This window comes from Alligator mississippiensis, chromosome 9 (assembly GCF_030867095.1).
Source record: "Alligator mississippiensis isolate rAllMis1 chromosome 9, rAllMis1, whole genome shotgun sequence".
Lineage (NCBI taxonomy): Eukaryota > Metazoa > Chordata > Crocodylia > Alligatoridae > Alligator > Alligator mississippiensis.
The window spans coordinates 26,091,946-26,164,034 of NC_081832.1; the positions used below are offsets into that span (position 1 = coordinate 26,091,946).

Here is a 72,089-nt window from a genome sequence, read left to right on the forward strand (position 1 = left end):
TGGGGTGGCTTAAAGGGGAGAAAGAGGTCATGAAGGGTTGCCTAAGGGAACATGCTATTACAAAAGGTGCAAGGGAAGCATCCTGTAGTTTGGGGCTGCATTTTATGAGCCCAGTGCAGTAAGAGGGACCTAACACTGAAAGAAAGAGAGTGGCAGAGGCCATATATGCATACTGGCATTTTGAGCTGTGATTTTGGAGCCTAGTTTATGCAGCCCGGGCTGTGGCCTGGAGTACTGAAACAGGGACTAATACCAAGAGAAAAGCTTGGAGGGATAGGTGCCCCAAAGGGTAGCCCAACTGGGATGGGTGAAAGCAATGGCCTGGAGGGGTAGGTGCCCTGAAGGGCCAGATTGGAGAAGCTGAAGCAGGAAAGCAGGCACAGTATGGATCCTAGGGATGCTGAGAATATCCTCAGAGAAAGAACCCATTACAGTTCCTCTTTAGCAAGAAAAAGCCGTCATAGAGAAGCATGAAATCAGGGCACAGAGTAGGCCCAAGACACTGTTCTGTAGCATATGAATAATGACACACCCACCCCTTCTCCTCCGCCACAAACTTAGAGAAAATAAAATCAGAGAAAAACTCATGGACCTCTGCTGGGCATGGCAGGCCTTCATTATTTGGGGAATGTTGCATGGGGTGTATAAATATCAATTACTGTCATGTTCCCAGGACCAAATTTATAAAGGTGTTTGGAGTCAGCACTGATTCAGACACTTACATACCATTAAAAAACTAGCGCTTGCTGTCTGTGATAAAGTTCGCATCCCCCTGCCATTTACAGATAGTTACACTGAGCTTGGAGAGCTACTTATGTATGTTATTCTACACCTGAATGCAGGTTCCTGTCAATCTTAAAACACTAGTAATGATGCAAAAATAAAAAACTTGGGAGGGATTTTATCTAGGAGTTACAATGTTTTGTAAAGTATCCTTGACTCTCTCCCACTTTCCCATGGACCACACATAAATAGCACTAGGCAGATCAGTTGCATGGCAAATTATTTTCAATTATAATCCCTTATTCTAAGCAAGATATTTCCTTGTCTCTTACTTTTTGTAGCAGCTTAATAACAAGGTTCATAACCTCATGTGGAATTGAATGTGCAAAATATGAGGAGGGCTGGTTTGAAACTTAATCACAATTTCTCCAGAAAGGGGGAAAAAATCCTCCTTGAGGTAGAAATATCTTAAAACAAATTGGAGATGATTTATGAATGTTAACATTGCTTTTTCTTTGGTTATCATTATCACAAACACTTTCCATTTGATTACAGTATCATTTTTATGGTGATTATTTAATGATGCTCTAACAAGATTTAGTAATGGGCACTTTTCTAAAAATGTGGCTAAGAAAAAATGTAGATTTCACCAGGTCCATTCATGCTTAATACAGAAAGTATTTCTGATAATTCTTTACCTATGGCAGCAAGACATTCTTTAATGCTATGCTGTATTGTTGCACAACGGGGCTCTTAGGCAATGCTAGCGATACTTTAGATCACACAAAAACATTTTAAATGGCAAATACTAGCTTTTTAATAAACCTTGTATAGGCACTAAAAACTTTAGGTTTTCGGGGGGGGGGGGGGGGTAAATCCCCTACCCTTTTAGTGGCTGTCATCAATTAAATACAGGATACATTTAATATGCCTGAGGTGTATCCTGTGTCCCTTTAACACCCCTTTAAGGAGGCTTCCAATGGGGTTGGTCCAGATCAGAGTCAAAGATGACTTGTGGTCCAAATCTGGCCTATGGAGGCTCATCATCTGGCCCTCAGTGCTGACCCTGGGCCTCAGAATTGATTCACATTCTGTACATAGTATGTGCCAAACTGGCCCTGTGTGCAGACCCACTTCAGCACTTGTGCTGTATGCAGTACCTGGTCTGGGACCCACACTGCGCATGGTCCAAGTGCCTGACTGGCTACAGGGGGTGCCATGTGCTTCACAATTTGCAGGATGGTTCAGGGCAGGTACTACATGTAGCATAGGTCTCAGGCAAGCCAGAGCAGATGCTGCATGGATCCAACATGTCGGGGGGAGAGGGGGTAATGGAGGCTGTGGGCCCAATCCAACCCCTAAAGGAGCCCCATACCACTTATCTAGGATAATCCTGGTTTAGGTGGAGAGTTATAAAGGTTTGATTGAAGGTGTTGGAAAAATTCTTCTTTGCAAGGTTTCAGAAGGAAGCACCTGCAATTGGTGTGTGTGCTGTTCCTGGATGGAAGGGATAGTAAAGAAGCCAAAGGCTGGCCTGGCATTCAATACAGGCAAGAAAGCCAGTCAGTGAAAATGGAAATGGAGGCATCAGGGGGTGAGGGATAGGCTGGGGCAGAGGGAGCGGGGTGTAGCAATGCAGGTAAAAGTACAGAGGTACCTGGGGAGTCAGATGTCTGGCAGGTTGTAGTGTGTCAGAATTCCATTGTCAGTGTCTATATTGAGTCAATGAGTTCCTGTACCTATTACCTAGAAGGCTGATGAAGCTCAACTCATAGGCTCTGAAAAGTGGTTTGTAAATTCAAACAATCACCAAACCTCATCACCAAAACTGAAGCCATCTTCCTTCAGCTCAAAACACAAAACCTGCCAACAATCTCCAGTATCCCCACAAACTACACACCAGAATCTATCAAAGACAACAATACCCAGCTACCTGTGGGGGCACATTCCTCACCAAAAAAACACTTTGCTTCCAGTCTCTCAGGCCTGATCCTGATAGGGAACAATTTACAAACCAATTTTCACAGCCGGGCCGATGAACTTTACTTCATCAGTCTCCTAGGTACAGAAACTCATGGACTCAATATAGACAGTGGGATTATGACATACTGCAGCCTGCCAGATATTTGACTCTCCAAGTACCTCTGCACTTTTACCTGCACTGCTACATTCCCCTTCCCCCACCCACCCCAGCCTGTCCCTCATCCCCTGATGCTTCCATTTCCATTTCCACTGACTAGCTTTCTTGCCTGCATTGCGTGCCAGGCCAGCCTCTGGCTTCTTTACTATTACTTCCATCCAGGAACAGCACACGCCAACTGCAGGTGCCTCCTTAGCCTGATAAAGGGTTTTTCAACCTGAAAGCTGGCATCCCAGGTAGCTAAGATGAGCTCACCTGGAGCCTCACAACTTCACTGCAACAAGCAAGCCTCAGGCCTCTCAAAGACGTAACAAGTCTGGGCTTTCCCCAGCCACAACTATGTGTGTGCGCGTTAGCTGGAGGTTATGGCACCTCCTACCCTTCTTTCACTGGGGGATCCTGAGTCCTGGCATTTACAGGGCTGCTGCACTGCCAGCAGTCCCACCAGGCCTCTCTAACTCTGGGAGGGTGAAGTTTTAGTGGTCATGCCCAGGACCTGGGGCCTCCACCTTCCCCATAGCCCCAGTCCATACCTCCAAGTTTGTCCTGGCACGAGCGCTCAGCAGGGACAAATTCTTCCCCTGCTGGCTGGTGAAGCAGTGAGTCCCCACTCCAGCTCTAAGAGTGGGGCATTAACTGGTTTTTTAAAAAAGGAAAAAAGGAAATAGGTGCATACAGAGTGAGGAGAGTGGCATTCACTTTGTCTGCACCTGTAGCTGGGGTAACCCCAGCAGAAAGAGGTTCACATTGGGGAACACCAGCTGCTCCACCAAACGAGGATCCAAGCAGGTGCGGTAGGGTGTCACTACATCCCCTGCAATGTTGAACATCCTCTCACTTGGAACACTGGTCAGTGGACAGAACAGGTGCTCGTGGGCAACCATGGCCAGATCCGGCCACATGTGGCTGTGGCTTGCCCAGTAGGCCAAGGGGTCACACAGCAGTGCCTGCACATCTTTGGCAAGATAGGCAACCACCAAAGCCTGAGTGCTACCTGCCTGATGGTGGGGTCTGGTGGCTCTGAACCCCACCATAGAAGCCATGCCATTGGCCCACATTGGCAGCACCTGTGGTGGAGGAGGAGACTGCCTGGTGGATGGTGTGCTAGCATGAGACAGTGGATTCCCCTCTTCCATGTCCCCCTGCCTCTGCTGTTCTGCCTCCCTGACTCTCTTCACCAGCAACTCCATCCACTGATTCAGGGTTTTTGTGCTGCATATGCTACCCTTCACCCTCAGATCACACATGGCAGTCAGCGTGTGAACCGTGCTGGACCACAAGGGATCAAGCCATTTCCTGAGGCCCTCCTTCAGCTGCCTCACCAGTGCCTGGATATCTGGTGGCAATGGCTTGCCCTAGCCTGGAACATTGATCCCCTGGAAGCTCTCCATTTGGCTCTGAAGTTCCTTCACTATGGCGATCACCTAGCTAAAGTGGGCATCAGCAGTGCTGAGGGTCTTAGTGGCCTCAGGGAAGGGCTTGAGAACCACCAAGATCTGGGATATGGTATCCCACTCAGCTCTGTTCAGGGGGCCATGGACCCCAATCAACTCGAGGAAGGCCATCTCATGGATGGCCTTCCATTGATCCACCTGCCTCTCAAGCATCAAGTATGTGGAGTTCCACCAAGTCTCCACATCCTCCATGATTTTGTGCTGAGGAATGTTCATCTCTGCTTGCTTCATAGTTTCATAAATGTTAAGGTCGGAAGGGACCTCAATAGATCATCGAGTCCGACCCCCTGCATAGGCAGGAAAGAGTGCTGGGTCTAGGTGACCCCAGCTAGATGAATATCCAACCTCCTCTTGAAGACCCCCAGGGTAGGGGAGAGCACCACCTCCCTTGGGAGCCCATTCCAGACCTTGGCCACTCGAACTGTGAAGAAGTTCTTCCTAATGTCCAGTCTAAATCTGCTCTCTGCTAGCTTGTAGCCATTATTTCTTGTAACCCCCAGGGGCGCCTTGGTGAATAAAACCTCATCAATTCCCTTCTGTGCCCCCATGATGAATTTATAGGCAGCCACAAGGTTGACTCTCAACCTTCTCTTGCAGAGGTAAAAAGGTCCAGGTTCTCTAGTCTCTCCTCGTAGGGCTTGGCCTGCAAGCCCTTAACCATATGAATGGCCCTTCTCTGGACCCTCTCCAGGTTATCCGCATCCCTCTTGAAGTGCGGTGCCCAGAATTGCACACAGTACTCCAACTGCAGTCTGACCAGCGCCCGATAGAGGGGAAGTATCACCTCTTTGGATCTATTCGTCATGCATCTGCTGATGCATGATAAAGTGCCGTTAGCTTTTCTGATGACTTCGTCACACTGCCGACTCATGTTCATCTTAGAGTCTACGAGGACTACAAGATCCCTTTCCACTTCCGTGCCACCCAGCAGGTCATTTCCTAGGCAGTAATGATGCTGGACATTTTTCCTCCCTAGGTGCAGCACTTTGCATTTCTCCTTGTTGAATTGAATTCTGTTGTTTTCTGCCCACTTGTCCAACCTATCCAGGTCTGCTTGCAGCTGGTCCCTGCCCTCCGGCTTGTCCACTGCTCCCCACAGTTTTGTGTCATCCACAAACTTGGAAAGAGTACACTTCATTCCCTCATCCAAGTTGCTGATGAAGACATTGAAGAGTATTGGTCCAAGGACCGAGCCCTGTGGGACCCCACTGCCCACACCCTTCCAGGTCAAAACCGACCCATCCACCACGACTCTCTGGGCGCGACCCTCCAGCCAATTCGCCACCCACCGGACTGTGTAGTCATCCAAGTCACAGCCTCTTATCTTGTTCACCAATATGGGGCGGGATACCGTATCAAAGGCCTTCCTGAAGTCTAAGTATACGACATCCACCCCTCCTCCTGTGTCCAGGCGTTTCGTAACCTGGTCATAAAAAGAGACTAGATTAGTCAGGCATGATCTGCCTGCTATGAACCCGTGCTGGTTTCCCCTCAGCATAATTTGTCCTGCTGGGCTCTCGCAAATGTGAGCCTTGATAATTTTTTCAAAGACTTTGCCAAGGATGGAGGTGAGACTGACTGGCCTATAGTTGCCCGGGTCCTCCTTCCTCCCCTTTTTGAAAATGGGGACCACATTGGCCCTTTTCCAGTCCTCCAGGACTTGGCCTGCGCGCCACAAGCGTTCAAATATTCCCGGCAGTGGTTGTGCAATGACGTCGGCCAGTGCCTTCAGTACCCTCGGATGGAGCTCATCCGGGCCTGCCGACTTAAAGGCATCCAGTTCCTCCAAGAGCCTCTGCACCATCTCAGGGTCTGCACATGGTAGTCTGGTGTCTTGCTGCTGCCTCTCTACAATCCCAGTGAGAGACTTGTCTTGCCCCTCTCTTAGGAACACTGAGGCAAAGAACTCATTGAGGAGTTCAGCCTTGTCCCCCCTGTCCGTCACCAATTGCTTCTGCCCATTTAGCAGGGGTCCTATTCCTCCCTGGGCCTTCCTTTTACTCCCTATATATCTAAAAATCAATTTAGTGTTATCCTTTACTTGGTATGCCATCCTCAGCTCCATGGTGGCTTTGGCCCATCTAACTGTGTCCCTACCGATTCTTAGGGCATAATGTGTTCCAAGCTTCAAGAAGATAGGTGCAGGGGGGTTGGAAAACCTGCACCCACAATCTTGAGAGCTAAACTCATGTCATGTGTATGTGTTAAGCCACAGTGTGGTCAAAACTGCAGGGATGGTAGCCCCTGCTGAGACAACAAAGTCTGCCATATTTCAAGGAGATAGGTGGAGGCAGTTTGGAGAAACTGCACCCCAAAATTCTGAAAGCAAAACTTGTGCCACATGTATATGTTAAGACACAGTAGGGTCAAAACTGCAGGGTTTCTAGTCACTGCTGAGGCCACAAAGCCTGACAAGTTTAAAGAAGATAAGTACAGGGGTTTGGGGCAAACTGCACCCCAAAATCTTGAAAACAAAGCTCATGTCACGTGTATGTGTTAAGCCACAGTGGGGCCAAAACCACAAGGGTGGTAGCCCCTGGTGAGACCACAAAAACTGCTAAGTTCCAAGGTGATAGGTGCAGGGGTTTGGGGGGAACTACACCTCAAGCTGCTGACAGGCAAAACTCAAGATATAGATGACCCTGTGTGTGTCAAGACGCAGCAGGCTGAAAACTGCAGGGGTGGTAGCCCCTGCTGAGGCCCCAAAGCCTGCCACATTTCAAGGAGTTAAATGCAGGGGTTTGGGGGAAACTGCACCTCAAGCTGCAGACAAGCAAACTCATGACATTGGTGTTTGTGCAACTGTGTCTGTCTGGGGGCACTGGAGGGGGTGGTGGGGGAGGACTACTGCAGGCCTGGTTGCTAAGATACTGTGTTACCAGTTACCAATTAATCATGATTCACTCAGAGACCAGCTCAATACACAGTACCTAGCTACTACATAACAACTTAACGACCATGGATTAACACCTACAAAACTACAGACAGACTAAGGTGAGGAAATAATACAGACAATCAACTGCCCCAAGACAGACCCAATCAGTTGCACAAGCACCCATGTCACGAGCTTTGCCTGTCAGCAGCTAGAAGTGCAGGGCCCCAGAAACCAGAAGTCCTGCACTGATCTCCTTGACAGCTGGAAGGCTTCATAGCTGCAGCAGGGGCCACCATCCCTGCAGCTTTCATCCTGCTGCACCTTAACACACACAGGGTCAGCCATGTCATGAGTTTTGCTTGTCCCAGCTTGAGGTGCAGTTTCCCCCAAACCCCTGTACAGTGAAATGTTTTGACTTGCCTCGTTTCATTTTGAGGCTGTTTTGATCATATCTGTTTTATTTTGATTTTGCTGTTTCAACATCAAAACAGATTGAAATAGTGTTGAAACAAAACTGGTGGTGAAATTTTGCACTGCTCTATTTGTTATGTGCAAACACAAAGGCACTCAAAAATGTGTAATGAGCCTCTTTGTCTCTTTGTCCACCAGATAGTGCTGAGGCTTTTTTGTAGTTCACCCCTTTGTCCACCAGATATCACTTTGAATTGCAGCTGCCTGCTTTTGATAAATGGGTATAATAAGTTTCCCTGGCCACGGTGATAACAGCATCCTCGCCCATTATCTGCCCTACCCCTAACTGAATGCAGGCCACTGGTGCTGCCTTTTTATTAAGCTTTGTGCTCCCTGCCACACTATTCATGATTGCATCAGAGGTCACCCCACAGTCAGAGACACAACAGACCCATGGCAGGTGGCAGCCCTTAATTGAGAATGGCACAGTTCAGTCCAGGAATGAACCACTTGTGTGCTGGGTGGCGAAGGTGGGGGGGTGGGGAGGGCATGAACTTCTTTCATTTTCCTTTCACTCTAAAAAGCTAAATGGTGTATGCCTTTTCAGTGCATGCAGCCCATACCTTCCCCCCCCCCCGCCTTTTAATGTGTTGGCTGCCTCACCATTCTTAAGTGTCAGTGCTGTAGGAAGGGGTGGGGGGGGGGGAATGGGGCAACCACCCCTGCAGAAATGAAGGGACACCAATAGGCACTGCCCAGCAGCTGGGGCATGGGATGGAGCTGCAAGCAGCTCATTTGCGGGGGAGGGGGGGTGCAGGCATGGGAAGGGGGTGGCTCTTGCCATTGTGTGCATTCTGGAGCAAGCATGTAGGGGCATGTGTCCTTAGATCTGTGGCCCCCAGATGTGCCCCCCAGGCAATGGTGGGCTACCACTGTGGCCTTTGCCTTGGGTGCAAAATTTCCTTGCCATGACATTGGTGCTGACTGGTGCACCATTCATGACTGCCAGTGCCATAGCAAGGAGGGGTGGTGAGCAGGGTGACCACCCTCCCCCCACCATGGAACCGAAGGAGTGCCAACAGGTGCTGCCCAGCTGGGGCAGGGTGTGGGACAGAGCAGTGAGCAGCTCATTTGGGTGGGCATGGGCAAGGGGGGAGTGTGGCTTCCTCCATTGTGGGCACTCCCAGGCAAGCATGGCGGGGGTGGGGGGGGGAAGCTTTTGCCTCCTGGATCTGTGTGCAGGGTGAAGGTGGGATGCCATCATGGGCTTTGGCCTGAGTGCTAAAATTTCTTGCAATGGCACTGGCTGAGTGCACAAGCTTACCTGGCTCTCCTCTTTAATCTCATGCCAGCATGTAAGATAGCAGCTGGATCCCATAGCCACCAGGTTCCCTTGGGCTGCCATGCCAGTCACAGTCTCAGTCTCGCCCCATCCTACTGTCCCTAGCAATGGCACCCCTGGCCCTAGCAGTGCCCATCACTCCCAACCCACAGTCAGGGCCCCACCCCCATAGGAGGATTAATGCATGGGCCAGCTGGCCTCAGGACTGGAAGGCAGTGTGTCTTGCTCCAGCTGCTGCTCCTGTGGTGCCAGCCAAGAACAGAGCCCACAGCTGCAGTGCAGGTCATGGGGTGGCGGGGTCATGGGCCATAGGAGGTAGTCCCAGGGCCCCAAGGAATCTTAATGTGGCCCTGCCCACCCTCCCCCATTTGCCATGCTCTTGCCACTTGGGGATTCCCTTGGTTTCCCAGTACTAGTTAAATGACCTTCCCTGCTGTTTCACACAAATTGCAAGAGAGGATAACAGACAAAAAAGAAAAGGAGACAGCTTTGTCTTTTACACAAGTAGCCTTTAATGATTTATTCACCCTAACTTACACAAATAACAACTGTTACAGGATTTTCAAGGTAAAGAATTTTCAAGAAAGTTCATCTTATGGTACCAAGTGAAAAAGTTACATTTGGAGAAACAGAGCAGAAAGAGTGGGGCCCAAGGCCATAGGGTCAGAGAGAAAAGGGAAACATCAGTAACAGCACAGGCAGGCAGAGAGGCAGGCAGGCATACCATACCATTCTTGCCAAGTTTTATTCAATATGAAAGTCAGCTACTTGGGAAAATTCAAAGTCAAAACTCTTGTGAAGATAGAACATTAACTTTAAAGGTAGAACTCCACTCACCCCCCCCCCCCTCCCCCGCAACACACACATATTAGGTTTTACTTCAGGAGTGAGTCAACCGCTCCTGCTTGCTTTTCACAGGCATTCAGGAGCTGCTTACTTCTATGGCCATGGGGCAGACAGCAGTGAAAAAGAAAAGCAGGGACAGCACCCCCTGACCCATGGGACACAGAGCAGATGTGGCAGGCAGGCAACAGAGACCAACACCTGCCAACCCCCTCCCCCCCCCCCCCCCACGCCCCCATGGAATGAAGGGACACCATTACATAGGGGGGAAAAGCTGAAGGGGACAAGGAAGCTTCCAGTAAACATTGCTGAGGGGTGGAAATTGGGACTCCTGGGAGCCCTGGGAGGTTTCTCATGGCCCCGAGCCTCTAACATATGAAAATATGTTCATTTTCAGTGCAGCAGCAGGTGATGTCTTACATGAAGAGACGTTGTTTGGGTCGTCTGCTTTTCCATGCCTCCAAACCTGAGGGGTGGGAGCCAACAAATGCATCCAGAATGGGGATCTTCATTCACTTGGCCACTTCTGCTTGGAACACAGCATAAATCAGGAAGCTGGCATAGAGTAGCAGGATGTGACAAAGGAGCTGCAGGTAGTTGCTTTCCTCTGGGAAAACAGCTAGATTGGATTCACAGGTGACATTCAGCTTGGATGGAAGCGCAGAATGGTCACTAGATTGTTTTATTCTTGTTATGCACCTTGCAGTGTTTTTTAAAATAATTTTCAAGGTACCCCCCCCTCTCCACCACATTACCTTTTACTACAGACACAATCAGGAGTGAGCCAAACACTCCTGGTTGCTTTTTACAGGCAATCAGGAGCCACTCACTTCTGTGGCCATGAGGCAGGAGTCAAACAATATATTTGTACTTATTTATCGTTTAACTATTTTTTTACTTATCATAGTTTTACTTAGTTATCATGTTATCATATGTTATTTACTTGCATGCAGGGGTGGTCCCTCCATGGCTAGTGGGGCAGCAGGCATGCAGACAGACTGAGACCAACACCTGCCACCTGCCCCCCCCCGCAACACCTGACACCGTCACATGTGGGTTAAAATCAGGAGCTAACCACTTCAAAATGTATTGGTTTTCACTTGCAAACAGGGAGGCCACATCAAGGCTAGTGAGGCAGAAAGCAGAATATGTAAGGTATAAGTATAAGTATGAAGCTAGGCAGCTAGACAACACTCCCTCCCCCCTATTGTTACCAAATTTGCCCATTACCTTGGGGTGTGCTCATTTATTAGGGATAGTTTCTAGGGTCTTGGTGATTCTGTCAATGTGCTGCTTGTGTTACTATATGGAGCTGTATTTCTCCCTTCTGCAAGCCCTCACCCCCAGTGGAGCTATCTTGCAGGACTCAATCTCAATGGGACTGGGTTTCTCCAGTCACCAAATCAGTCATACACACAAACACACACAAATTAATGTGACACGCCTGACCTGGCCGGGCTGATCAGCATGGACAGGCTGACACCCTCATATACCAAGAATCAGTTCATAAGAGCAACAAGAAAATGCAGTCAAACACAAGCACACAGGTGAACAGAATCCCTCTGAATCCGGCTGGGTGTCCAGCTGACACACTCATGGGCCAGCATTCAGTTCATAAGGGCACATCTGAGTCAAACTGGGTCAATCAGCCTGTACAAGCTGATCCCCTTATGTGTTTCAAACTCAGCACGTCCCAATCTTTGGCCTCTTGATGAGCAGACCCCACAATAATTTAGGCTTCACAGGGATCTTTAGCATAGGTAAAAGAAGCATTGCTGCAGAGCACAGGAGGAAAAACAGGCAGAGAAGGAAAAATATACCCAATTACTACCAGTTTGACTATAAAAGTTATTTATTGCTAAGCATATGAAATATACAATAGTACTAGTAGTAATAGACATGCAAAAGAAAAACAAACACAAACAATTACAGTACTACCCTGGTTCCTCTAAGTATTTGGGGAAACTTAGCTCAAGCTTAACTGATACAGTTCAGGTTCAGAAGTTTATGCCTAGAAAGAAGAAGAGAGAATGCTGGGATCTCACCTAGTCCACGGTACTCAGGCTGCAAAGTTGACAGGCACAGTCCGTAGCACAATCCTTGAAGAGAGAGACGATCTGTTCTTCCAGCGTCCAAAGAATGACAGGGGATGGTGTCAGCACAGGAGTTTTCTTCTTCTTTCCTTTTCCTCTCTTTCTCCTTTCCTCTTGCCTCTTCTTTTTTGCAGCACACACACTTACAGATTTTTATATCCTCAGTTCAGCTGCTTCGAAGCACCCTCAGTATTGTAAATCACTGTCTTTTCTATTGACAAGGGGTTATCTGGTTTGGACCATCTCAGGAAACTGATTGGTAATCAGGAAACACTTAAGATTAGGGAGTAACCCAAATACTTGGGAGCCAGCTTGAAATTCCTATGGATGGCAGATATACTGATGGGATATCTCATGGTTTCTTCAGGAACAATAGATAGCTTGCAGCATCAGGATTTTGGATTTTTACTTGTTGTGCACAAGCATCAGCTTAGCATGACATTTCCAGATATTACTATAGTCTTTTAACAGACTTAAGACAATTATTGGGGTGCTCATAACCTTTTGTGGAGAGGACTCCCACCAGTCGTCTCGGGAAAGATATGACAACACCTGGGATTAGGGCTCCAGCAGGCTGGATGCTGTGATGAATCCTTAACCATTGTTCAAATGTTGCCCATACCCCCTCTGACTCGGTCTCTTGCCTCAGCATTCCCTAACCTGGCAACCGAGTTTTAGTCAATCAAGTTTAAATAGGCCTCCCATAGTGGGACCGGGGAATGTACGGCCCGAGATGCCTATTAAACTTAGAGCTGTGTGTGTGTGTCGGGGGGGGGGGGGGGAAGTCCTTAGCAAATCCAGATTAGAACTGGTCTGATAAATGCTGAGCCGGGTGTGTGTGAACATGGGTTGATTAACATTGGAAGCACAGATTCCCCATCATGCAGCGTTCTCCTGCTTCTCTGGTCCCAGAATTCACTGCAGTCTCTGCTTCAGGCTTTCTGTTTTCCATCTCTCATGTAAATGAATGGTCATCTGGTTCCATCTCGGATGTAAATGAGACCTAGGGCAGTTGATTCACTCTTGTCACCCTTATCTGGTGAGGGTCTTAGGTGCGTCTCTCACTGCATCTTAATCAGTTTCATTTAGGTAGAGGAGTGGGGGGGGGGGGTGAGTCCTTTGTGAGTCAGACAGACTGCATCCTGTGCCAGGGTTGCCCAAGAACACAGAGCTGAGATGTAACACTATGCAACCAACTGACAGCATGGGAGCTAACCAGAACTAACCAGTTTGACCTATATTGGGCTTTACTTGGCCAGTGGGGCAGAAAGCAGCAAGGCACACACACAGATGTAGAACCACCAACCCCTCCCCCCCAAGCCATACAACCAACCAAGGAATAGATCAGCAGATAACCAGGATATATATCAGCCATCACCATGCATCCCCTGCGAGTGGTTCTTATGGAAGTCAATTATAACATCATTGCAGTTACCACTAACATGTTTCAATCACACCATGCTGAAGTGATGGCATGTCTGGAAGTCATTCTCAGGCTTCATTCTTGGTCTTCTTTTCTTCTTTGGTCATAGTGGAGGTGGTGGGTTCATCCACCTCCCCCCCAGGACCCAGCCTAATCTCAGGTGTCATTTCACATGTCAGGACACCACTTATCAATGGCTAGACATGCCAGTTGTGAAGGATGTCACAATACCCTCTTGCAACTCCACATTAGAAAGTAGCTTTCATGTTGAACTTCAGTTTGCACTTGGGTGCTGTCTCTTGTGCCCCCACTGGGCAACTCTCCTTGGAGACATCCAAGACATTCAGAGGACCATGTTGTCCTAGTCTTACACACCCTAGCTAGCTGTCTTCTTCTGCCTCTGGTCTGATGTCTTCTCTTCTCAGCCTTAGACATCTCAGATGAATACGGTGTACCCATACTTTGACCACTGCTCTCACAATTTATAAATTTACAGGGCTTGCAGCAGATCAGAAAAAGTTCATCCCCACCCCTTCATTTCAGTGCAAAAAACCCCATTAATGCAGATATGCTGGTGCCATCCTGGCAATTGTTTTGCAAAAGAGCACCAAAACCCTGTGTAAGTAAGAAATGACCCCAGGTACTGACCGGCAAACCAAGGAGGGTGGCCAGTCATGATTTCACAGTCTCAGCTCACAGTCAGACCCACATCTTAGGTTACAAGGGTGGGCTAACAAAAACAGGATGCATTTCAATACTGACAAGTGCAGGGTGCTGCACTTGGGCAGTAGTAACCAGCAGCACACTTATAAGATGAGAAACTCCCTTCTTGAGAGCACGGAGGCAGAAAGGGATCTTGGAGTCATCGTTGGCTCCAAGATGAACATGGGCCAACAATGCGAGGTCACGGTCGGCAGGGCTAACCAGAACTTATCGTGCATCCACAGGTGCATCTCAAGTAGGTCCAAGGAGGTGATCCTCCCCCTCTACGCGACACTGGTCAAGTCATAGCTGGAGTACTGTGTCCAATTCTGGGCACCCCACTTCAAGAGGGCCTTCACAAGAGAAGGCTGAGGGGGGACCTGGTGACCATCTATAAACTCACTAGGGGGGAACAGAAGGGTTTGGGGGAGACCTTGTTTCGCTAGAGCCCCCCAGGATAACAAGGAATAACGGCCACAAGTTGTTGGAGAGTAGGTTTAGATTAGAGATCCGTAGGACCTACTTCACAGTTAGGGCGGCTAGGATCTGGAACCAACTTCCAAGGGAAGTGGTTCTTGCTCCTACCCTGGGGGGTCTTTAAGAAGTGGCTTGATGCCTACCTGGCTGGGGTCATTTGAGCCCAGTTTTCTTCCTGCCCAGGCAGGGGGTCGGACTTGAAAATCTACAAGATCCCTTCCGACCCTACTTCTATGATTCTATGATGTTCACACCACCCACTCCTCTGTCACTGCCTGCCCCAGCCTTGCCCTGGACAGGGTGACAACAACACCTTCACCCCATGATCTGCCCTTGCCCCTGACTGCATGCACCCAGTGCAATAGCTGAGTTTCCCCCCAACCCTTGTGCTGGCTCAGATTTACCAAGAAAGATTGCCCCACAGTCAGATTCATGGCAACAAGTCATCTGAAATCTGCATAATTTCGTTCCTCCCCCCACCCCTGACACTTTTGGTACAAAATGTATCATTCAATGCAGACATGCTGGCACCATCATGGCAAATTTCTTTTCAGAGAAGCGCCAAAAGAGGGTGTAGGTAAAAAGAGATCTATGTACTGATGAGTATGCAAAGGAGGCTTGCTCACAGGTTCCCCAGTGCTACCCACAAGTCACCCATGTGTCAAGACACTATGCAGAGATTGCAGGTAGCCCCTGTAGCCGCCACACACCCCTGTGCTGCTGCCAGTCACGATTGCACCATCACAGTCAGACTCACATGCTCACCCCCACCCTTGCCTGCCCCAGCCTTGCCCTCTCCAGGGTGACAACAGCACCTTCACCCCCAACTCTCGCCCACTTCCCCCAGCTGAATGCAGAACCCTAGCCATTTCTTTTTTCCTCCTTTTTGTGCTGGCTGGAAATGCACAAGGATCTTTGTTCTTCCACGAGAAGCTAAAAGGGGCTTTTTAACAATTTATTTCCACTTCCCCCACTTCATCCCCATTCACCATTGCACTGGGTATGAGCTTAGCCAGGTAATGTTTGGGTTTCCTCCCTGCCCCCCATCCCACCCAGAGGCAGGAATTTTCACTTCTTCCCAATAAAGGAGGCAGACAGACAGACAAGGAAAAATTAGGCTTTATTGCACCTGAGAGATTTATAAGGTGTGCACACACAAATAATAGAAGCAGAATATTGTACAGTGGGATATTTGGACTTCTTTTCCTTTTGTGCTCCCCCACAGCTGCACCACCCCTTGCTCCCTGAATTGCAGTGGTGCCTGCCTGGCCCTTTTGGCACTTATGCACCCCTTGGCTAACTAACTACACTGCACTTCAGGGAACAGGCTCAGATGTAATGTTCTTGGCAACCTCCTGCATAGAGGCAAGCCAAGAAGAGCTACTGTGCCCTATTTTGGGTGACACCCATTTATGGATGCTGCATTTTTTCATGTGCTGCAGGACATCCTTAATCAAGTCTTGTATCATCTGCACATTGACATGGCACTGTGTGGCCAGGTCAAGAAAATGCCCTGTGAGGTCTAGAAGCTGTTTGCAGAATTTGTTCATGTTGTCCATGCTTCGCTTCTACTAGTCCTCATCAGACCTGAGTGCCTCCCAGTCTTTGTCCTGCCAGCCATCTGCAGCTGCCACTCGGGTTTGTGCCACCTCAGCCAAAGCCTCCATTATGCTCTTTTTGGAGTATTGCTGCTTGCAGTGATAATTTAATGAATGCTCTGCTCCAGTGTGAGCTGGTGTCTGAGGTTCAGAGGCATGTCCCTAGCTGGCATCAGCCATGGTAGCTGGTAACAAAAGGAAAACAAAAAGTGTTCATGGTGTGGTCAAATTTCCTTCCTCCACCCCCAAACATTCAAGAGGACACTGACCCACCTCCAAATAGGACAGTGATCCACCTTCAGTGCTACATGCACTAACTTCCTAGCACATGCAACCCATGGGCAGTGCTATCTGTACCAACAAGTCTGAATGCAACTTCCTCTTTATTGTTTTCTCCTTGTGCCATGTGCTGGTTCCCTGCCATACCATTAGTGATTACACAAGAGGTCACCTGCAGGGCAACTGTTTTGTTTTGTTTTGTTTTGTTTTTTCTGGGGAGAGGTTGGTTTCAAGCCAGGGTTCTTGCAGGGCAACTGTTTTTTTCTGGGTGCTGTGAGGCAAGGATCTTTTCTGGGGAAATGTTTGTTTCAAAACAGGGTTACTGCAGGTCAGGCTTGTTTTCTTGTGAAATGTTTCTTTCAAAGATCAGTAACCCAAGAATGAGGAGGCACACCCAACAACTATCTACCGTTATCTGGGTAGATGCTTCTCAGGTGTGCCTATTTATTGATCCAGTAAAAGCAAGTACTGTGAGCCCAGGATGCATAAATGAGTTACAGGGGTCATCCTAAACCCCACATTTGAGTTTGATGTGGGTGGGTTGTGCATCGCCTTCCCCACACCCACAAACCATGGTAAAGGAGAAAGGCTCTGCTGTACCAGTGCCCAGAGTCCAGACACCTGACCAGGGTAATCAATGACATGCAGATGGGAGATCACTTGCAATGCTAATTGATTGAATGCAGCGCTCATTACCACTAAGAGTCCCTCTCAATACCCTCTTGCTCCATGGGGTTGCTGTGTGCTGAGAAGTGACCTTGCTGAATGAGTGCAAACAACCTGAGATGGGATCTGGTGGCCATTTACAAACTCACCAGGAGGGACCAGCAGGAATTGGAGGAAGCTCTGTTCCCTCAGGCACCACCTGGGGTTACTAGGAAAAATGGCCACAAATTGTTAGAGAGAAGGTTCTGCCTGAACATCAGGAAACATTACTTTACAGTCAGGGCTGCCAGGCTCTGGAATGGGCTCCCAAGTGAGGTGGTACTCTCTCCTACCTTGAGGGTCTTTAAGGGGAGGCTGGACAGATATTCAGCTGAGGTGATATGACCCTTGCACCCGTTCCTGCCTGGGGCAGGGGGTCAGACCTGTTGATCTGCTTAGGTCCCTTCCGACCCTAAGTACTATGATACTATGATACTATGAACCTGGATTTGTGGAATCCAGATGGGATGAGTGAGGATGACCAAATGGAGAGTCAAAAAGAAATGTGTGAGGACAGGGACATGGAGAATGGTGATGTGTGAAGAAATACTGGCATGGGACAATGCCAGTGTGGAGAAATCAATCACACCAGGATAACGGCATTTTAAAAGCAGATGCTCCCTGCTTATAAAGGAGCCACGGGAGAGAGCCACATGGCAGGAAGGAGTGGGGAAAAAGGGGTGAAGTCTCCTCAACGAGGGAGAATGAGAAGACCGTGGGGACAGGGCAAGCTGGGATGTTGGTCAAGTGAGAGAGAGAGGGCTGGACGAAGAAAAGCGGTGAGTGTATCCCGAGCAAGGGAAGGATCACCCAGGAGAGGCAGTGGAGAAGCTATGAGAAGTGGAAACATGAGCGGATCCCCTGAAAAAAAAATAACAAGACAGTGAGAGAAGAGAGAGAGGAGTGTGATGAAAATGTAAGGAAACCTTACCTTTGATTTTGGGATTTTTAGTGGTTGACTATCCCCAGTGAGGGCTTGTGGACAAAACAAAACAAAACAAAACAAAACAAAACAAAACTTTTTTTTCTTTTACTTACCTGCAAGTTAAAGGTGGAGATTTCATTGCAATCCATGGTTCGGCTTTGAAAGGTAGATGGGCATTCAGGGCATTAATAAACACTTCAAAGGCATCTCTAAAAAAAAAATTAAAAATTAAAGGGTGTCTTTTTTTGTAATGGTCAAGAGTGTAACAACACTCAAAGGACAATAAAAGGAGTTGCATACTTATGACAGAATGTGGTTTGAGTGTCACACAAAATCCCTTGCATTGTTAAAGGAGGCAACTAAAAGGCGAGACCACAGCTAAAAGGGGTTAGGGTTTGCTGGTAGCCTACTGTGGTAAATACTACCTCCCGACTAATAAAATTTACAATCATCAAGACGTGGCAGAAGAGAGTCGGAAAAGATGCAGGAGGTGAATGCCAAGACTACCAGAGCTAACCCTCACCCCCCACATTGGTGCACTGGCCAGGAACTGAACAACGACCCAAGCACAACAAGCAACATGGAGATGCAACTAGGCGCTATGAGCAGCCATGAAATACTGCAACAAACCTTACATCTGGTAGGCCAGCTACTCCAACAACAGCAACAACAAGTGGCTCATCAGATTGCCCTGGAGAAAAAGTGGCTCCAACAACAGGCATGGGCCGAGACAAATCAGGTCAAATTAAAAGTACTGAAAATGACGCTACAAGATGACCGAGAAGCATTCTTAGAGTTTTGACAGAGCCGCATTGTCCGCAGGCTTAGACTGGAGCCGATAGGTGGGGCAACTGTGGGTGCGCTTGATAGGAAAAGCCCAGGCAGTGTACTGGGCTACGCCGTGAGGAGAGGCCCTAGATTATGACAAAGTGAAAAAAGAAATCATGTACCGATTATACATTAATCCTGAAAGGTACTGGCAAGCATTCCAAATGTGAAAGAAGAGTGAAGATAAGTCTCCAAGGATCCTGTTTCAACATTTGGCAGACCTGTTGGAAAGATGGCTGAAGCCACAAGAGTTGTCCAAAGTGGAATTATGTGATCAGATTTCATTGGAACAGTTCCTATTAGACCTGGACAAGGGTACCTGGAGATGGGTGCGGTGTTATTGCCCAAAATCCTCAGTGGAAGCTCTGTGGTTAGCAGTGGATTATGACAGTGCACAGGGAGAAAGATATCGAGAGTGTGGTCCAAAGTGGGTCTCAAATCCCACAACCCGAGAGACAGAACCGAAGGAAACAAGGGAAGGATGTTGATCTATGATTGTGTGTTTCCGATGTGGTCAAATGGGACATATGGCTCGGGAGTGCACCAACTTTCCTCGTCAAACATCGTGGATAGAGGGCCAACCTTTGACAACTGGATACCTAGGAACGAACCTGGGGATAGTGAGACAGTAGAGGTGATGGACTGCAGCATCAGGAAGGTTACCTGCGAAGGCCGAAAAAGGAAACCCATGGTGTGGGTTCGGGTGGGGGGAAAAGACATGCAAGCCATCATAGATACGGGGTGCACACAAACTCTGATGTGAGCAGATGTGGCTCCATGGGGTTGGGCCCCAAAGGCTGAAGAAGTTCAGATCGTCTGTATGCAAGTACAAACTTTGACATACCTACAAAAGAAATATACAGTAGAATTTCTCGGTAAGGTAAGGGAGATGCCCGTGAGCCTAGCCAAGGATCTTCCTTACCCAATGATACTAGGCTGAGATTGGACCAAAATTTACCAAGTATTAGACCTTGTAAGAACCAGGGTTGGTCTGTTGGGAGAAGAAGAACAACTCCCACCAGATGCAGGAGGATTCAATATCAAGAGTCTGTCAAGCAGTGCACATTTTAGAGAAGCCCAAGAGAGAGAAGACCTGTTCCAATCCATCATCCAGTCAGAATTGGCCAAGCGGGATGAGCAGGTAATATGTCCCAAACGATGTATGGCCAACCCTAGATATGATCTAAGAAGGGGCCGGTTGTAAAAAGGGGGCCACTAGATGGACCTGAGATCCCGCAACTGTTGATACCCCAAACCTACTGAGGCCCACTCTTGCAGTTGGCCCACATCAATCCCTTGGGGGGACATATGGGAAGATCTAAAATGGAAGCTAGACTGACCAAATGGTGCTTCTGGCCCCACTTATACAAACAAGTGGAAGATTTCTGTTGGGCCTGCCCAAACTGCCAGCGGGTCAGTTTACAAAAACCTCCTCAAGTGCCCTTACAAACTATGCCCATAGTGGACGAGCCCTTCTCCTGGATAGCCTTAGATAGCATTGGGCCTTTACCAAAGAGTTCAGTGAGACACCAATTTATACTAGTCCTGATCGACTATGTGACCAGGTTCCCAGAAGCGATCCCTCTAAGCACTGTCATGGGACCTCGAGTGACAGAGGAACTCCTTGAGTGGATATCAAGGGTCAGGATACCCAGAGAGATTATTACAGATCAAGGGACGAATTTTATGTCCCACATGATGCGTAGCTTATGTCAAGTATTAAAGATAAGGCACTTATGGACTGCTGTCTATCACCCTGAAACTAACAGGTTGGTAGAGAGGTTTAATGGAATGCTAAAAGGCATGCTGAGGTGTGCCCAAGAGGAACCCAGGAAATGGGACTTGTTAATACCTCCATTGTTGTTCATGGTGAGGGAGGCCCCCCAGTCTTCCCTCAGATTCTCCCCATTTGAATTGGTTTATGGCTATCAACCACAAAGTTTGTTGGACATGGTACAAGAGAGTTGGAAAAAAGGAGGACCCCAAGGGGTCCAACCAACTGAATATATCAGGGAATTCAGAAGATGGTTGCAGTGAGCAGGGTACATAGGTCGTGACCAACTTGGGGAAGCCAAAGAAAAGTAAAAGACTAGGTATGACAAAGGGACACAGGAACAAGAATTCCGCAAAGGACAAAAGGTGTTAGTTATGCTCCCTAGTGCCACAAGTAAGTTCTTGACATGTTGGCAGGGGCCTTTTGAAATACATAGGTGAGTGGGTCCAGTCAATTACGAGGTACTCTGCCTGGGACTCAAGAAAGAAAAACAGATCTTCCAGGTTAACCTATTGAAGCTGTGAAATGAACCAGAGCGCCTATTGGCAACCTCCCTGGGAGAACAACCCGATGGTAGAGTAGAGTTAATGAAGGTACAGAACCCTAACAAGGAAGTGAGCGTGGGGGCCCAACTTAAAGAGACTCAAAATGAACAATTAAAACTCCTCATAAAAGAGTTCAGTGATGTGTTTAATGAGAGCCCAGGTTGTGCCAGGGGTATAAGCCACCGCATTGTCACCCCAGAGGGACAAGTGGTAAGAGAGATGTGGAGAAGAATACTCTATCATGAGTATGAACTGATCAAGACTGAGATAGATAAGATGCTGGCCCAAGGAGTAATAACAGAGTCCTGCATCCCTTGGCAGAGCCCATTGGTAGTGGTGCCCAAGCAAGATGGTACGCTGCGATTATGCGTAGATTTCAGGAAATTTAACACAATTTTGAAATTTGATGCATTTCCCGTGCCCCAAATAAGTGAGTTGTTAGAGAGGGTCAGAAGGGTGAAATTCATCCACTTTGGATTTGACCAAAGGGTACTGACAAATCCCTGTGAGGAAAGGAGACCAAGGTAAAATGGCTTTCAGCACCCCTTGGGGTTTATACAAATTTAAATGTATGCCATTTAGGCTTTATGGAGCTGCAGCAACCTCCCAAAGGCTAATCAACTGGGTCTTAGCCCCACACCAATGCTATGCTGCAGCCTCTATAGACGATACCATTAACTATACCAATGATTGGAGATTAAATTCTCTGAGAGCAGTACAAGAACTATGGTCAACTGGCCTTACGACCAACCCAGGAAAATGTGCCCTAGGGAAAGCCAAAATGAAATATTTTGGGTTCCTGGTAGGCCAAGGCTGTATCTGCCCTTTGATACACAAGATAGAGGCTATCCGTGACTATCCGCCACCCCAAACATGAAAACAACTGAGGGCCTTCCTGGGATTGGCTAGTTATTATCGTCTGTTTATCCCTTATTTTGCAGAGGTAACAGCACTGTTGACCGACTTATTGAAGGGATGAGGCAATGGACCCTTAAAGTGGGATGAAGAACATCGGAAAGCTTTTCACAAAACACAACAGTCCTTATGTAATAAGGTGGTACTTCACACTCCTGACTTTAGGCATCCTTTTATCCTACAGACCGACGCATGCAACCAAGCTGTGGGGGCCGTGTTGACATGAAACAGATGGAAATAGAACACTCTATCGCCTATGTTAGCAGGAAACTCCAACCCCAAGAACAAAGGTACAGCACAATCGAGAGGGAATATATTGCAATCAAGTGTGGGGTGGAATATTTTCTTTACTATCTCATAGGAAGAAAGTTTATACTAGTCATAGATCATGCACCTCTGAAATCGCTAAAAAGCACCTATACCGATAATGCTCAGATCACTTGATGGGCACTAGCCTTACAAGCCTTTTACTTTGATATCAAATTTAGGCCCAGATGAGCCAATGTTGTGGCGGACTTCCCCTCCCGATGTCACCAAGAACCATGTTCTCCAATGACACCAGACACACTAGATGGTGGCTGACAACCCAATAACACAAACCCCATGATATACAAAACTTTAAAGGCACCTAGCGGTGTCTTAAGGGGGAGGATGTGTGAAGAAATACCAGCATGGGACAACACCAGCGTGGAGAAATCAATCATGCCAGGAGAGCAGCGTTTTAAAAGCAGCTGCTCCCTGCTTATGAAGGAGCCATGGGAGAGAGCCGCGTGGCAGGAAGGAGTGGGAAAAAGGGGTGGAGTCTCCTTGATGAGGGAGAACGAGTATAAGAGCACGGGAACAGGGCAAGCTGACACATCGGTCCAGCAAGAGAGAGAGGGCTGGACGAAGAAAAGCGGTGAGTGTATCCCGAGCAAGGGAAGAATCACCCAGGAGGGGAAGCGAAGAAGCCACGAGAAGCGGAGGCAGGAGCAGATCCCCTGAAAAAAACAAACAAACAAGACAATGAGAGAAAAGAGAGAGGAGTACGATGAAAATGTAAGGAAAACTTACCTTTGATTTTTGGATTTTTAGTTGTCGATTCTCCCCAGTGAGGGTTGGTGGACAAGACAAAACAAAACAAAAATTTTTCTTTTACTTACCTGAAAGTTAAAGGCAGAGATTTCAAGGCAATCTGTGGTTCAGCTTTGAAAGGTAGACAGACCAATCAGGGCATCAATGAAGATAAGAACACTTTGAAGGCATCTCTAAAAAAAAAAAAAAAATTGCGTTTTTATTTGTAATGGTCAAGAGTGTAACAACACTCATTGTCAAAGGACAATAAAAGGAGTTGCATACTTATGACAGAGTGTGGTTTGAGTGTCACACAAAATCCCTTGCATTATTAAAGGAGGCAATGAAAAGGTGAGACCACAGCTAAAAGGGTTTAGGGTTTGCCGGTAGCCTACTGCGATAGATACTACCTCCCAACTAATAACATCTACAATCATCAAGACGTGGCAGGAGAGAGTCAGAAAAGATGCAGGAGGTGAAATCCAAGACTACCAGAGCTAACCCCCGCCCCCATGCAAAATAAGTAAAGATGCCAAAATGGAGCATCTGGACAACATGGGTGAGGAGGAGGAGGACAACAATGAGGAAATGTTGCTAAGTATCCTGATGCTGGCCTTGGACTTCCTGCATAAAACAGAGGTGCAGCTAATGATGTTCCTGCTTCTAAACACTTGCAATGAAATGCCTGAACATGAATAAAAGCACTTAGATGTGCGGTGAAGTGGGATACCTGAGAGGCAGGTGCAGTAGTGGACACTGACAGAACTCTGTGGATCACCCTGAGGAGCAGCAACCACAGGGTCTGGGCCCACATGAGCATCTCAGATGGATGGCAGGCCACTTTGAATGATTAACAGTGGCTTGAGACATTCTGAATGACCAGGGAGAGTTTTAATCACGTCATCTTGATTCTGGGGCCAAAAATTGTGAGGCAGGACACTGTAATGCATTGGGCCTTCATGCCAGACAAGAGGGTGGCCATGGTCATCATGAAACCTAGGAGTTCACATGGTTTGGGGATGTGAGAGGAGATGACGCACATGGCTTGGCATGGGGGTCCCCACCATGGGCCGCCTGCTGGAGAGAAGAACCTGGTGGAGTGCAGGTGGTAGGGTATCAGGGTGACCACAGCTTGGTGTTGGTGGGGATAGTTAGCATGAGGCTCTGGGATGGGGGTGTGTGTGGAAGGCTCAAGGACTAAGAAGACAGGGGATTACTGGTGTATTACTTAGTGGTGTCTTACATACTGGTTTATATGTACCCCCTGTTGTAATTCAGTACGGAAGACAGCACCAGGGTTGATTGGTATTCAGCTTCCCCTTCTGGAATTTACAGGGCGTTGCACACCAGATTTAATGCATTTGAAAGCCTAGCACATGCAAATAGGACATGACGCTCCAAAATAAACAAGTTTATATTTTATAAACCTATTTCATTTAATGAATATAGAACCCTGTGACATGTACAGGTGCCCTCTAAGACTGGGAGCAGAGCAGAGGAACAGGTGCTTGCTGCTTCCTGCCCATTCCCCAGACCAGGGTTCCCAGTCTGGGGAATGAGTGGGGGGCTTTTCCGCACTGCTCCCTTGAAGGGGGAGGGCACATCAAGGCAAAGCCCCTAGCTCCTTCCCCAACACTGGCAGTGCCCAGTTTGGGGAAGAGACAAGGAGCAGCAGCCACTCCTTACCTCTCCCCCAGACTAGCACTACATTGGTTGGAAAGGGGTGAAGACTTTCTCCCAGTTCTCCCTCCTTTCTGCTCCATGTCCTCCATCATGTTGCGTACTTCATCCTGGTTCTCCATTTTGCCTGTCTCCCAGAAGCAGCTTCTCACCTGTCTGCACCAGGCAGGGTAGCAGGGACTGTGTGTGCGTGGTTGGTCTGGAGTTTGGTGTAGCTGCTTTTTTAACATTTCACCCCAGCACCCTGGGGCATTGTGCCTTTTGCAAAAGCTTTTCAGCCACTGGTGTTGCAATGTAATCATGCTTGCAAACAAACAAAAAAAAATGTTTTGCCTATTCCTCTCCTGGCTATTCAAAGCTTCTGTAATAAAATTATTTTTCACAAGCAGGCAGTTAGGTACCGATGATTTTTGCAACATGCCTGGCTATTGAGCAGGCATCCCAAGGTACAATGGCCTTATTTACCCCATCACCAGGTCTTTTTCATTGTTAACTGGGGGTGCTTCATCACCTTTGGGTGCTTTGATATTCACAGGTAATGACTAATCCGCAGAATTTGCCCAGACCCTCCTGCAAGCACAGCCCGAGTATAAAGCTTCCCCCCCGCCCCAGTTTGTGAGCCCCTTTCACAAATCACTTGTGCTGTTGACCACCAACTGCTTCACCTTGTCTTAGAAAGCCAAGGCCATCAGTATGGGGCCAATGGCCCAGGAGGCTGATATCTCCAATGCCTATGGACCCAACTGGAGATGGGAAGAACTATAGCACTTAATCAACATTTTGTCAAAGCAAAGGATCATAGACAGGCTGGAGAGTAAGAGTTTATGTTGAGATCGCAAAAGGCACGCAGGCCCGAGGGCACAGTTGTAAATGGACCCAGATCTGGTGGAAGATCAAGTCCCTGAGATCAGCATTTTACAGAGCCAAAGATGAAATTCTCATTCTGGGGCAGGTTGCACAATTACCCACTTCTATGACAAGCTGTCCATCATTCTCTCCAGAGATGTGGGTGACAACCCAGCTTTGAAACCTTTCAGCACCGGGGTTGGGATGGAGGTGGAGGCAGAGGCGGAGGAGGAGAAGGAGGTGGTGTAGCAGCCCCTCCTGAGGGTGAAATCATCATTATGTCTTAGCTGTTCAGAGACTGCTTCCTGTTCCCTGATGACCAGTGGCAGGAAGAACCATCAGTCACCTTGCAGTTAATGCCACTTAGCCCCTCCATTCCATGGATTAGCATGGTTGATGAACTGGAGGAGGTGGGGGGACCTGGTAAGTCTCTTGTAATGTGCCTCTTGCCACTGCCAGGCAACTCCTGGGTTCGTGCTGGTTGAGTTTGGGAGACTGGGGGGAGGGGGAGAAATTCATGTATTGTTGTAGGTGGGTCACCATGTTCTTTTGGTGATGGTGCAGGCCGGGTGGGCTCGATAGCTATTTATTAGCTTTAATTAATGTGTTGCAGCTAGCATGGGCAGTGGCAGCCATGAGTCTGTTCCTCCCATGGCAATGAGTACTCATAAGTTTTAGGCAGTACAAGTGGTGCATCAGGCCAGTTTTTGGGGGGTCTGTTTCCGTGCCTGTTGGGATTTTGTGCATTGCATGGTGAGGGTAGGGGGGTGTACTTTCCTCCTCTTGAGGGGAAGCCAACCATTGCTTTTTTCTTTGTTTATCAGCTGCTGTGACCTGTGGCCACCGGGAATGGTGCCCTGCTTACACTTCAGCAGAACACTGCAGATTTTTTCAACAAACAGAGACAGTCCCATGAAACCTCACTCGAGGTTTTGGCGGAGTCCTCAGTAGCCAGACTGCAACACAAGGATGCCTGGAGGGATGAACTCCATTTTTCAATGTGTAAGTACCATGTCATCCTTGAGGAAGTGTGAGACACCATGAGGAATTTGAAAGAGGTGGTCAACAAGTCCAGTGCTGACTTATAGAGTTCACATGACACTTTCAAGGAGGCCTTGCAGAACTACTTACAAAATGAATGAGTACAACACCCGAAAGGGAAAAGTCAGTCTGTGCAAGATGAGTCTGTTTTCCATAACTCTGTGGGGTCACAGCAGGACTGTATGATTGCCAGCAGGGCCAGGAGGGTGCCACCGCATTTCAGGGAGACAGGGGCGGTTCAGGGTAATGGTGGGGTGAAGATAAAGAAGCCCAAGTAACTGCTGTAATACTCTGTTGCAAACAATAAAAGCTGATAGTTTCCTGGCTTCCTGTGTCTGACTCCATATCCACCATTCTTCATGCTTTTTCTTGGATCACCCTACACAAAGCTTCCTGGTGTGTGTGTAACACCTGAGCGAGGCTGTTGTTTTTCGGGTGGGAGTGCTAGGGTTTGCAGTTTGCTTGCACACAAACACAATCTCTGTCACCCCCCAGTAGCCTGTCTTGCTCTTTTGCAAGCCACATCCAACCAGTCACTAGCACACGTACACTGGGGGGGGGGGGGGGGCGCTCCAGAGGTAAACAGGGGGTGACCTGGCCTGCACACACAAAGGCAGCCTCCTCTGTCACCCCCTCCCCTGAGCAGTTTGGCTTGCTTTTTTGCAAGCCACCACCAACCAGCCACTGGCACAGGTACACTGGGGGGCCTCCAGAGGTAAATGGGAGGGGCTGCCTGGTCTGCACAAACAAAGACTGCCTCCTCTGTCACCTCCACTGGCTGCCTCCACTGGCACAGGTACACTGGAAGGGGGGGGGGAGGGTTCCAGAGGTGGCTTGCTTTCCCACTACCAGCCACTTGCACAGGTACATGGTGGGATGGGGGCCTCCACAGGTCACTCCCCAGCAACCAGCCACTTTGCAAAGTCAGACAGGGGAGCTCATGTCTTATTCATGCTCTTTCTTGGCTCACCCAACACAAAGCTTCCTTGTGCCAGGCACTGGTGTGTGTGGAACCCCAAAGCGAGGCCTTGGGTAGGGTTGGAGGGGACCCTGGGGTTTGCAGCTTTGCCTGTACACAAACCCAGGGACTTTGCAAACTTGTTCACCTTCTTCTCACATCCTTTTCCAGGCTGGCACCAGACTGTCTGGTTTCCCACACCAAAACGAGGCTGCTGGAGGGGTTGGGGTTTGCCCTGCTCAAGCACTATAAATTGGGGGAGTAGGGGTTAGGGTACACATTTTCTGTATTGATGTGGGAGGTTTGAGGTGGGTGAGAGAGGGATGACAGCATAGAGGGGGAAGAGAAGGACTCATCCTAGGAATGAGACTTGCCCCTGGTGGGGTACAGCAATGCAAATCCAGGTTTCACAAAGATTGCAGGCTGATGAAGTGGGGTGCAGTGAAGATACACCCTGTGGCAGAATGCCACCTCTGTCTCTCCCCAAAAACTCTGTTATGTGACAATTTGGTTAACATGGTCACTGCAAAGGGCAGATATCCTGTGGGCTCTTTAGGTAGCCCTGAGTTGTAAGCTGAGCTGGATACATTCTTGAGGGAGGGGGGAAACCTGCTCCCTCTGCCTACGTGACTGGCATCACATACCTGAGTGAGGGGCTTGGGCACCCTGGTGGGCTAGAGACTGACAGTCTGCCAAGCAACCAGTGATGCATTTCAAATTGGTTGGCTAACAGCCAATAGGTGCCGGCCTCCATTGGACCAGGTAAATGAGGTCATAAGGGCTATATAAATTAAGGACTTCCTAGGAGGAGGGGCAGTAGCCATGATGACAACTCAGACAGAGAGAAGAGCTGGACCATCTGAAACTTGCTCTCTCTCTCTCAAAACTCATGATCGATGAACTGCCTGTTCCAGGGAATCTCCACCTGCCTCTGGATGGTGTTTGTGAGTAAGCTACCTGAGATCTAACTAGATATCTAGTTGGCAGTAACTCAGATGCATGATCAAAGGCTACCCAACCATGCCAGTTTGCTGTATGGGATTTATCAGGTATTGCTCTACTCTGTACCCTATTCCAAACCTACTCCTCATAACCAATAAAGTTCTCCTTTGTACGTAGCATGAGAGACTATTGGGAGTGGGTCTAGATTATGCCTTGGGGTGCCTTTGGCTTGGCTGACTAAGGGAGACTACTATTTGTGTTTCAGACTGAGGGAAGCACCCCAAGATCTTGAAATATGTCAAGTACACTCAAGGAATACTAGGCCTGTGTTTCCCAGGGGGCGCAGTGCCAAGATCAGGCCATAACCTGGGTGGCGGCAACACTACCCCCAGGCTAGCAGGTGTGCTCCAGGAAGGGGGTCAGCTAGATATGAGGCACCCCAAGGGAGGCACTTGGAGCCTGGAAGGTGGTTGGGTGCAGTGAAGTGGATGGCTCAGCACAGGAGCACCCCCTACTGGCTTGCCACACACCCCACTTCATGAAGTGGCGATGTGCTACACCAAACTGATGAAGTGGTGATGTGCCACACCTGACACTTCTCTTTGCCCTGATGGTCATCTCTAGGGGGGCATAAATAGAAGCTCTCCAACTCCCCTCCCGCACCGCAGCTGCGGCACAAGGGATCAGCTGTGCGTGGGGTGGGGCAGGGCATTGGTCGATTTGCCCAAGGCTGTGCACCAGTGGCATAACATGGTCTCCAGGCCCCGGGTACAATGCTGGGGTGCTGCCACCCTCACTCCTGCATTATTTAGTTCAATTTTATTGTAAACAGGGCTGGCTGGTGGAATTTTAGGGGATGTGAAGGAAGGTACTTGAGGTGCACAAGAGGCACCACAACAATACAAATTCCTGTGCTCCTTTAATCTTCCCTCCCTCCAGTTTATAGGTCACCTTCCACTGCTAGCCTCATTGTTGTGATCCCTGTTGGTGTGACAAGAAGCAGAAAGAGAAAGGAAGAAATAAAGAAAATGCAGAGCAGAACAGTTCCTTCAGTATACATTCTCTCAACAACTACATTCTAATCATAGTTGACTTTCATCCTGCCTGATATAACTTATTATATAACAACAGGTAATATTAATAGTAGGCAGCTATTACTTACAGTAGTATTATGTAAATAAGAGTATGTAGTAATAGTAATATTAATTACAATTTATTAATGGTCAATGATTGTGACAGTTCAATTAATTTCAAAGCAGGTAGATCTGCCTTATCACCCTGCACACATCACACACATCCGTGGCCTCCATCATATATATGTAGCCAGCTTTGATTGAGGTGGGGAGAGGGTACATTGTTTAGTTCAAATATATTATAAACAGGGCTGGTGGAATTTTAAGGGCATGAAGCAAAGTACGTGAGGTGCACAAGGGGCACCAATACTTCAATACAAATTGTTTTTATCCTGCCTCCCTCCAGTTTTCAGATCCCCTTCCACTGCTAGCTGCAGGATGATTGATCATTCTTGTTGGTGTGACAAGAGGCAAAAAGAGAAAGGAAGAAAGAAAGAGAAAATGAAGAGCATCATGACAACAGTTCCTTCAGGATTCATTCTCTCAACAGCTATTATGATGCATTCTAATCATAGCTGACTTTCATCCTGCCTGATATAGACTTATAATATAACAACAGGTAATGCTAACAGTGAAAGGCAGCTAGCTATTAATTCCAATAGCATTATATTCATAAGAGCTTATTATAATAGAGTAATATTAATTATGGTTTATTAATGGTCAAGAATGATTGAAATTGTTCAATTCTTTTCAAAGCAGGTAGATCTGCCATATCACCTTGCACTCATCACACATATCCTGGGCCACCACCATATATATGTAGCCAAGGGTTCTACATACTTCTGTTACATATAGAATTACAATTACAGTTTTATTCCTTTCCATGAGAAAGCAGACACTGAGCATAAGGAAGATGATTATGCACCCACCCTCCCTGACTCTTTCCCCTTTGGGGGGTGAAGGAAATGGCCACCTCCTGGCTCCTGAACATGGTTCCTGAACTTGTAACTGGTCACAAATCAAGCTGTTCTTGTGAATTCTGGCCACTGTATTGGCAGAGGGCTCAGGTCACATCGGGGACCTTACACTAAGGAAGCTGATGAGGCTTGAGTTTCTCCTCTGAATTGTGCAGAGGAAAAAATAGTCTTTCCCCTACCTTCTTTCAGGCTGTACCATTACAACACTACTACTCCACAACATACTTCCATGCACAGAAAACACTTCTTGCCCTCTTCCTGGTTACTGGCCTTCAGGATGTAGCATTCTCTTTACACTAATGCATCACTTTCTGCTGAAATCAAAATATTACTCAGTATCTTCCTCTGGTAAAATCTTGAAAAAACCTTTTTAAGGTTTTTTAATAGCTTTTATTACTATCTTCTTTTCAGTTGCTGGCCAAGACCTCCATAGCCTGGGTAGTAGGTTCTTCACCCCACTTGCCCTGTGCCTTACACCTCCCAGTTGCACCATTGTAACTTTGGAATCATTGTTGGGGAAAGCTTCTTCCTATGTGGGGAAACCCCAGCCTGCTTCCTGGCCTTATCCTTGGGAGCCAGGACCATATTAAGTAATATTTTGATTTCAGCAGAAAGTCAAAATCTTACTTTATAGTTTCCTCTTGTAAAATCTGAAAAAAAAAAACCCCAAACCTTTTCAAGTTTTTTTAATACCTTTGTTAATACCTTCTTCTTGATTGCTGGCCAAAGAAAGAGTTCCCCTCTATTTCACCCTTGGCACCTCAGGAAGCAACCAAGCAGACACATCCTGACATGACCTCCACATTCTGGATAGTAGGCTCTTTGCCTCACTTGCCCTGTGCCTTACACCTCTCGGTTGCACCATTGTAACTTTGGAATCATTGCAGGGGGAAATCTTCTTCCTGTGTGGGGAAACCTCTGCCTGCTTTCCAGCGTTCTCCTTGGGAGCCAGGACCATATTAAGTAATAGAAAGTCAAAATCTTACTTTATATGTTCCTTCTGTAAAATCTGAAGAAAACATTTTTAAGGATTTTAAATACCTTTTGTTAATACCATCTTCTTGGTTGCTGGCCAAAGACCTCCCCTCCGTTGCACCCTTGGCACCTCAACAAGCAACCAAGCAGACATGGCCGGACATGAGCTCCACATTCTGGGTAGTAGTCTTTTCAACCCACTTCCCCATGCCTTGCACCTCTTGGTTGCACCCTTGTAACTTTGTAATCCTTGCTGGGAGAAATCTTCTTGCTGGGTAGTGAAAACACTGCCTGCTTCCCAGCCTTCTCCTTGGGAGCCTGGATCACTGCAGTGGCGGAAGCTGATGCACTTTGGCCCAAGCGTCAGATCTATTTGCACAAGTTCTCTAGGCCTACATAGACTTCTCTCTCTCCTCCTGACTACTGGCCATGTCCTGAATCAGTACCAGCTGGACAAGTTGTGCAAGCACATTTTATTCACTGTTGCACAGTTTTCTGCAGAGGGATCAGGTTGCAGTGGGAGACTTCCACTAAGGAACCTGCAGCTTAGTTTCTCCTCTAAATGGCAGAGCCCTTCTTCTTGGTTGCTGGCCTTCACCAAGACCTCTTCACCCCACTTGCTCTGCCTGCTTGCCGTCCTTCTTCTGCTGCTTCCTGCCTGCTTTCCCCACTTCTTCTTGGGAGAAGTGTCAGAAGCTGAGTCTTGTTCACAGTTTGGCACAAGCAACACCTCTCCGTTCCTTAATCACAAAAATTCTTCTTGATTGCTGGCCAAGACCTCCCCTCTGCTGCATCCTTGGAACCTTGCAGTTGGTGCTTGCCACAAAGACGTGTTCTTGGTTGCTAGCTGGCCAAGACCTCCTCTTCAGCCCACTTGCTCTCTGCCTTACACCTCAGCAACCAAGCAGACACATCCTGACCTGACCTCTCTCCATTGCACACTGGTAACTTTGCAATTGGTGTTGGCCAGAAAAGCCGCCTTCTTGTTTGCTGGCCAAGACCTCTAGCTCCCTCTTGCCCCATGACTGGGGGATTGGCTCTTAGCTCAGGCATGTTCCCTCCATAGCTCCCTCCTGCCCCATGGTTGGGACTCTTAGCACCCAGGTTGGTGCTCTGGCATACTTCCTCCCTAAACACTCCTTCATGGTTACTGGACATGACTCAGAAAATGCACTTCTGCACTGCAGAAAATTGCTACATAAAATCCTCATAAACTACTGTAGCATGTGTGCCTTCAAAAATAATTATTACTATAGTAGTCTATGAGGATTTATTAGTTTTTCCATTAAAAAAAGTTCTTTCCTCAAGTCGTGGTAAATCTGTATCAGGCCTGTGGGCTCTTCACCCCACTTGCCCACCTCTGCACCTACCTTTCCATTGCAACCTTGTAGCTTTGGAGTCATTGCTGCTGGCCACAAAGAAAGCTGTGCTCACTGCAGTGGCAGAGGGCTTAGGTCACATCTGGGACCTTCCACTAAGTAAGGAGATGAGGCTTCAGTTTCTCCTCTGAATCATGGAGGAGATCTTCTTGGATGCTGGCCTTCTTGGTTGCTGGCCAACACTTCCACAGTCTGAGTAGTGTTGCCTGCTTCCTGCCCTTCTCCTTGGGAGGTGGAAGAAGCTTAGACTTGTTCACATGCTCTGGAGCAAGCATCACTACTTACCCTGTGCCTTACACCTCTCCGTTCCTTACTCCTGTTCCTTGCAAACCTTTGTTATGGTTTCTGGCCAAGAAGCAGGTTACTCCGCGTTCTGGGTAGTAGGCTCTTCACCCAACTTGCCCTGTGCCTTACACCTCAGCAACCTTCCTTGGCCCTTGTGCCTCTGGAGTTGGTGTTGGCCACAAAGCCTTCTTCTAAGTTGGTACTGGCCCCAAAGCCTTCTGCTTCTAGGTTGCTGGCCAAGACCTCTTGGCCCCACTTGCCCTGTGCCTTATGACACCTCTCTGTTGCAACTTTGTATCTTTGGAATTGTTGCTGGGGAAAAGTTTCTTGCTATGTGGGGAAACCCTACCTGCTTCCACCCTTCTCCTTGGGAGCCAGTGGCAGAAGCTATCCCTGCAGTGGCAGAGGTCTTGGGTCACAGGTGGTGCCTTCTTCCCCACAAAAAGCTTGAGTTTCTTCTTTGAATTGCAGAAGCCTTCTTGGTTTCTTTGCCTTTCTCTCGTACCTTTCACCCACCTCCTGGTTAGCTTTGACCACTGTAGTGGCAGAAGCGGAGGCTTCTTCACTGGCTGTGGCCTGAGCATGAGCTCAATTTGCACAAGTTCTGTAGGCCCATTTCATATAGTCTTTTCACCCTGCACCTGGTTACTGGCCATGTACCTACCACCAAATTCAGATTGGGGGACACACGAGAGAATACACTATAGCTGGTGTGGAAGCCCAAAGATTTAACAGGGGGTAGAAAGTCTGTAGCGTTTTAGCTTTATTTTGATTTCTCAATGGAATTGATTGCTGGTCTGCATCCTTAAGAAGTCCACCCTCCAACTCTGCAACTCTTTTCCAGTCTTTCCACTGACACCATGACTAATCGTTTCTCCTCCCCCTGCCCCCCCCACCCCCCCAGCACAGCATGCCCTGCCACTGAGGTGGGCACGGTCTCTGAAAAAAAACCCAACCATCCCAAAGAAAACATGATTCCAAAGATACAATGCAATGGGGAGTTGGACTGATCTGGATCTGAGGGGGCCCCAACTGTGTATGGGGGCCTCCACTTGAGGAGGCCCCTTTTGTGACCATGGCTGCCTCCCCCACCCAATCCTGCTGGGTGGGACATGGTCAGTAACTGGGAAGGGTGTGCAGGATTCCTCCCACCCTCCCTCTACCTCTCCTTCACCCACCCACCTGGGGGCCCCCTCCACCCCTCCCTAAGCTTTGTGGCCATCAAAGATTCCAAAGATACAATGTAATGGAGAGTAGTACTGCACCTCTCTCCCCCACCCTTCCTGAGGGGCCCCTTTGCAACCATTCCTGGGGGCCCCCACCTGAGGGGGCCTCTCCCTAACTAAGCTTTGTGGGTGGGTGAGTGGGTTGGTTTCTTTCTTGCAAGAAAATTCTGGCTGGCTGCATGCAGACTAGCACTGGCCAAGAATTTGACCTCCCTCCATCCAATAGCAGTCTACCCTGTGACCAGGGAGCCAGTGAACAGGGACTGCCAACACGAGCATTTTCCAGGCAGTTGCTGGAGGCAAGAGGAGGAAGGAGAAGAGAAGCCAGGCCAGGCACTAGATCCTGCCCAGGAAAAAAGGTAAATGATCCAGCTGCCTGTAGTTCAGGGTTAGCTGAATGACTGTGTGTTTGTGTTGTGGGTGGGTGTGTGCTCTGAGAAGCTAGGAGGGAGTGTTGATTGCTGATTGCTTGATTGCTGTGGGATAGTTGCCTGGGCCTGAGTCAGCCTGGCCCAGGAAGGTATAGAAGGAGACTATCTAGGCAACCAGGGAGCCTGTAACCAGGGAGCCATTGAATAGGGACTGCCAACAGGAGCAGTTGGCAGGCAGTTCACAGGCTAGTTTGTGTTAAGGAGTACATGCCCTCTCTGTAAGAGCGCACCGGCATTAGCACAAGGCAGCAGTGCAGAAGGAGCCAGGTCAGAAACTTCAGCAGGGGAGAAAGGAGGGCACTTCACTCTACAATAATGGTGAGTACAGTGGACTGCCAGGGCCCTGGCCGAGGTGGCACTGCCTGCCTGGAGCTTCTCTGCGGCCTCCACCCAGATGGAGCCCACGGGGGGTGAGGGGCTGGAGCCACTCTCCTCCCCTTTCTGTGGGGACTGCCTGGAAGGGCCTCAGCATCCTGGAGGGGAGGGGGCAGTGGGAGTTCCCTCACCTGTCCAACATGTGCCCACCTTCAGGCCTTGGAGGAGCAGGTGAGGGAACTCCAGGCTGAGGTCAGCAGGCTGCGGGGGATTAGGGAAGCTGAGGACAAAATTGACAGGTACTTTCATTCTCTGCAGAGTCAGGAACCTAGAGGCAAAGCCACCTAGGAGGGACCCACCGCAGATGGTCACCTCCAGAGCCAGGGCTACTCATGCTACCTCAGTGTCAGCTCCCCAGGTACAGAAGACATGCTCACGTGGGATGGGCTTCATCTCTCTTCAAAAGGTAAGCATGTTTTTTTCTTCTAGGATGGCTGATCTCATACAGTGAGCTTTAAACTATGTTCACTGGGGGACAGGGATGCAGAGGAACATGAGGACACTTCGTCATCAAGCCAGGTGATGTGCACAGGTAGTACCCAGGTAAGTGACAGGGGCCAGGGCAAACTTAGGAACAAGGGGGCAGCACAGGCACCTACAGGAGGCTTCAAATGCTTCTACACAAATACTCAAAGCATGAGGAATAAGCAGGAGGAACTCATCCTCCTGCTAGCTAGCAAAACCCAGACCTAGTGGGGCTCACATAAAACTGGTGGGATTCTACCCATGACTGGGCAGTGGACATTGAGGGATACAGGCTGTACAGGTGAGACAGCATAGAAAAGGGGGGGGGGGTGTAGCACTATAGCTCAAAGAGCAATACACGTCCTCAATTGTCAGGATGGGGTCACAGGAAGGGTAAATGAGGCACTCTGGGTAAGAATGCAAGGGAGGCATGGGGAAAGGGACTTGATAGTGGGTGTCTATCACAGACTTCCCCACCAGAAGAATGAGTTGGCCATGGAATTCTCAGGTCAGCTTACGGAGGCATTAAAATCAAGGGATGTGGTTGCCATGAGTGACCTAAACTACCCAGACTGGGAGGAGCAGTCAGCCAGGTCTGACCACTCACAGTTCCTAGCCAGGATACAGGACCTTCACCTAACACAGGAGGTATATAGTCTCACCAGGGAAAATGCCTTGCTGGACTTGGTCCTTGCCACAAGTGACGACCTGGTGAGGGGTCTGTAGGTACTGAACCACCTGGGTGACAGTGATCATCGCCTGCTGGAATTTACTATCCAGAGCAGGGTGGTGGAAGCAAGGCAGAGTTCCTTGACTTCAGGAGGGCTGACTTCTGTAAGCTAAGAAGGTTAGTAGGAGAGGCATTGGGGTCTCAGAGTTTCAATGAGATGGGAGTTCAACACGGGTGGTTGTTCCTCAATGAGACAATCCTCTGAGCTCAAAAGGAGTCAGTCCCAGCGCGCACCAAGGTGGGCAGAAGTGCTAAGAGGTCTCTATGGCTCAGCAAAGGCATCCAGGGATGCCTGAAGGCAAAAAAGGAGGTGTACAAACAGTGGAAACAAGGGGCTATGACCAAGCAGGATTACACCTCCATTGCTTTGGACTGCAGGAAGGCTGTTAGGAAGGCCAAGGCACAGATGGAGCTAGGGCTAGCAGCCAGAATTCAGGATAATAAAAAGTCCTTTTTCAAATACATAGGAAGTAAGAAGAAGGCACTGGGTAACGTGGGGCCCCTACAGGATAGGCTTGGCAATCTGGCAATTGCGGCAAATGAAAAAGCTGACCTCTTTAATGAATTCTTGGCCTCCATATTCCTGAACAAGGACCAGGACATCTCCCCCATTAGAACTACAGATGGTCCCAGGGGAGGCACCACCATGCCTAGGGTCAGGGATGACCTAGTTAGGGAACTTTTGGAGGGAATGGACATATTTAAATCAGTAGGTGCAGATGCTCTTTACCCGAGGGTGCTAAGAAAACTGGTGGGGGTCATAGCGAGGCCCCTAGCACAGCTCTATGAGTGCTCGTGGGACACTGGCCAGGTACCAAAGGATTGAAAATGGGCCAATGTGGTACCATTTACAAAAAGGGGAGAAAAGAGAACTCCAGCAATTATAGGTCAGTCAGTCTTACCTCAGTCCTTGGGAAGACCTTTGAGAAAATTATCAAGGAGCACATCTCCAAAGGCCCAGCATGGGAGGTAATGCTCAGGGGCAACCAACATGGGTTCATTGAGGGCAGGTCTTGCCTGACTAACCTGGTTTCTTTTAATGATCAAGTCACAAAGTCCCTGGATGAGGGTGTCAGGATGGATGTCATCTTCCTGGACTTTCAGAAGGCCTTTGACATGATTTCCCACCACATTCTCTTAAAAACAAAAAAAACAAAACAAACAAACAAAAAAAAAAACTTGGTGACTGTGGCATTGATGACTACAGTCAGATGGGTGGCAGATTGGCTAGATGGTCACACCCAGAGAGTGGTGGTGGACGGGTCATTTTCAACCAGGAGGGATGTGGGCAGTAGAGCTCCCCAGGGCTCAGTTCTCGGGCCTGTACTGTTCAACATCTTTATCAGCAATCTGGATATGGGTGTGGAATGCACACTGTCCAAATTTGCTGATGACACCAAGTTGTGGGGTGGGGTGGGCACATTGGAGGAGAGGGACAGAATCCAGGTAGATCTAGACAGGTTACAGAGGTGGGCGGGTGAAACTAGGATGGAATTCAACACAGACAAGTGCATCTAGGGAGAAGGAACCAGCAACACACCTATAGGATGAGAAACACCCTTCTTGTCAACACAGTGGCAGAGAGGGATCTTGGAGTCATTGTTGACTCCAGGATGAACATGAGCTGCCAATGCAAGGAAGCGGTCAGTAAGGCTAACCGCACCTTGTCATGCATCTACAGATGCATCACAAGCATCTCCAGGGAGGTGCTCCTTCCCTTCTTTGTGGCATTGGTCAGGCCACAGTTGGAGTACTGCATTCAGTGGTGGGCTGAACAATTCAAGAGAGATGTGGCTAGCATTGAGAGGGTCCAGAGGAGGACCGCTCAGGGTCAAGGAGCAGCAAGGCAGGCCCTATGACGAGAGGCTAAAGGGCCTAAAACTATTCAGCTTCCACAAGAGAAGGCTGAGAGGGGATCTGGTGGCCATTTACAAACTCACCAGGGGGGACCAGCGGAGGAAGCTCTGTTCCCTTGGGCACCACCCGGGGTTACTAGGAAAAACAGCCACAAATTGTTAGAGAGAAGGTTCAGGCTGGACTTCAGGAGACATTACTTTATAGTTAGGGATGCCAGGCTCTGGAATGGGCTCTAAAGTGAGGTGGTACTCTCTCCTACCTTGGGGGGTCTTCAAGAGGAGGCTGGACAGTTATTTGTCTGGTGTGATATGATCCCAGCACCTGTTCCTGCCTGGGGCAGGGGGTCAGACCTGATGATCTGTTTAGGTCCCTTCTGACCCTAAGTACTATGATACCCCGCAATTTTTCAGTAATGCTTGACTATAAAATTCTCAGAGCCATCAGTAATTAGGAAGGGCCAGTAACCAGGCTAGCTGCTTGCCTGCCTGGCTCCCTTCATCCCTCCCTCTCACCCTCCTGCCACACAACCCTCCATCCATTCATATATATTACAGAAAGGGCATAGGAGCATAATTGTGAATTGGTGTTTTATCCTATGCATGACTATAGTGTAAAACTGTTTTAGCTTTATTGTGGTCTCTCAATGGAATTGATTGAAATTTAATGTATTGTGAAAAAACATAAAGATGAGGAAGAAACAATTATGATTTGTACTTGCTCCTGTTTGCTTTCATGGACCACAGGAGCTGGGGGTTTGCAGGTGGCAAGGGAAGGGGAGTGAATGTGGTTGCTTCCCAGGCTGGACACAAACAAGGCCCATATTTCCAATTGGTTGGCCTCCTCTCCAGGCACCTCTCAGTAATATGTCTGGGGATAACCATCTGATGCAAAATCTCTGGATAATCAGTGGGTTGCTATGCATCCAGAGACAGAACCTCTGGATGTGCAAATACCAAAAATTCACTGTAGATGTCCAAAAAGGCCAGGTGAGTAGGAAAAAAAAAAGAACATGCCAAGTCCTAGAACTAAGCAGGCCAGCTATTGCAATGCTTACACAATGCTGTCTGCAGCACAAGCCGTCATTGCATGGACAAAGCTCCCATGAAGAACTGCCCAGACATGACCAGATACCCCCTCTCCAACCTCCAGCCTCTGCTCAGCTCCCTCTTGTTCTCTCGAGGTGCAAACCGGACTTTAGTGAATTTATCCAATAAATCCAACCATCCCAAAGAATTATAATAGATGTGTAATTTTTTTTCTTTGTGATGGTTGGATTTATTGGACACATCTACATCTACTAAAAAAATACACATCTATTATATAGTAGAACAAAAAACTTTACTGAAATTAAAACAAATAGCAAAAATAACCATGTACAAATTGACAATATATATAAAAATAAAATAAATACAAAATGTAACAAAAAAAAAAATGGGAACAAAAAAAGTTTCTTTGGAGACCATCAGCCACTTTACTTCACTTGTCACTGGCCTGTGGGCTCATCCCTGGCAAGTTCCACCTACAAAAGTTTTCTGAAATGTGGGAGGAAAAGAGAAGAAGAGGAAGAGAAGGCGGGCTTGGCACACAGTTGAAAAAACAGACCTTTGCCAACCCCTGCCCCGCCCCCCCCCCCCCCACACACACACACACACACACATTCACACACACACACAGAGGGTTGGACATATTACCTAAATATCACCCAGGATGCTGCATACCCCAGCTGCTGAGTCTGGCAGGCAGGGTTTTGGACTCACAACTCTGGAATGGAATGTGATGCAAGTTCAGGTTGCAATACTGAAGGACATCATGTAACCACTCCCTCCCTCCAAAGTTTCAAAATAGTTGCAGAAAAATCACCACTCTACTGGTATTGTCAGTGCCACTGGGAGCCATGGGTATTGCACTGGCAGTCAACAGGGTACAAAGGGGTCACAGCAGGTGGAGGCTACTGGGGGAGGCGAGGCTGGAGAACAGTAGGGTACACGGATGGTGGGGTTAAGACATAAACAATAGGTGGGGGGAACAATTAAAAGGGGGTAGAAAATTATATTTCTTCCCCCCATTTTTTTTTAAAGTAATAAAATTGTAAAGTAATAAAAAGGACAAACAAACAAATAAGCAGACACATACCAACATGACCTGACTGCAGAGGAGGAAGGGGTGAGGCACGAGGACTGAAAGAGGGTAAAAAAAAAAAAAGGACATACAGTGCCACCTACTGACTAAAGGCTGGAACACAACTGCCCCTCATGGTGAAGGGGATTAATTACAAGTCTTTGGAGTCTCTAGCTGTTTGCATGAACAAAATCCACACTTGGAGCTGTGTAACACAAAAGTGACACAAATTAACACATCTCTGAGTGTTAGTTTAGGGTGCTAAATGGACTTTAAAGCAGCGGGAGAACCAGGATCATGCAAACACAAATGCAGTTGCATCGATATAAATGGGAAATTTTGTTTCATCTACACACACCCCAGTAGGCTGATTTAGTGCCCAGTAAAGCATCGTCATCTACAAGTACTTACTATGCAGTAAATTAGTCTACTGAATGATTAGTTTACTACCTGCAAAGGCAGGCTAATGGAACCCTGTGGTGGTACCCAGGCCAAGCCCCACCACCTGCCTGTCTCCCAAGCTCCATGCCCCTGGACTACAGGCACATGCCCAGACCTGGCATCACCCAGACTCATAGCTACAGCCCCTGAGTGCCAAAGAAGCCATGCTGGTGTCCTCCCTGATACCACACACTGTCTCAGGGGCCCAACTGGTCCCAGGACAAGATCATGGACCTTGTGGTACTGTGGGGAGTTGCTGAGGTTCAGAGCCAAGTTGCTGAGGCAGGTGCTCCAACACCCACATTTATGAGGCACTGGTGGGCTGTATGAAGGAGTGCAGGCACGAGCAGTTTGTGTGGCAGTACCATACAAAGGTCAAGGCCCTGTGGGTCTGTGTCACTGGCCACAACTGCCACTTGGTGGTTCCCATAGGACCATGCCCTTTATAGGGCAGCTCAACCACACCCTCACTCCTTGGGACCCTCAACAGAGCTGCACCATGTTCTCCAGAATGGGTGGCCAACCAGAGCCTCCACTATAGCCTGGCAGCTACAACCATGAGGAAAAGGACCCCTTGGGGCACCAGGAGCACATCCCAGTGCATCCTCCACTTCCAGCCTCATCCAGCAGCTCTGGAAGCCCAGGTCAGTGGCTTCCACACCAGCTCCAAGTGTGCAGCCCCATCCAGGAGGACAGAGTAGGGACGGTGCTATACACCCTGACAAGGTCCAGCTTCTCCCCAGAGGGGGCCGTAGCCAGGAAGCTAGGCACTGTGCCCTTGCACCCCATCATATTGGTGGGAGCCATACTTTGTTGTCACCATTGGGGAAAGACTCAGACCACTGGGGATGCCTGCAATGCCTATCCAGTGAGCTCCACACTGGGAGGAGGGCCCTCCTCTCCCAACCCTCCTATCCCCTCTGCCCCTTCCCCCCCTCCACCCTGCTTGGCCCAGCTCCCCCCCAGTCCCTGGAATTCCCCCTGGCAACATACAGGAAGGCAATAGGCATTGCAAAATTTTATTGAAAAGCCAGTGCCCTCTCAGGTAGGCAGTCATGGGTCTCTTATATGTGGGGAAACTCAATGCCTGCAGTGATATCATTCTCAGCCATGGCAGGCATAGAATCATAGCATAGGCACAGGCATAGCATAGGCACTCCAAGCAGTGGCACATGTTATGGGGAGGGCAGGCTTGCCTGAGGCATCATTGAAGCTCAGGGTCCCATGCCAGGTACCCAGATGCACCTGGGGCAACATGACACTCAGCAGCAGCAGGATATAGTGGGTCAGGCACCCCATGGTGCACATAAACAGCTAACCATGGTGCAGCCAGGGTGCTCTCAGCAGGGGCAGACTCAGGCTGCAGGCCATACGTGGGGGGGGGGAGTGGCCTATTTGGGAGGGTGCAGGAGCATCACCAGCTACATGTCCCAGTCACGTGGGAGCCTCCTGTCCCACAAGCCTGTCCAGCACAGGCCTAGTGGCATGGGAGGAAACTGCCTGACCTGGAAGAAGAGAAGCAGGGAGGAGGGGAGATTCTGGAGTAGACTACCTGCCCCTGTGGAAACAGCAGGGATGGAAGGCTTGGCCACCTGTGACTTACCCTGGTCCCTGGGCACCTGTGCATGCATGACCCCCAATCTGAGGCCAGGCAGCACACCCCTGGTATAATGCACGCATGTTATCTCAGAAAATTATAAACTGTTACTAACAGCTTCTTTCTCCTGGTTCTGCAGGTCCATCAGCTGCGTGCAGAGGAGGCACCAGCTGCTGCTGGGGGTGTGCTTTCAGGGTCAGTGCAACTTTTGGCTGGGATCCTCCATATGCACTTGTTCTGGCAGTGGTGGACCCAAAAATGGACCCTGCTGCTGGACCGCCTGGTCACCATGGTGGAGAAGTGGCTGGCAGACTTGTGGGCCTTGCATGCTGAGGACATTGAATGCTAGTGGGAGAGTGTCGCACACAAGCTGGAGAGGGACTGGGAGGCTCTCGTCCCTCTAGAGGCATTACCCTCCTTGAGATGATGTTGAAGGACCCTGAGTGGCAGGCTGCCATGGTAGACAGGGCAGTGGAGGCCATGGTGGAGGACCACCAGGTGCTGGACCCAATCCTGGCCCTGTCAGTCTCCTTTGTGCCACCTGCTACCCAGCCTCTGGCTTTGGCCCCACCTGCCCCCTGGCAGCCACCCAACCCCCAACAGCAAGCCCCGCAGTGGGCTAGGGCTGAGGTACAGTGGCATCTCGAGTGGCCAGGTCCCCCTGCCTCTTCCCTGGGTCTCCTGCTAAGCAGGCCCCCTGCTGCCACCCCCCTTCCCCTGAACTGCTCACCCAAGATCCATGCAGTCCCTGAGAGAAGCTGCCTGCATCAGGGCTAGCATCACACAGAGTCCCTTCTGGCTGCATGCAGCAGGAGAGGAAAATAGCCACACAGGCAGAGCAGTGGCTGCTTTTGCTTCCAGGTGAGCCCATCACACACTGGTCTCACCATGGGGTTTGCACCTGCAGTGGTGCAGCCAGAGACCAGGGTGCCGGGTGCCTGTCCCAGGGGTCTTCCCCATAGGTGACTCCACACCATTGTCCCCCAACCTGGGAGGGCACACAGAGTACAATGTACATAGTTTGCATGGAGAAAGGGATACTGGGGTGCACAGTGGGCCTGGTGTTCATGGCCAGCTGATCAGGTGGCATACAGTGCAGGAGCAGGTGGTCCACCAGAGCCTTTCACAGCCAGTGCCCTGATCCCTGCTGTTCATTGCAAAGCTCACCTTGGGCCTTTGTGGGGTGGTGGGGAGCAGCAGGGCATTGGTGTCACTGCCTCCACAACTGGCATTCCCACTGCCTGGTGTCCTCTGTCCACTGTGCCTCTCCACCCATGCATCACAGAAGAGCTCTCCCCAGGCCTCACAGATGTTATTCAACACATAGGCTGTAGAGATGACAACCTCAAGGTGGGTGGTGAGGGTGCACCAGCATCACTTCAGGCAGCTGAAGGTGCATTCCACCAGTGCATGGGTCTGGCCCAGGCACCTGTTGAAAATGTACCTGGCAGGGATGCAGCTGACTAGTATAGGGCCACATGGGCCAGGGGAGGAGCAGGTAGGTGGGGGTCCCTAATGAGGACAGGTGGAACAGCCACCACACCCAGCTGGGAGGTCTGGCACTCCTGGCACTGCATTCAGTGCATGAATGCCACGTGGTCCCAGAGGCTGGGCGGGGGGGAGGGGGGGCATGGTGACCACCCACAGGTGGCAGTGAGGGTGGGCAGTGGTGAGTGGGGAGCTCCAGCAGGAAACCATGGGGGTTTTTGGCAGTAGGGGTGGGCTGAGCAGGGAGCTCCCACAAATGGGCGTGATGCTGATGGAGGTGTGGGGGGGTTGGGCAGTGAGTGCTGACCAATGGTCAGTGACCACCCACAGGGGGTGCATTGCTGATCTTGGAGTGCATGTGCACCCATATGCACCCCCTATGCATCACCAAAGTCCATTGGAATCTTTTTTGAGGTCTGGGGGTGCAGCCCAGTGGCTGGTTTTCATCAGAACAGGGGCAAGGGGCCTCAGACATTTGTGACCCTGGCCACACAGCTGCATAGAACAGGGGAGCAGATGGAGTCATGGCTGACCTGGGCTAGGTAGTGGTCACTGCAGTAGGGAAACATGACAGTAAGCAGAAGCCTGGGGTGCGGGTCATCAGTGCCAGGGCCTTGGGCTATCATATGGTGGGCACAGACTCTCCAGGCAGTCATAGCATACTGCAGGTTGCTCCAGGTCAGAAAAACAGGTGGCAACTGTGTGGGCCTGCCTTTTAAAGAGTGCCCTTGGGACCTGAGTAGAGCTATGTTCAGAGTCTCTAGTTGCCCCTAGCTGCTGCAGGTGGAGGCAAGACTGGGCTGGAGGATGTCTGTCCCACAAGGAGCAAATCTGCTCCCAAATGTCTGCATGTATAGACACCTGCCTAGGGCTGTGTTACTGTGCAGTAAATTGCTGCACAGTAAACCCAGATAGCATTAATTACACATGCCATCATAACCAGTGGCAAGTTATTTAAGGACCTAATAATCAGTTATCAATACGGCATATGTTTTTAATCATCATTAGATTTTCACACCCCAACTTTTCTGTCTTTGGTGCTAGAAAGGGAACAGTTGTTAGATTAAGTGATTAGTCCCAGAAAGGGAATAGTTGTTAGATTAAATGGCTAGTCCCAAATCATGCTGGAAGACCAAACAAGCTAATATTTCAGAGCTCAGTTTCCTTTCAATTACAGCTTCCCTTTTGCTCCTTTGTATCCTGATTCAAGGCTACTTGAAGGCAACAGAGTAAAGATTAAGGGCTGAGTTGGGGGCAGGTGGGGAAGGGAAGAAATTTAAAGTTAAAAGCCAAATATGAAAGATGAATGAGGGATCACAGTTGTAGATATTATCAAGGACAAAATTATAGTCTATCACTCTGCATGGAATTGGTGGAAGAGGGTGCTGGCAAGGAGATACTGATGTAATGCAGGTAGAGATCAAACTTGAACTATCATAATCCTTCAAAAGGGCAAGAAGTTAGAAGATAAAGCCCTTGTCATTCATGCCAATGGCAAGAGAAGGCTTTGTGCAATTTGTCTGGCATTATTTTATATTTATGAACCAAGGTAATGAAAGTAATGGCTCTTTGGGTGCTAACAAATAACAGAGAAGCATACACATAGAACCTAAATTAAAGTAAATGCATCCTCGGAGGCTCATAATTGACTTCAACTGATCACAAAAGCTGTCATGCCTTTCTAGGAACAAAAGCTGCAGCTTTCTTTCAAACAGAGATATGCTACTCTAGAGGAGAAACAAAACAGAACCTATTAGATATTAAGGATGCTGTAGTTCCTTATTCAGGGCCTAATCAAAAGCCTGCTGGAAATTCTCTATCAGCTTCAAAGTACATGGACACTTGTACACATCACCAGTTTTAATCTTCATTAAAATAAATGGGTTTAAGAGAATTAAACTTGTTTATTTTGGAGAATCGCATCTGTGTTTGCACATGCTAGGTTTTCAGATGAATTACGCCAAGTCCCTGGCTGGCAACACAGGAGGGCAGGATGTTCCAGTGCTGCCCCACTACCTCAACCTGGGCCCCACCACTCCACCCCATGCCTGTGCCCTGCCATGCAGCTGTGGACGCAAGGAGCTGGCAACGACCAAAAAAACACAAACAAAAAAATACCAGGAAAAAAAGCCACACAAGAAAATAAATAAATAAATAAATAAATAAATAAATAAATAAAGCAGAAGTCATTTGAAGGAGTAAACTACAAGAAAGTTGCAGCACCATCTGGTGGACAAAGAGGCTCATTAAACACCTTTGAATGCCTCTGTGTTTACATGCAACAAATCCATGGATGCAATGCTTTAATTCCTAGTGAGCCAAACTAAATTGTGTCTCAGGAATTTTAGTTTAATGCACAAGAAGGATGTTTAAAGTGTTGGGAAGTCCCACTCATGCAAACAGACACACAGTTGCAGTGAATAAAAGGGCAAAAGTCGTGGTGTGTACATGAGCCCCATAAAATCAGATTAGATCTTCTTGAATCTCATATCAAGTGATTGATGTGCAGTTGATTGGAAACCTAAGATGACCTGTATCATCAGTAGCAACAGAAAATTTCAATTGATGGATGTGACGGGGTACCAAGTCTGCCCCATCACAGAACTTTGGGGAGCGAAGGAAAGCAGAAAATTTACCTTAGCAACCAGTCCCAGGAGAAAACGGGGTGGGGCTACCTGGATGGAGAGAGAGAGAGAAGCACCTACAAAGAGAGAGGGGAGAGAGTGCTGGTTGTGAGAGAGAGACAGCAAGTGGCTGAAAGGATTTAAAGGGGAAGTAACCCAAATGTAGCTGGAAAAAGAGAAGAAAGCAACCCAGAAGAAACAGGGAGAAGCTACAAGAAAGAGAAGAGGGGAATGTAAGAAGGATCCTGGAGAGAGACTTACCTGGGAAGATGAAGTGAGTTAACAAAAGGAGGACTTTGAGTCAGTGAGTCTGATACCTGAAGACATTGAGTAACATCCCAGAGACTTAAAATTAAGAGAAAGGAATGAGAGTGGATGAAAACTAACAAAGAGAAGAGAATCCCAGAATTTTGATATCAGTAGTAAATACAAGGTGACCTAGGATTCCTACTTGCTTGGGACCCATGTGGAGGAGAATGGGGCAAGCGACCAAGAAATTGAGAGTTCTCAAAAACAGAGGGAACTAATAAGATGTTAATAATAAGATGTTATTTATCTAAGAGAGACGCAATAGTTGTGCAGAAGAATTATTTTTTGCTGAACCACAGATACAGAAATAAACACAGTCCTGAGAGATGAAGAAGATATAGTATCTCATTCCATCAAAGTTGTGGCGGGCAAGAAATAAAGGAAATTAACCAGTTCATATTAAAACAAGAGATGGCGATTTATTTTGTGGGCGTAGCTTAACTCTCACAATGGTGCATTGGCCAGGAAACTGAAACAAGCTGGAAAAAAAATATATCACACAATCTAAGGAGACAGTAATGAAGAGTGCTGCAATACAGGTGGGGATGGCTGCTCCAAAAGATTGGCAGCAAGCCCATCAAGTGGTGGTGCAGATAATGCAAGCTCAACAGGAACAGCTGGAAGAATTAGTACAAGTAAGGAGCCAGAAGGCTGTAGCAAGAATGGCAGTGTTTAGTCGGCGACAAGAGCTCAGTGAGAAGAGAGAGGCTCAACAGGCGGTCATATTAGGAGCATCAGAGAAATTCCAGATCCCTAAAATGATGGGACAGGATGATGTAGAAGCCTACCTGGAGGCTTTTGAGAGAACCATTATTGCAGCAGGATGGGATCCAACCTGGTGGGCCTCTTTGTTAGGACTTCTACTGATAGGGCAAATCTCAAGCAGCTTACAGGGCACTTTCCTGAGCAGAGGTGAATGATTATACCACAGTGAAGAAAGCTATTTTGCATCAATTAGAAATATCTCCCAAACTCTACAGGCAACACTTTCATGTGCACAAGAAACAAGAAGAGAAGTGACCCAGGTTACTGGCTCAGATTTTGAGAGACATGGTAGAACGCTGGATCCAACCTAACGGGAAAACTGCAGGATGTAATTGAGATATTCACTCTAGAACAATTCCTTGAAGACCTTGATGAAGAGACCCAGAGTTGGGTTAGACGACATCAACCCCGAGATATGGAACAAGCCTTGCAACTTGCAGAAGCTCTCAACATCTGAGAAATTGGAACAAAAAAGGGAAAGGATTCTAAAAACAGGAATAATGATAAAGAAAGTGGAAAAAGTATTCCAACCAGGGAAGACATCAACAGAACATGGAATAATATGCTTTAGGTGTGGTGGATCCGGTCACATAGCCTGGCAGTGTTCTAAAAGGCTAGGGTAGCAGTGATTCTGGGAAAGAGAGTTCAAAATAGAGAGAGGGAAAGGTTCAGAACCGGGTCATGAAGAACAAATGAACTGTAGTTTTGGAAGGCTTAACAGAACAAGTCGGGTACCAAAACCTATAGTACAAGTACAGGGCAGTTCAGTGATTATCCCAGCCTTACTGGATTCAGGCTGTGCACAAACAATGATTTGAGAAGGAGTAATTGACCCACAAGAGGGTAAGCTAGATACAAATATCAGCATGGTATGCATTCATGGGGAATCATATACATATCCCTGGAGAAGACTACTGTTATGGATAGATCGGAAGAAATGTCAGTAGGTTTTGCCTGAACTCTCCCATGCCCAATGCTATTAGGAAGGAACTGGCCATACTTTTATGAAGTAGTAGATCAAGTTTGAGGCAGAAGGGTGCATGACAAGATGGAGACAGAGAGAGAAGAGAAATTAGAAGAGGGTTTCCATGGAGAAGAGACTCAGTCTCCAGATCAAATGAACAACCATCCTGACATTGATTTAGAAACGATCACTGGCAAAAACTTCAGGGAGGAACAAGCTGCAGAACCTGCTTTCTGACAGGTATATGCAGAGCATATTGCTAAACGAGAAGGAGTAATGGAGCGGCCTGAGCTACTGACAAGTTATCCTCAATTTAAGGTAAGGGATCATATTCTCTACCACATAGATAAAGGGAAGGTAGCTGGAGTGGAAGTGGAACATTTTGGTACCCCATCAATACCAGAGGGATTTGATAAGAATAGCCAATGCACTAACCCTAGGTGGACATTTGGGTCAAAATAAAACAATTGCGCAGCTCATACTACAAGTGTATTGACCGGGCCTACATAAACAAGTGAAACAATTCTGCCGATCCTGTCCCGAATGTCAATGGTATTCAGACCGGTTACCCCCCAGGCCCCTTTACAACCATTAGAGATCATGACACGGCCTTTTGATAAGATCACCCTGGACATTTATGGCCCACTCCCTAAGAACATTGCCGGCTACCAGTTCGTCCTTGTGTTTGTTGATCATGCAACTCGCTATCCCAATGCAGTGCCCATGAAAGTTACGATAGCCCCAAAGGTAGTGGAAGAGTTGGTCAGGTGGATTACTTGAGTGAGTATACCTCAAGAGATACTATCAGACCAAGGTATGAACTTTATGTCCCTTGTAATCAAGGGAGTGCAATACTTTTAAGATACGACACCTTAGGACATCAGTATATCACCCACAGACTGATGGTCTTGTCGAGAGATTTAATCAAACCTTAAAGGCAATGATCCAGAAAAGTATTTAAGGGGATACTAAAAGGTGGGAGCGGTGTCTTCCCCCTCTTCTGTTTGCAGTACAAGAAGTACCCCAAGCATCCTTAGGATGCTCCCCCCATAAGCCACGAGGCCTGATCGACATCATATGTGAAGGTTGGAAGGAGAATGAGCCTATGTATGAACGGGGCCCTTGACAAGTCACAGAGTTGCAAGAATGGTTAGAGAAAGCAAGACAGATCACCTGAGATAACTTAGAAAGAAGTCAAGAATAAAAAAAAAAAAAAAAAAAAAAAAGATATGACCAGAATACTAGAGAAAGAGAATTTCAAGAGGGCGATTTAGTCCTCGTAATGTTGCCTGATCACACCAGCAAAATGTACGCCAAATGGCAGGGTCCTTTCAGGATAAGTAGATGGGTAGGTCCCACAAATTATAAAGTAGAATGTTCAGGGCCACATAAAATGAAACAAGTTTATTATGTGAACCTGTTAAAGTAATGGGAGGAATGTGAAAATTACTTGATGGACCCTAGAGAGGTAGAAGAAGAACAGGCACCAGAGATTACGGAGGCACAAAGAATGAATTGTGCAGTACCCATGATTGGGACCCAGGTGCCAGAAGGGGGAAAAGAATAACTAGAAAAGTTGGCTAGGGAATTTAAGGATGTATTCACAGAAGTGCCAGGCAAAGCACGAGGAATTTGTCACCGAATTAGGACCAGCCCTGGCCAGATAGTGAGGGAACACTAGAGAAGGTTGCCACAGGCCTTGTATATACCAGTGCAACGTGAAATAGAGCAAATGTTATACTGGGGCATCATCAAAGAATCCCAAAGTTCATGGAGGGTTCCCTTGGTGGTAGTTCCAGAACCTGATGGGGCTATCCGACTCTGTATTGATTTCAGAACGGTAAACTCAATTTCATCTTCTGATGCTTTCCCGATGCTAGAAAAGATAGGGCAAACCAAGTATATATCAACATTACATTTGATGAAAGGATATTGCCAGATCCCCGTGGCCTCAGAAAATAAAGAAAAAACAGGATTCAGACCTCGTGGGGTCTATATCAACTCACACAGATGCCTTTTGGTCTACAAGGGGCAGCAGCCTCTTCCCAAAGGTTAATGGATAAGATACTATTAACACATAAAGAATAGGCCGTGGCATATATTGATGATATACTAATTTTTTTCAAAGACATGGGATCAACATGTACGCCATGTACAGCAGATTATGGAAGAGCTCAGGCACAATGGATTAACAGTCAATGCAAAAAAAATGTGCCCTGGGACAGATTGAAATGAAGTACTTGGGTTTCAAAATTGGAAGGGGGAAAATTACACCCCTTGCTAATAAAGTAGAGGCCATTCAGACATACAAACAACCACAAACCAAAAAACAGTTGAGAGCCTTTCTAGGTTTAGTGAATTATTACCGGAAATTCATACCGTGGTTTTCAGAACTAGCGGCCCCATTGACAGGTCTGTTACAAAGGAAGAAAAAAGGGGGACAGGTAGAATGGATACCTGAGGCTAGAGTGGCCTTCGTTCAGGTGAAGTCAGCCTTCTGTCACAACCTGGTTTTGTATACGCCCGAATTTCAACCAGAGGTTTCGTTTACATACAGATGTTTCGGCCAAGGCCACAGGGGCTTGTAACAGGTCGCCCTCCCCAGCACCATCTTCCTGGTAATCCGCGCCTTACGTGGGGCACCCTTGGAGCCTTCTTTGGGGTTCATATGTCCTGCGCTATACTCTCCTGCCACATTTTGATAGAAATTATTATGATGATCTTGCTAGTGGGAGAATGCCTATTGTATTGTGTATGTTGGGGACTTTCACCTATGCAGGCCTGATCCCTGTTTTTCTCTAGCTAGGCCTCCCTGTCTAAACCCACTAAACAGGGTTTGACTCCAAGGTTCTAGCATTTTCTAGTGTCTTGAGGCTCGTGGCCCATGTTCCTGTTCCAATCTGGAGCCCGGCCCAGAGGCATGGGTGCCAGCCCCACAGCCAAGGGGCCACAAGTTCAAAACCAGGGGAGAGCCCTGAACCTATACCCTTTCAGTCTAAAAGAAAGCCAAAATGAAATTGCACCCCAGGTGCACCAGACCTCCCCAGTTTTTTTAAGATTGCACCTTCAGGCACCAGAGTCTGTGCCCCCAAAAGTGCTGCATCTGTACCCTCCAAAAAGCCATGCCATCACTGGCTCCAGGGTCCCCACTCCATAGTGGGTCCCCAAAATGAGGCCTCCTCCTTCCCCGAATAGCCCCAAACCGCTGGTCTTATTCAATAATAAGAATAAAAAAAAGAAAAAAAATAATAACTGTCACCAACCAATATAATCAAGCAAAGCAGCAGATCAGCTTACATTCACAGGGTTCATGCCTCAGCTCCCTTCTGTCACCGACAGTCCTTGCATTGGTGCGGCTGCTGTCTCCCCACAGTTTCCATAGTTCCTGCCTTTGGACCGCTCACCCAGCTTCTCTGTGGAGCTCTCAGAGGCTCTCCTTCCCCTTCAAATGCTGTCCCCCTTATTGCCATTCTGCCCAGGGCTTTTATAGTCCTGCCCCTTCCGGTCAGCTGACTAGCTGGCCAGGCTCAGCATTTAACCACTTCCTCACCAGTACTCCATTCCCAGAAAGTTCTGGCCTTAAAGAGGCAGACCTGCTTTCTGGTGAAAGGGCTAGGGTTCCCTGTTACACACCCCAACCCCTTCTGTCTGGGGTCTTCCCTTCCCCTCTGAACCCTTTTCCTCTTCATACTGTCTAGATAAAAAAAAAAAATAAAAAATCAGCACTTACATTCTTAGTCCCTGGATGATGCTCCACCTCAAAACAGTATGGTTGGAGACTGAGGGCCCATCTCATCAGCCTAGAGTTATTGGTCTTCATGCTCTGAAGCCATCGCAGCGGGACGTGGTCTGTAATTAATGTAAATTTCTGACCTAACAGATAAAATCAAAGCATTTCTATGGCCCATTTGATCGCCAAACATTCTTTTTCTATTGTCGCATAATTACTTTCCAGGGGGTGTGACTTTCTACTAATGTATGCTATTGGGTGTTCCTCTCCTTCCTCCATCTGGACTAACACTGCCCCAATAGCCCAGCTGGATGCATCTGTCAATACCATAAATGGTCTGTTGAAGTCTGGCGTATATAGTAGTGGCTGTGTACATAGTGCCTCCCTCACCTTTTGAAATGCTGCTTCTGCTTCTGGTGTCCATCTCACTTTGGTTGGAGCTGCTGCCTTTACCATTTTGGTTAAAAGGCACCAGTAAGTCTGCGAAATGAGGGATGAATTTCCTGTAATAATTTGCCATTCCCAAAAAGGCCCTCACTTGTCTCTTTGTTCGTGGAGTTTGATATTTCGTTATTGCCTCTACCTTGTCCAACAGTGGTCATACCTTCCCACTTCCTATGTGGAACCCAAGGTACTGTGTTTCTTCCTTTCCAATTGTGCATTTCTCTGGGTTAGTGGTTAATCCCACCTATCTTAAATCCTGCAATACTGCCCACAGTGCTGTTAAGTGCCCTGGCCAATCTGCGGTATGCACAATAATGTCATTTATATATGCTGCCATGTAACCCCCATGCGGAGCCAGGACTCTGTCCCTTAGCCGCTGAAATGTTGCAGCAGCCCCGTGCAATCTGAATGGCATGCATTGAAAATGGAATAGGCCCCATGGTGTGGTAAAGGCTATTTTTTCTTGGTCCTCAGGTGCTAAGGGGACCTGCCAGTAGCCTTTCATTAGATCCAACGTGGAGCTATAGGTAGCTTGCCCTATATTCTCCACCATTTTGTCCACCCTTAGCATTGGATAAGCATCAAACTTGGCCACCGCGTTTACATTTCAGAAGTCAATACAGAGCCTAATTTTTCCATCTGGTTTTGGCACAGCCACAATGGGACTGCATCATTTGCTTTGGGACTCTTGTATTATGCCTTTATCTAACATCATCCCAAGTTCTTCTTCTATTGGGCTTGGAGTTGTTGTGGGATTCGCCTCCAGTTCTCACGGATCACCTGGCCTGGAGGGGTCCTGATTTGGTGTAAAATGCCTGAACCTCCCCAGGGACCTCTTGGAACGCGTCTCCATATTCCCTCACTAGTTCTCTTGCCTGCCGTCTCTGCTCTTCTGACAGTTGGGGAGCCACTTCCACTTCACTACCCGCTTCCCTCTCCCTCAGGGAGGGTCCTAGTTCGGGTTCATCTTGTTGGAGGGCCAAGTACAGGCACTCTTGTTCTTGCCGTGGCTTCAGCATGCTAATGTAGTATATCTGTTTTTTTCTTTTGCTTGTCTGGTTGATATACCTCATAATCTACAGGCCCTATTTGGTGTGTTATTTCATAAGGGCCTTACCATCATGCTAATAGCTTACTGTCCTGATCTGGCAAGAGAACCAGTACGGTCTCCTAATTTGAACTTCCTCTCTCTCGCCCCTTGATTGTAATGGGTTGCTTGCCGCTCTTGGGCCTCCCTCAGATTTCCTAAAGCTTCATTCCGTGCTGACTCCAGGCATTCTCTCAGTTGTATCACGTATTGAACTAGGTTCTGGTCTTTACTTTGTTGTTCTTCCCACCTTTCTTTAACCAAATCAAGAATTCCTCTTAGTTGTTGTCCATATAACAGTTCAAAGGGGGAAAAGCCTGTTGAGGCCTGGGGTGCCTCTCTTATCGCAAAGAACAAGGGCAGTAGCATCTGGTCCCACTTCTGGGGACTCTCTACCACAAACTTTTTCAGCATCTGTTTCAAGGTCGTGCTAAATCACTCCACTAGTCCGTCAGTTTGCTGGCGGTATACCGTGGTCTTCAGGTGTTTGATTCCCAGTGTTTTGCTCACCCCCTCAAACACATGAGATGTAAAGTTAGTCCCTTCGCCTCCAGATACCTTGTCGCATAGTCCAGGAGGACCAAAATAAATTGGTGCCCTGCACTGCTTTTTGGCAATGGCCCCACAATATCCACAGCCACCTGCTCAAAGGGGACTTCCACCAATGGTAATGGTACTAATGGGTCTCTTGGAGGATGACTGGGGTTTACTTTTTGGTACACAGGGCAAGGTGTACAGTACTTGGCTACTTCCCGTATTAACCCCGGCCAAAAAAAATCTTCCCCTAATGTGAGCCTCTGTCATGTCTCGCCCCAAATGTCCACTCTTATGAAGTTCACATGCCACTTTCAGTAGGGTCTTTCGGTATCGCCGAGGCACCAGCAATTGTACTTCTTCCTCTTCCCCATGTTTGCCTCATTCGACTATATATAAGATCATTCCTGACCTCAAATCGTAGGGTGGTCTGCATCAGCTCTGGTCTTAGTTCTTCCCCATTCCGCTGGGCTAGGTGTTCCTTGAAGGCATATCAAAACCCTTCCTCTCTGCTCTGTTCCAGTCTGAAATTATCATCCACCCACAGATGTGCCACCTCCATCTGTTCTGCTTCTTCATCTGATAGAGGTAGTTCAGGCTCACTGATGAATGCCTCTGTTGTAGGATCATCCCCAAGGACCACCTTGGACCTCACTGTCTTGCACTGTCTTTTCCCTGCTCCATGTGGTCTCCAGCTGGGGCCTTCTCCTGCCCCTGAATTCTCCTCAGAGTCTTTTCCCCTTGTGTGACTAGGGAAGCATTGTGGGGTACCTCCATTTTTCCTCAACCCTCTCAAACTGTGTGCCTGAGTTATGACTGTCAGAAGCTCTGGCCAGTCACATCCCAGCATCATTGGGTAGGGTAAGTGCTCAACCACTCCAACCAGCATTTGGCATACTTTCTCATCCACTTGCAGAGTGACCCACGCTCGGTCTTGTCTTTGTGCCTCCCTGCACAAACATTGAATGGTGATCTGGTCCGCCACTTCCCTCTCTCCTCTTGGTAAGCTGTCTCTCCACACTATCATGTGTGATGAACCGGAATCTAACATAGCCTGTGTTTTCTGTCCCTCAAGTCTAACATCTACAGTCAAGGTGGGCCGTTCCTCTCTTGGCTCCGGGTAAACCCTGGCACCATACTCACAAATGCCTGTCGGGGGAGCTTGATTTGTTGGTATGTCCCTCACCATCTTCTCTAGCAAAGCCTGTTGTCTTTCTGCTTGTTTCTGCAGACCCCGGACCACTTGGCACAGGAGTTCCAAACCTAGTTATACTGCCTTTAAATCCAAGATGTGGGTCTGTCCTGTCTTTCTTGTCTTCTTCTTAGACTCAAGGGTTGTTTCTCTCATTCAGGTCAACCATCATCTCAGGGTACACATTACCGTGAGAAACTTCCATACCAATGCACCGATGAACAGGTCACCCTCCCCAGCGCCATCTTCCTGGTAATCCATGCTTTACATGGGGTGCCCCTGAAGTCTTCTTTGGGGTTCTTATGTCTCACCCTATACTCATCTGCCACATCTTAATGGAAATTATTATGATGATGTTCTTGCGAGCGGGAGACTGCCTATTGTATTGTGTATGTTGGAGCCTTTCACCTATGTGGGCTTGACCCCTGTTTTTCTCTAGCTAGGCCTCCCCATCTAAATCTACTAAACAGGGTTTGACTGAGGTGCTAGCCTTTTCCAGTGTCTTGAGGCTCCTGGCTCCCTTTTCTGCTCTAATTTGGAGCCCGACCCCCCGGCCCAGAGGCACAGGTGCCAGCCCCACAGCCAGGGGCCGCAAGTTCAAAACCAGGGGACGACCCCCAAACTGCACCCATTCAGTCAAAAAAAACAACCCAAAACAGAGTTGTACCCCAGGTGTACCAGACCTTCCCAGACTTTTTAAGATTGCACCTTCAGGCACCAGGGTCTGTGCCCCCCAAAAACTGCCCTCACTGGCACCAGGGTCTGTGCCCCCAAAAGCCACACCCTTCCTGGCACCAGGTCTGTACCCTCCAAAAGCCACACCCTCGCTGGTGCCAAGGTCTGTATCCCACAAAAAGCCATGCCCTTGCTGGCTCTGGGGTACCCACTCCATAGGGGGTCCCCAAAATGAAGCCTCTTCCTTCCCCTAATAGCCTCACCTAAACCTCTGGTCTAATTCAATAATAATAAAAAAAGAAAAAATAATAATAACTGTCACCAACCAATATGATCAAGCAAAGCAGCAGGTCAGCTTACATTTGCAGGGTTCATGCCTCAGCTCTCTTCCATCAGCTATAGTCCTTGCAGTGGTGCAGCTGCCATCTCCCCATGGCTTCCATAGTTCCTGCCTTTGGACTGCTCACCCAGCTTCTCTGTGGCACTCTTGAAGGCACTCCTTCCCCTTCAGCTGCTTTCCCCCTTACTGTCATTCTGCCCAGGATTTGTATAGCCCTGCCCCTTCCAGTCAGCTGACTAGCTGGCCAGGCTCAGCGTTTAACCCCTTCCTCACCAGCACTCCGTGCCCAGAAAGTTCTGGCCTTAAAGGGGTGGAGCAGCTTTCTGGTGACAGGGCTAGGGTTCCCTGTTACAGAGCTGTATTAACACAACAATCTGAGGGGGCAGAACGACCTAATGCATTTGCAAGCAGAAAATTATCTAAGGCCAAGACTCAATACTCAACTATAGAAAGAGAGTGCTTGGCAATAAAATGGGGAATTGAACTTTTTTGTTATTATCTATATGGAAGGAAGTTTACTTTAATAACTGATCACGCACCACTACATTGGCTACAAGTATCTAAAACTGAAAATACTAGAGTAATGAGGTGGGCCCTGGGTCTTCAACCTTTTTTTTCTCCATAGATCACTGACCTGGATGGCTAAATGTTGCAGCAGACTTCCTCTCAAGATTGAAAGATGACAGACAATCACAGGCAACAAACAGAGATAATGAGAGATGGGATCAAGGACAAACAGATAACAGGAATTCACAGGTGGGAGTTTTCACAAAGGGGGGAGGTGTGTGACAGGGCACCAAGTCTGCCCCATTACAGAACTTTGGGGGAGTGGAGGAAAGCAGAAAACTTACCTTAGCAATCGGTCCCAGGAGAAAAGGGGATGGGTTACCTGGATGGGGGAGAGAGAGAGAGAGACCTGGATGAAAACATAAACAAAGAGAGCAGCACCTGCAAAGGGAGAGGGGAGAGAGTGCTGGCTGTGAGAGAGACAGCAATAGGCTGGAAGGATTTAAAGGGGAAGTAACCCAAATGTACCTGGAAAAAAAGAAGAAAGTAACCCAGAAGAAACAGGGACAAACTACAAGAAAGAAAAGGGAATGTAAGAAGGATCCTGGAGAGAGACGGTAAGTCTCTCTCCAGGATGGGAAGATGAAGTGAGTTAACAAAGGAGGACTTTGAGTCAGTGAGTCTGATACCTGAAGACATTGAGTAACATCCCAGAGACTTAAAATTAAGAGAAAGAAATGAGAGTGGATGAAAACTAACAAAGAGAAGAGAATCCCAGAATTTTGATATCAGTAGTAAATACAAGATGACCTAGGATTGCTATTTGCTTGGGACCTGTGCGGAGGAGAACGGGGCAAGCGACCAAGAAATTGAGAGTTCTCAAAGAGAGAGGGAACTAAATATATATATGATGTTATTTATCTAAGAGAGGCATAATAGTTGTGCAGAAGAGTTATTTTTGTTGAACTGCAGATATGATATCTTCCTCATCTCTCAGTACTGTGTTTATTTCTGTATCTCATTCCATCAAAGTTGTGGCGGGCGAGAAATAAAGGAAATTAACCAGTTCATATTAAAACAAGAGATGGTGATTTATTTTGTGGGTGTAGCTTAACTCTCACAATGGAAGAATAGTTTACTTTTTCCATTTTGTTCTGCAGAAGGGGTGCCATAATAATTACTGAATGAACAATCTGATTGTCTGAGGTGGCATAATGCCAGAAACAGACAGGCTGAGGAGCCCTAAGTAATACAAAGCCTTGAAACCCCTCTTACCCTAGTTGAAAGCCTTGAAACCCCTCTATTACCCAGTTATACTACAATACACCTCTACAGTCTAAGAAATTATGTTTTCTAACAAACTATTAAACTTTCTACTATTAGATATGAGCTAACCACACCAGCATTTGATAATGTTTGTATATGGGAACCTTTTCCCATATGTTTCTCTGACACCAGAAGATATTTTTGTTCATGGATTGGGTAACTCTAAGAGTTATGTATCTGTGATATATATGCAACACCTTATGAAAGCTCTGCATAATAGATCAGAAATCCCTTATACAAATACTTCAGAGGTCTATGACAGTTTTCTATTTCCAAAATACTATACAAACATTTTAGAGTTCATAAAAATAAATGGTGAGGTAGTCACTGTCCCCATTTTTCAGAAGGTGTAACTGAGGCCCAGATATTTTAAGGCCCTCATTTTCTGAAGAGAGTTTGGATATGTATACCAAATGTGCATGCAAAGGTACAGCACGTGTTTACCTACACCAGGGTTGGCCAACCTGCCTCATGCATGTGGCACATAGCAGATCAGGGAGGGGACAGGCAGCACAGTGGCAGATAAGGCAGGGAACATGAAACAAAGCAGCAAATTGGACAGGGAGCACAGGGAAGGAAGAAGAAAGCAAAACATCAGATCAGGCTGGAAGCACAGGGCTGCAAGCAGAAAGCAGAACATAAGATTGGGCAAGGGAAGATGGTTGGAGAGGAACTTAGGGAGAGTACAGGGTTAACGTGTGGCACACCTTTTAAAAAGGTTGGCCCACACTGTGCTAGACATTTATGTGATCACTTCTATAGCAGCAATATTGCATACATATGCAAATACTATAGGCAAAGTGGCTGCTGACCATCCATCATGAGGGGAATGACTGACAGTACAATGCTCAGGATGTGCTGATGTCAGAACCTGAACTCAAAGTAATTTCTTCCTCACAATGTTTTCCAAATTCTCAGTTGATCCCAAAATAATGGCAACTACCACTTTGGAGCACCTTGTCCAATGATATTGATCCTTAACCTTCATACATTCCCATGGGTAATTTCCTACCCCAGACACATATTTTGTGCAGTATCTTAAAGTTAATTCATTCTAAAAAAAATCTTTTTAGGACATTGTCACTGGCATAGCAGTGCACAATATCCTCAAAGAACAGCCAGCTTACCTGAATGGTTTGCTCTCTGTGAATGAAAAGCTGCTCAGAGTAACATGTTACCCCAGGAGTGAATGTGTTTTCCCATATGGGGTAACAACTAACCCCAAGCCCATCTTTATGCATTGGAGTAACTAATTACCTCAAATGCAATTTCTGTATAAATGACAGGCCTAGACCTGTATGGCCACTTTGCATGGATGCATCTGAAAGGTCAGCATTCATTCATACCTCATTCATGTCCACTAAAGGTATCTAGGGTAACTAATGGATGGCCATCCCCCAGTTTGCTTTTGTAGAAGATGTGGTAATCCCTTTTGCTAACCACTTTGTTTGCAGGCTGCAAGGTCATCAAAATGCCCTGTCCTTTGCCAACCCCCCCTCAAAATCCACGCCCCCACCTTTGTTACACCAAAATCCACTTCTGCTCTCTTTTCTGATGGCAAAACTCCGCTTCACCTGCCCCTTTCATAATATATAAGCTAGTTTGCCCTGCCTTTGTTGGAACAGAGGACAAGGAGCAAAGGGCCAGCAGAGAAGAAATAGAACAACATCATATTGCAATACAGCATACGTTATGCAGTCCCCTTCAACAGTAAAGCCTTGACACCCCCATGCCCCTTTTACCTTCTATCAATAAGCCCCTGCATGTGTGGTTTCCAAACAGCATCCACCCTCATTTGGCTTGTCTTCAAAGGGTGGATGCTGGTCTCTAGCTTCTGTGCCCAGGAGGAGATGGTGCTACCTGACCTGCCATAGGGCAGGGTGGAATTGCTTCTGTGACAGCATAGGTGGACAGGCTTGCCTTTAATTGTTATTTATATGGATTCAGCAGTAATCATTTTTTTTTCTTTTTTTTCTGCAGGCCAGGATGAGAAGGCAGTGCATATTCAATGCTGATGTCCATCTTGCACCGGATGACAGCGACACATCCACTGACAAAATCTTATCCCAAGACAGTAAGGATGCTGAGTTTGTTCCAGACATGGGAGATTGTTCAGAGCAATAAGACCATGTGTCTATAGAAGCTTCATTCAGCTCAGATGAGGAGTTGGTGCCATAAGCAGAAGTGATGCCAGCACTTCCAGTGGGAAAGGGAAGAAGACCAGCCTGGGGCTGCCATGGAATACCAAGGAGAGCTACAGCAGGACATGGACCAGAACCACTGCCACCACCCCCAGAAAACATTGCAGATGATGATACCTTTAGAGGAAGGATTGGCAGAGTGTGGGGGAAAAGTCCAAAGTTAATATATCATCAGAGAATTGCCAAGGACACAGTCCATGGAAGTGCTGGGCCAACAAGAGAAAGTAATAAAGACACAGTGGTGGAAACATTCCACCTGCTTCTCTCACAGATATCCTGACTGTTATCATAAGAGAAACAAGCAAAGAGACAGAAAGAAGATTCAGGGAGTGGAATGATAACCATCCTGGAAATAGGAAGTAGTGAAAAAAGTTGGACAAAACAGAGCTGAAAGCCTACACTGGCATCCTACTCCTGAGTGGTCTATTCCACGATGGTCATGAAGCACTGGAGGAGTTGTTGGAGCAATGCACCGGGTGTCCTTGCTTCCATGCCACCATGAATTAAAACAATTCTGTTAAATCACCAACTACCTGAGTTTTGGCAACAAACTGACATGTGAGGAAGGAGACCTGTGGACAAGCTTGCTGCTTTCAGGGATATTTGGACACAAATTGTGGAGCAGCTCAGGAAATGGTATATTCCAGGAATACATAGAATGGTTGATGAGCAGCTCATTGCTTTCAGGGGTCACTGCCCCTTCAGACAGTATATGCTCAGCAAACCTGCCAAATATGGCTTGAAAATTTGGTGGTGCTGTGATGCGGTCACATCATTCCCCCTGTTTGGAGACATCTACCTGGGCAAGTAACCAGAAGCTCCATGCCAGGGTAATCTTGGTACCTAGGTCACTGAAAAACTGGTTCATCCCTGGTACAAGATGGAAAGGAATATTGTGGGTGACAATTTCTTTACAAGTACTGACCTGGCAGAAAGACTGCTACAGGAGGACTTGATCTACATGAGTACCATTCGGAAAAACAAGGCTGATATCCCAAACAAAAAGCAAGCAAATCAAAAAAGGGAATTTTTTTCATTCTTTTTTTGCTTTTGTTGGGGAACTAACCTTGGTTTCCTATCTTCCAAAGTAGTACAAAGTTGTGCTGTTGCTGTCAAGCATGCACCATGACCTGTCAGTGGTTGGAAAGCAAAGAAAGCTGGACATCATCCAGGACTACAAAAAAACAAGGATGGGGTGAATAACCTTGACTACTTAGTCTGTATGACCACCTGCAGACATAAAATCAACAGGTGGCCAATAACACTATTTTTCAATAGGCTAGATGTGACTGTCATTGCCAGCCTTATCATTTGGCTAGGCCACAACACAAACTGGAAGCAAAGATCACATTTAGAAGATGGCACTTTTTTTTGCAGGAGCTTGGAGAACAGTTGATCAACAGACAAATAAAACGAAGAATGATGGATATACATAATCTGTCTATGTCTGTCAAATCTGGTATAACTGCCCTAAATTACAAATTGCCACAATGCACCCAGTAGAAACTTCTGCAAGCATGAGTGGATGTTGTGCTTTTTGTCCAAGGACAGACAGCTGCAAAACCCAGAAATTATGTGAAGATTGTAAGTGATTTGCTTGTGTGCACCACAGCACATCAGTGCTGCTTTTTGAGGAATGCAAAATTTAGTTAAAACAGTTAGGAAATGTTTTTGGAAGTAATTGTTAGTTTGAAAACTGTGAACTGCAGACTTATCAAATTGTTCATTCACATTTTGAAACTAAAAAAAGTTTAAATTTTGTTCATAGTTCTAGTTAAATAATATTTTGGGTTTAAATAATGATAAATACTCTTTCAAACAATCTGTATGTTTAATGAATAGTTTTTGGTACATTTATACTGTAGTCACTGCTTCCATCTTGTTCATGTGGGTTCATGAGACCAAAAATGCTGAATTGCAAGGTAACAAGTTACCCCATGAGAATAACAATGGTTACAGTTTCATGAGAACGGATGAGGGTGAAATACTCTATGTGAAAGGTAATACCACTGCAGAGGTTATCATTACTAGGGGCTGAACATGAGGGTTTTGAACCTAAAAGCAAATCTCTACTGCCTGAATTGAAGTGCCAGAGATAACATTTTCAAGAGTACCTATGTAAATTAGGTACTCTTGAAGTGTTGCCCTATTCAAAGGTAGTAGCAAACCAACAACAGTTCTATATGTGGATAGGGAGCCAGTCTGTCATCATTGGTCACGTATGCTAGGAGAAGACCAGTAGTGAAAAAAATTAATTAAGACCTCATTTGGATAATATACAGTTAGTGCTGAAAGCTTATTCTGAAAGAGTTTGCTTATGCTTATGCCCTCAAATATGCAAATCTTTATTTTATTATAAATTTATTATTATTAAATATTATATATTTTTTAACTACAGCTGTTACAAAAACTTTTGTCCAGTATTCTATAACTGGTAAAAATTAAAGTTCAAGACAAGCCTGAAGACCAGCTTCATTGCAATATATCTAGGGCTGTATATGAAATGCCAATTTGTGCACATATGCAGTGTTGTGGTCTAAATGTTACATTTGCATGAAATTGGAGAGTTGAATTACAAGTAGTAAAGATCTGCAAGATTTAGAATGTTAGAATAAATTCTGGGGAGATGGATTAGGGGGGAGAGAGCAGGTGATCATAACCACAGCTTTATTTATTGATTGCAAAGAAGGTATAGATATGTCAACTTCTATATTAGATAAGATTATTAGATACAAACTAACTACATAAGAAAAAGAAAAACTTGAATATAAAGTTGAGTTGCTCATTTTTCAGTGACAGAGCTTTGGGATACTCACAATACCACGTTCACTCATGTGTCATGCACCTTTTTTTTCTAAAAATTAAATGCTATACTTTGGAGTTCATATCTTAAATGAGGACATTTGGGGAGTAGAGGGCCCAATCCTGTGGGAGCTGAACTGCATGGCCCATCACTTGGAGGTGGGTAGGAAACCCGTGATACCTTCAGAGTCAACTGGCAGCCCACCTGAATTGAGAAGTGAAGCTGAGCAGTCCAGGTCCAATTCTTTTTGGCCCTCAGCTGACTAGGTGAGCTGAACTGCCCAGCCCCATCCTAGCTTTTCTGGCCAGCCAGGTGGGAGCCAGCAGTGCCTGCTCTGTCCTAGTGCTGGCTCTGTCCTGCAGCTAGGCAGTCAGAGAAGTCAGAGGTTTTTCTTCCCTAACTCCCCTTCCACTACAACCGTCCACCTCTCCTGAAAAAAATACTGTTCTTGCCAGTATTTTCAAGGAAAGGTTTTTCCCCCACATAGGAAGGTTATGTGTCTTATTCAGGGGCATGTAGGGTATATGGGAAAGTGTGTGTGTGTGTGTGTGTGTGTGTGTGTGTGTGTGTGTGTGTGTGTGTGTGTGTGTGTAGTATTGGGGATTTTATTTTGACTTCCCCATGTAAATGAAAAAAGACTGCATTATAGTAAAAAATAATCAGTGTAGTGAAACAGACAAAAATAGGAGTAGCAAAAAATGGCTTACTCCCAGCCTCCTTTCTCTTTCCTCTGTCCCCCACTTCCCTGCCTTGCCACCATCATTATGCTATGAAGCCTTATATTCCTAATAAAAAGACTCTATGCCTCAGACCTTTTCCTCCTCCTAAGCCAGCTGTCAAATTTTATCACATGGCTCCACAACGTATTGCACAGTTCTAAATTTGTCTCACAGACATCACCTTTAGGTGTGTGTATTCTGCATTCACAAGCATTCTAACTTACTGTATAAACTAATTTGTATTAGAAAGTTGTGTTGTTGATCCCATACAGCTGTTCTATTAGTATTCTGGCAATGCATCATCCCTGTTTTCTCCATTTATAATTTAACCAATGCCAAAGGGTTACTTTCATCAAATGTAAAAAATGGAGACTTATAAAAATGCATTGGTTTTAAATTGCTCAGCCTTTGGAGTAGTTATAAGAACCAGCCCTGGGAATAAATGTCTGCTTCTTACATTAGGCATGTACCTATTTCCATACAGGTTGAAAACCAAATGGAATTCATTTATGTTCCTATAGCATAGACCTGTTTTTCTTCTATTACTTCCAGCTTTAATCTCTCTCTCAATGCTTTATTATTACTGTTGAAACTCAGTAGTTTAGAACGTACTCTGTCTGAGTAAATCTGATATGTTACACTTAAACACCTATTAGTTATGTTTTACTTGCATTAATCTTTACCTTTTTGCTATGCCTGAGCTGGGACAATGAATAGCAAGTGCTCCAGCCTTTCCTAACCAGTGGAGATCCCATAAAACAAAGATACACTTCCAGTTTGCACATGTAAAAAATTATGCTGCTTGCCACCTGGGAATTTCACTTTACCAGTCAGCAAGCATAGCAGCTCTCTGAACCTCTCACAGCTTTTGCTTTGGAGAGGAAAACATAAAGGAAACTCTCACTTGGTAGATAATTATGCTAAAAATTGTAGATAGAAGTTGTCACAGACACTACAAACAGACATCACACTTGTCTGGGATAAACCAGTTTATCCCAGGAAAAAGTGCAGTTGTTCACATATCCATGTCTGTTTACTTACTAAGGTAAATCCTAAAAATTGTTTACACAGTAAGAAATGCTAACAGTTTATCTTGGGACATTACAAGATGCATATTAACTGTTATCCCAAAACTGCATAATTGAATCGATGGCAGAAAAGTGGCAATGCATTCAGCCACTCACTAAACCCTGATTAGAACAGCAAGGTGTATACACACCAATCCCAGGATATTTCTATTCTTAAACAAACATAGGCACAACTTGTCCAGGGATAAATACAACATTTGATCCTAACCGTTACTATGATGCATTTCCTCTGCTTCCTGCATCCTCTCTGGATGTTCTTCTTACATGCTATAGGCCCTGATCTTGAAAGGAGTACTAAATATGTGCCATTTTTTTGCAGGTATGGGCACTTGCATGATATAAAAAAATGTACATCCTTGAAAAATAGCATTTATAGACATAAGGGCTGAAATTTTAGCCCTAGTAGATTCACTGCCAAACCTGCAATTTACTTCAAGTGGCTAGGATTTCACCCAGAAATGTTTTTAAGGTCATCAGGCCAGGGATTGTATGACAATGATGGTAAAGCTTATAAGTCCTAAACATAGACCAGGACCCCATTGTGCTAGGTACTGTACAACCATAGAACAAAAAGACAATCTGTTTGTCCAACTCACAACAAAATGGGTGTCTGATGATGACTGAGGTCAAAAGGCAATAATCGTAAATTCAAAGATTAACAACATTTATGTGCGAATATTCTGGAATTCTGATTTTAGAACAAACATAAGCTCTTTGAGTGCTGGAAGCTGTAATCTCCTGTGTTACAATCCAACCAGTCCAGTGTGATGGGAAAGTTGTTAAAAATTGCCTACACAGTGCGATAAGTGATGTTTCAAATCATACTAACAGAACTGCTTTTACCTTCTAGACAGCACAGGATATGGTCAGCTTCTTTGCTGCTTTGCCATTGTTTCATTCCAGAAAGAAAGAAAACAATGGGAGTTTGTACACGTGATGGTGCCCACCATTTCAATTTTTCTGTGAGGGTGTGCAGGGGCCAGTATAAATTGACCAGTGTTCCCTCTAAGCTGCATGGCATGTGTGGTTGTCCAGACTTGCCTGGAAGCATGGCATGAGTGCACCTGCATGGCCACACATGCCACACAGCTTAGAGCGAACACTGAAGTCAACCCCATCTTTCTGATCCACAAAGTTAGGTTGACTTATACACTGGATCTATGAAATTCCTAACTTTTTGGATCAGAAAAAGGGGGTCAACCAGGCTGTTAGCAGGCCAGGTGCTGCCCCAGCTTGCAGGCAGCACCTGGCCTGATCCAACTGTTTCCTGAGCCCTCCCAGGGAACAACACCTGGCTGGTTTCCAGCAGGTGGGTGTGGGGAAGAGCTGGATTGGGCTGGGTGCTGCCTCCAAGCTGGGGCAGCACCTAGGCCACTAGGAACCCACCTGTGTGGCACTAGTGGGTGCTGCTGCTGTGGAGGGAAGGACCAGGGCCCGCTGAAACTCAGGGGCCACTCAGTCCACTGGCAACTTGCCCCCTGGCCATGGGAGAGGTGGGCAGGCTCTGCCAACCCCCCCCCCCCCCCCAAGTTTGGGTCCCTAAATGCTTGTACTTTCGGCCCGCCTCTGCTGAAGGCAGAAGTGGAGAGGGGCCCGATCCTTTTTTTCTGCACAGCCTACATGCCTCTCCCATGGCTGGGGGAGAGGCATAATTTCCTTTATAACAAAGGAAATTAATTTTATATATGCAATAGACTAAAGAACACAGGCAATGTCTATCCAGACTCACAGTGAGACATAACACGCAGGGGAGAAAATATGAATAATTCTTCCTGTTCTGTAGTGATTTAGTTATTTTATCCATTTCCTCACTTCTCATTTATTTTCCTTCTGCAGCTTCAAAGAATCTGTACAATAAAACATTTCCATTGTGTGGTTAATAGTCCTAGATTGCCACTGGTAAATCAGAGCCATCAACCTGACCTCAACCCTGCACTACCACATTTGTCAACCTGACCTCAACCACGCACTACCTTTCAGAAATCAGCACTGAAATACTGTGAGCGAAGTCAGCTCACAATGAAGTTGGTGGGAGCTACAGTTGCTTAGGTCCAGCAGAATTCAGGTCCTAGAATCATAGACTCATAGAAGTAGGGTCAGAAAGGACCTTGTAGATCTTCAAGTCCGACCCCCTGCCTGGGCAGGAAGGAAACTGGGCTCAAGTGACCCCAGCCAGGTAGGCATTGAACCGCTTCTTAAAGACCCCCAGAGTAGGAGCCAGCACCACTTCCCTTGGAAGTTGGTTCCAGATCCTAGCCGCCCTGACTGTGAAGTAGTTCTTACGGATGTCTAATCTAAACCTACTCTCCAACAACTTGTGACCGTTATTCCTTGTTATCCCGGGGGGCGCTAGGGAAACAAGTTCTCCCCCAAACCCTTCTGGTCCCCCCTAGTGAGTTTATAGACGGTCATCAGGTTACCCCTCAGCCTTCTCTTGTGAAGGTTGAACAGGTTCAGGTCCTGTAGCCTCTCATTGTAGGGTCTGCCCTGCTGTCCCCGGATCATGGGGGTGGCCCTCCTCTGGACCCTCTCAATGTTGTCCACATCCCTCTTGAAGTGGGGTGCCCAGAACTAGACACAGTACTCTACTCCTATCCCTCATCTGTTGTCCATCCATTCAAAATTAGGTAGAATGCCAACTTGTGTACTCCCCGGGTAGAAGGACTTTGTACTTTTAAAATCTCACTTCTGTTCTCCACAGGAGTGAATTTCGCTCCCACAGCACAAAGTGAGAGTACATCAATTAGCTTTAGGGCCTCTGCCATTTTCCAGTAGGAGAAGAACATGCTGCATGCTTTCAGGGCAATAGGAAATGATACTGACAAACTGTACTGCATGGAATCATCCCACCTGAGTCTAGCCTGCGCTTTGCAGACTGCAAATGCCAATTCAAGCCAGCCAGTACAGCTCAAAATCCCTCCAATGGCCAATTCTGAACATGAGCTCTATTGTTTCATCTGGACAGGAGGCCCTGCTCTTGCACTCTCTACCATCAGCATGTCAAGTCTTTGACTGTATGTTTTTAACCTCTAACTAAGGTTTTTCATGTGTTATCCTTCAGGTGGGCAATATACACTGTAGAATCTAGAGTTTCAAAATGCCATGACAGTTCCTCTGGGAAAACAAACAAATTCTCCCAGTCCAAAATCTGTCATAAATTATCTTAAAAACTGTGACAATTAATAAGAGATACCTTCTTAATTAGCTGCTTCAATGCTATCTGAAGGAATACTTATAAAATTATATCAGATCCATTCACAATGTTATGAATATTTAGAATGATTTGTGGTTTGCACAGAAAATAAAATGAAAAAGTCCAGAACACACCAACTGATGGCAGCTGTACCCCTCTCATTCTATGCATTTAATAAGTCTTTTAGATCTCATTTCATAGGAGTCCCTTATGTCACTGAACAAAGGGATAACTTGTATTTTAACTTTCCTTTCAGCTATTGGTTAAAGATTACACTTAAACCAATGGGTTTCAATTAATAATTAGTGAAGTGCAAACTTACTGGTTTCAGATCATAAGGTATACAAAGAACTTTTTTGTTCATGTAACAGATGGGATGAATGCACAACCCTGGATTCAACACCCCAGAAAAATATTTGAGTTTTTTGAAGTCTGGACTCCAAACTGAATTCCCAGGTTTGAGTTGTTACCTCTCAGCTCCGTGTTCTTGGGGAACCCTGACACAGGACGCAGTCTGTCTGACTCAAGAAGAATCCCACCCGACCTCTACTTAAACAAAACTGAGTAAGATGCAGTGGGAGACGCACCTAAAACCCTCCAGATATGGGTAACAAGAGTGAAACAACTACCCTAGGTCTCATTTGCATCTGAGATGGAACCAGATGACAACTCATTTACACGAGAGATGGAGAACAGAAAGCCCGAAGCAGAAAATGCAGTGAATTCTGGGACCAGAGAAGCAGGGGAGCACTGCATGACAGGGAATCTGTGCTCCAAATGATAATCAACCCATATTTACACACACCCAGCTCAGCATTTATCAGACCAGTTCTAATCTGGATTTACAAAGGACTTTCCCCCCCAACTCCACTCCTCACCTCTAAGTTTAATAGGCATCTCGGACTGTACATTCCCCAGTCCCACTATGGGAGGTCTATTTAAACTTGATTAACTGAAACTTGGTTGCCGGTTAGGGAATGCTGAGGCAAAGAGACTGAGTCAGAGCGGGTATGGACAACATTTGAACAATGGTAAAAGGGTTCATCACAGCATCCAGCCCATTGGAGGCCTTACCACAAGTGTTGTCATACTTTTCCCGGGATGACTGGTGGAAGTCCTCCTGCCCAAAGATTTTGAACACTCCAATAATTGCTTTAAGTCTGTTAAAAGACTATAGAAAGATCTGGAAAAGTCATGCTAAGCTGAGGCTTGTTCACAACAAGTAAAAATCCAAAACCCTGATGCTGCAAGCTATCTATTGTTTCTGAAGAAACCATAGGATATCCCATCAGTATATCTGCTATCCATAAGAATTTCAAGCTGGCTCCTAAGTGTCTGGTTACCCCCTAACCTTATGTGTTTCCTGATTATCAATCAATTTCTTGAGATGTTCCAAACCAGATAACCCCTTGTCAATAGAAAAGACAATGATTTACACTATTGAAAATGCTTTGAAGAAGCTGAACTGAGGGTATAAAAATCTGTAAAAAAGCATCAATATGTGTGTGTGTGCTTCTCTCTCACACCACCCGCTGTTCTTCTCGGGATGCTGGAAGAAACAGATTGTCTCCCTTCAAGGATTGTGCTAAGAACTTTACCTGTCAGAAAACAACCCAAGTGCCTTGGACTGGTGAGATCCCAGATCTCTCTCTCTCTCCCCCTCTCTCTCTTTTACCTTTTCTCTCTAGGTATAGATTGCCACAGTGATATGTGCTTCCCACAACAGTGCCCTGAATCTATGCTGGGTGCTGAGGGTCTTGTCTCCTGCTAGGACCTTGGTGGTCTCCTGGACACCCTCCAAAGTCCCACCAGTGTCCCAGTGGTATGTGTTTGCCCCAACAGTGCCCCGAACCCAGGGTGGGGGGTTGAGAGTCTTGTCTCCTGCTGGGACCTTAGGGTATTCCTGGACACCCCCCAAAGTCCTGCCAGTGCCCTAGTGGTGTGTGCTTTCCCCAACAGTGACCTGAAGCGGTGAACTGTCAGCAAAGAGTGGGGTGGGGGGAGGGGGAGAAGTTTCCTATCTTCTGCTGGCTCCTTGGTGGTCCCCTAGGTGGGCAAACCCCAAAGTCCACCAACTGCCCCAGTCATGTGCTTCAACCATCAGTGCCCTGAACTTGGACAGCAGGGCGGGGACTACCTTTGCATTTCATCACTTGGAGAACTATTGGGTGACCAGGGGAGCACCTAACTCGAAGACGGAAAGAAATTGTTGGCTGCTGCATGAAGTGACTTTGGATGCTTGCAGAAAAAAATAACATTGTAGGGAGCCCATGGGACACCTGACATGGGTGAGTGAGAAAGATTGTCTAGCGCTGAGAGAAGGTTTTTGAGTTTTGGGGGGTTTTTTGCTTTCAAAGAGGCACTTGGCAAAAGGTTCATGGTCCACTAGGTGGGCACCCACCCGCGCAAAGTCCCAACAGTGCTTTCCCCAACAGTGCCCTGGAGCATTGAGCTGTCAGCAAAAAGCAGGGTTGGGCAGAAGGGTCCTGTCTCCTGCTAACACCTTGGTGGTCCCCTGGGTTGGCAAACCCCCAAAAGTCCTCTGAGTGCCCCAGTGTTGTATGCTAACAGAAAATGTACTAACTGGAAAAAGGGTTTTGTCTCCAACAAAAATATTTTTATTTAATCTGATTCTTGAGCTGCCTGACCCGTAAAGACTTGCATCCATTCCACCTGGTGTGTACTGGCTACATTGCAACAGAAATTGTATGCATTTCTGAGTGAACCCAAGTGAACAAATCATGGCAGAACAGGTAAAATGTTGGTTTTACCTGTGTCTGGAAATACATGTTGCAAAACTATCATGATAAAAATAATCTTGTTGAAACAATTGGCCATGCTAAAGACAAAACATGTTGGAGGTAGTTTAATTTACTATGATACATCAAAATCCACCACAATAAAACAAGTTAATGTATATTTTCACGTGTGACTAAGCTAGCAAAATGGTGACTGTTGTTGCATTTTGTGATGTGTATTAGGCAATGCATAATGTTACAAACTCCCTCAGTGAATATTTTACATCCAATGAGCTCTTAGGCTCAATTTGCTCTTAGCTTGCTGGCCACCTCCTCTTGCACTCCCCACTGCATCCCACCTGGAAAGTCACCCATGGACCCCCACACCTCCAGCACCACACTCACTGCAGACATGTCTCAGAAGAACAAGTTTTTATTCCCTTCACATCAAACAGATCCCCCCTCCCTCCCCAAAAAACAGAGCCCCCATCCTGCCCCCCCCCCACAACAACAGTGTCTCTCCACCCATCCCGCTCACCAAGAATAAAATACCCTCTTCCCTGTACAAACTATTTCCAAAATGGTTTGTATACTGTCATGGGGTGGGGGGCCACAGTGGGAGCACCTAGGAGACAGATCCCAGGAGCATGTGACCAGCACCCTGGCCTCTGGCTGTTCCCCCATAGGTGTATACATTGTGACAAGCCAAGCAAGTGGAGGGGTTCCCCAGGGGCAATGGTGGCTGGTGCCCCCCCAGTGCAGGCAACTCCCCCTTTGGCAGCAAATGTCCAGGGCCAGAGGGCCAGCATGTGGTCTTGGTGCCACTGCAGGAGGTTCATCTCAGCACCCACATGGAGCTTG

At 47.1% G+C, this 72,089-nt stretch overlaps 2 long non-coding RNA genes across 3 annotated transcripts; both read right to left on the reverse strand.

Moving 5' to 3' along the window:
* Positions 1 to 15,607: 15,607 nt before the first annotated feature.
* LOC109281915 (uncharacterized) lies at positions 15,608 to 52,570 on the reverse strand. 2 transcript variants are annotated; one of them, XR_002088711.2, is made up of 4 exons: positions 52,382 to 52,570; positions 23,195 to 23,299; positions 18,104 to 18,199; positions 15,608 to 16,266 (listed from the first exon to the last, which is right to left on the reverse strand). It is a non-coding gene; the product is annotated as an uncharacterized LOC109281915 (long non-coding RNA). The 2 variants fall into 2 exon arrangements; XR_002088713.2 differs by lacking the exon at positions 52,382 to 52,570 and adding an exon at positions 37,515 to 38,228.
* Positions 39,712 to 52,099, reverse strand: LOC132243379 (uncharacterized). The gene is made up of 3 exons (XR_009454918.1): positions 51,949 to 52,099; positions 40,037 to 40,106; positions 39,712 to 39,877 (listed from the first exon to the last, which is right to left on the reverse strand). It is a non-coding gene; the product is annotated as an uncharacterized LOC132243379 (long non-coding RNA).
* Positions 52,571 to 72,089: the final 19,519 nt, after the last annotated feature.